Raw genomic sequence first — 70,399 nt, forward strand, 5'->3', positions numbered from 1 at the left:
TCTCTCTCTCTCTCTCTCTCTCTCTCTCTCTCTCTCTCTCTCTCTCTCTCTCTAAACTCTCCAAACTATCCAAACTCTCAACTGACCTCAACTCTCCACCAACAACCCACATTTTGAACGGAGCCTGAGAGGTTTATATTGCCGTCAAACCTCCCGGCAACACCTGAACCACTTCCCGAAGCAGTCACGTGGTACAGCCGGCAGCGAAGCTTCGGACGTCATCATTTTTGGCTCCTCCCCTAAATGAAGCAAGCCTCGACACGCGCTTCGAGGACACGCCCCCTCCATTACTCCACACACGCTTCGAAGCGTCGGCACACCTCGTGACGTCACTAGTTAAGAGGTTCGTTTCTGAACTAGAATTGCCCCGCAGTGGGTCACGAGGAGTACCAAAGCTCTGCGGGGGATTTATTGACTGTTTAATTCGTTATCCGGTGAGTGTTTGTTACAAGCTAATTTAGCTAAATTAGCATCGCTGGCTAATGTGACTAAATTTGACTAAATAGATGTTTTTTTTCTCTCAAATTGTGAGAAATTCTCTTTTTAAGCACTAAAGTCTGTAGTTCTGCTGTTTACTGAGTGTAAGTTTTATAAAATGGAAATACCTTCGTGGAAAAAAAACAATTGAACGTGCAGCAAATCTTAAAGAGAACTTTGAGTCTGTTAAATTGAAGTTTTATGTTGTTTAGTTCCAGATTTAATAATGAATCATTTTGATTAGAGAATAATTGAAGATCACTGGATCGCCTGTCTATCACACTGAGATCACACCACACTTCATTTAATAGGAAAATAACACAGATGAACACTATTTTGTTTTATTTGGTTTGTTGTTTTCTGATTTTGTTGTCATTTTATTTATTTTCTCCTCAAACCTTCCTTAAATTGTTTGTAAAGGGTAAAAGAATAATTTAAGGGAAAACTGAGAAACAATTAACTGACTAACAAACTGAACATATTAAAACTGAACCAAAAGGGAATTTTAATATTTTGATTTGGAGAAGAGGTTATGAAATGTGTGGATATGTGAATATAATTAAATAAATTGTGGCTGTTTGTTATTAGTTCTATTAATTGTAAGACGTTTTTCATTCCCTCTGAAAACAACCCAGAATACAGCAAAACGTGAGATGGCAACGCTTTGTCCTGTCTGGACGTGAAAGTTACACGTTTTCCTGCAGTGAATGAAAATGAAACCTGCTGCACGCTTTGAGGCACGTGATTAACAGGAAAATAAAACGTTTAGCTAAAACACATGGTCGTGTTTTGTAAACAAACTACAACAACTCATAGTACAACATCATCCCGCATGTCAGTTTGTGACAATACCGCCGAAACATGTCATTCGTACTTGGTTTCATCATGTGACATTTTCATGCGTGTAAATTTCACGCTTATAAAATGTGTAACTTTTACGCCTTCACAGCCCAAAGTGCTGCTATCTCATGTTTTACTGCATCCTGGGTTGTTTTCAAAGAGGGAATGAAAAGCATCTTACAATTAATAGAACTAATAACAAACAGCCACAATTTATTTAATTATATTCACATATCCACACATTTCATAACCCCTTCTCCAAATACAAATATCAAAATTCCCTTTTCGTTCCCAGTTTTAATATGTCCAGTTTGTTAGTCAGTTAATTGTTTCTCAGTTTTCCCTTAAATTATTCTTTTACCCTTTACAACCAATTTAAGGAAGGTTTGAATGATGATGTAGTCTTTTTTTATTTTTCAATCTGAATCTTTTGTTGCTATGGCATCAGGCTTCATCACAATGAAGAAGCACAAATCTTTATTTCCATTTATAAGATCAACTCATCAGATGGATGGATTCTCTCAATAGAACAGTGAATGAATGTACTTCCACTAGTTCACCACAGGGTGGCGTCCTTCCTCCTTCATTTAGATCTCGTACAGATGGATATATAGAAAACAGAAAACTGTCAAACGTCTTGATGTCAGTCACTCAGATCAACATGGACCCATAATGCAAAAATGGTATGACGGCTCTTTTGTAGATCTACATGAATCTAAAACTAAATAAATGATCATCTTCATGGAATAAGTGTTAAAATCGAACCTGACAGGAAACTGTCATAATGTTGCTAACTCTTTCCATCCTTTATTGTAAATATTTTAACTATTTGATTTAGTTGCTGATTTACATTCTTTATCAAAAGGAAAAAAAAAACTTGAAGTTGTTTTTTTTATCTGTGATGCAGTTCGAACTGTTTTCACCTCTAAGCTGTTGAAGATTGTTGGACAACTATTTTAAATTCAATGTTATTTATATAAATCATAACGTGTCATTTTGAGGCACCTTAAACATTTTGGTCACCATACAATAAAGTGGAGAATAATAATAATAATAATAATAATAATAATATTGAGGGAGCAGGTAGTGACAGCAGGGAGAAAAAAAACCTTTAACAGGAACAAACCGGAGCAGTAATAATAATTCATAAAATAAGAATAACAACAGTAATAATCAGCACTGAGCTACAGACCTGTCATTTAGTCCAATATTGCCATTTTTGTATTTTATTGTTTTTATGTGTTTAAAGGAATCGTGTGGGTTTTTTTCAAACTTGCCTGAAATGGAATGGAAAAAAGTCATTTTTTTTGTAAAATTTATTTATTTAAAATAATACTTAAAACAGTTTCTAGGTGAATCCATGTGACTTTTATTCCCCTAATTTGTTTTGTGCTCAGAGACGTTACTAGCGAGTTTTATTTTGAAGGTCTGGACCAGAAGTTCTGTGCAGCCAGAAGAACCCGTCTCTCTCTGAACTCCTCTCAGTGTTCAGAGTCTTCAGCAGCGACGCTCCGCTTTCACAATGAAGCTGCATTTCAATCTTCCTCTTTTTATTCAGATTCTTGTGGGAAGGACTCTTCCTCTGGATTATTGTCCCCGTCTCTGCCGGTGTGACCGGGACACCGGCAGCGTGTCCTGCTCCGGAGCCGAGGTCGTGCCCGTTTTCCCTCCCAGCACTCAGGAGGTGTAAGTAATCACGTCCTCTGGACCCGGCCGCCGAGCCCTCTGTGAGGACTGAAGAGTGTTCTGGTTCTGTTTCAGGTGGCTCATCGGGACCAAACTGTCCTCCGTCCCTCAGGACGCTTTTTCCAACCTGGCCAACATTTCTCGCATGCAAGTTTCTATTATTTTATTTTTTTGTTCTAACAAGTTTAAATGGCAAGAACAGAGGATGTCCTGAATGCAGAGATATAAACACAGATTACAGGCAAAAATTACAATTTCTGGAGAGCCTCCTTCAAGCTCTTGGAATAAGTTTTCCACATGCTTCAGAAAAAACCCTCTGGGCCCTCTTTTCATTGCATGCGTAGAGGAAGTGCAGCACAAATCGAGGCGTGGTGGCATTTTGGTGCAGCGCAAGGGGCTTTTTTAGGTGGAAATTTTCATAGATGAAGGCAAAGGGGCCGTTGTTGAAGAGGCGGCGGTGCAATGCAACGTTGGTGTTGAGTTTGTGGTCCTCAACATCGTTTCAGCTCCTGATTTCAGTTGATTTTCCTGATTTGATTGATTATCTATTCCTCCGACTTCACTCCGCCACAGTTGTGCCTGTACTTGTTAAAGAAGTTGGCCACACCTACCTGGCAGAGTTTCCACTAGACAGCGACTTCCCTCCTTCAGATGACCATCACTACAATCTGACCATGAATGATGACGAGTCCTGCTGTTACAGGACGTCTCAGCTCCTGTCTGCTCGCTGGGTGATGCAACGAACCACCAAACTTACTCTTCTCTTCCTATTTCTCCATCTTACTGCCGGTACTTCATGTTCCTTCATGCTCCTGCAATCAACCGGCGTGAACCAGCTGCATCATAACATTTTAACGTTGGTATACTCCACGTCAATACTCCACTGAATCCACTGAAATCTAAAAACAAGTGCCTGCTGTCAAACCCGTCAATCATCAATAAGTTATAAAACAAAGTAAATTCCTGAAGATGAAAGCGTTTTCGTGGTTAAAACAAATGACAGACTTTGACCCGTTCTTGCATTAAACTGCTACAAACCCAAAACCAGTGAGTCTCTGCATTGTGTTTCCTTCTTATTCGTTTGTTTGTGTGCTTTTCAGATGCATCTCCGATGATGACACTCTGCGACATCTGGAGAGGCATTCGTTTCACAACCTGTCCAGGGTCTCGCACATGTACGTAAGATCTGAGCAACCGGATTAATTTAAAGGAAACCTCCCATTGATGCCACCATAAGAAGTCCGATAGTTTCGTTCTGCACGATAAACACTCGCAGTGTGTCAAAGGTTTGACCTCCTGAATCAGAACCATGAGGTGTGTGTGTGTGTGTGTGTGTGTGTGTGTGTGTGTGTGTGTGTGTGTGTGTGTGTGTGTGTGTGTGTGTGTGTGTGTGTGTCTCTCTCTCTCTCTCTGTCTCTCTCTCTCTCTCTGTCTCTCTCCAATAGACAGCTCAGTGGTATCAGAATTCTGTCCCACATTGACCAAGAGGCATTTAAAGATCTGCCTAATTTAAAATACCTGTAAGTATAAAATCCATTTGTCTCTTTATAGTTGTATTTTCAGAAGGAAGCATTGTAAAAGTTGTATAAACAGAAGTTCGTGTTTGTGATGTTCTGCTGACTCGGCTTTCTTTCACACAGTGGGATCACCAACACGGGTCTCACCTCTTTCCCCGGACTACAGTACATTCAGTCCAAGCAGGAGGATTTTATTTTGTACGTAGCTTTACAGTATAAATATGTCCTTCTTTTGCTAAAAACCTATCAAGTTTAATGTCATGTAAAATATAAATATTTTATGTTTATATGTGTTTAACAGGGAGATCGTGGAGAACGTCTTCATGCAGGTCATACCTGCTAATTCTTTCAGAGGAATATCTCTGAATGCTCTGACTGTGTGAGTTGGACTATTGAAACCTACATTTAAAAACCAATGTAATGTAGCAGCACAAAGTAGTGGAGGCAGTGGGAGACCAGAACATTCATTTACAAGTAAGGAGGCTGAAACTCCTGCTTCGTTTGAATTGTCACTTCAACATCATTTCAAAACATATTAAGCAAATAGACTTTTTGAAAGATTTCTAACATATCAATTAAATCAGCTTTTGAAATCTGAGTTTTATTTGTTGTGAAATGTGTCCTTGTTGGTGAAACTACGACTTCATATTTGTACATTTGTATCCTGATGGTTTTATATATAAACTCACTTTGATTAAAATGAGCAAAATATTCAGAACAGTTGGGCCTCATTGTAAATAGAACTCTTTTTGTAACCCGATATCACGGAAAAATGTGAAATAGACACGCCGGTCCACTACAGCAAAACGTGACATATACACGCTTGAAGCTGTCTAGGCGTGAATGTTGCACGTTTTCCTGCAGTAGACGAAAATCAAACTTACTGCATGATTAGAGCCATGTGATTTACAGGAAAATGAAACTTTTAGCTACAACACGTGGTTGAGATTTGGAAAAAAATGTTGTCACCTCCTCGATTTGAACTTCATCACAAGTCACGACTTGTACGTGCATGTAAGTTTAAGCCTTTCAAAACGTGTAACTTTCACACCTAGACAGCCCGACTATCCGTGGTGTTACGGTACGGGTGCTCGGAGCGACCAAAAAGGACCAAAAGAGACCCGACTTCACCAAATGGGTCATTTAATAGAACTATAACAAATAGAAACTACATAATATTACATATTATCTGAAACTCTATTCTAATTCTATTTTCCCATTGAGGAGGTGGAGTGATATTTCTAGTGATGAGCAGGGTGTGATGTCATGATGATTTGTTCCAGATGTTCAGTTGACCAATCAGATCTTAGGGGGATTATTGTATAATAAAAAAATAAAAATGTAGAATTTAAAGTTTACACTTGATTCTTTTTTCCTCCTTTTTTTTGTAGCCTGCTGAACAGCAACGGTGTGAAGGAGATCCAGCGGTACGCTTTCAACGGGAGCCGCCTGGAGGAAGTGTACGACATTAATTATGTACAACTTGTGTGTTTTAATGGTGTCTGTGTTTGTGTGTTTGAACTTTACTCACCTGGCAGCTTGAATCCTGTTTTCTTACACAGAAGTCCTGAGGTTTTGTGAAACGTTGGCCTGTATCTGTTACTAGAGGAGCGTTCAGATCAGTTGTGACCGTGCTGCTTTGCCCTCCTCTGTCCTCCATTGTTCAGGTACCTTCACAGGAATGTGGATCTAGAACAAATAGACGAACTTGCGTTTTACGGAGTGATTCACGGCCCGACTCACTTGTGAGTGTCTGGAAAGCACAGAATTAGTGTTCTTGAGGAAAAATAGTGATTTTCATGCATAAAAGAAGCAAAAGCAGCAGCTTTTGTGTCTTAATGAATTCCCGTCTTTGTCCGACCCTCCAGAGACCTCTCGGAGACCAGAGTCCGCTCTCTGCCTTCAATAGGGATGGAGAGCGTTGAGAGGCTCCGAGCGGCGAACACGTGGGCCCTCCGAGCTCCGCCCCCCTTCGGGGCCTTTCTCCATTTACAAAGTGCTGAATTGACGTTCCCGAGCCACTGCTGCGGCCTCCAGATGCTGAAGAGGTGGAGAGGGTGAGTCCGAAGTGTTGGGAAACATTTTCCCACCGTGGTTTGTGTTCCTCGTGTATCTGTTATTTACATAACGACCCTCCGGCCTACGTTGTCCAGACGGACCGACGCCAAGATGAAGCTCCCTTTTTAAATCTTTGGCATTTATTTAAACATTTCACATAATAATAATACTGTGCTTTGTAGATTACTTGTAGTCACCTTATTTTTCTGTTTTTAAACTCCAGTCAGTCGTGTGAGGTCAGTGAGCTCTCTGATATTAACATGAAGCCCTACATGACATCATAGCAGATATATTATGTATGAACACATGTAGGTAGGTAGGTAGTTACTTTATTAATCCCCAAGGGGAAATTTTTTTTAATTTTAATTTTAATTATTTTTAATGTGACGTCTTTGTTTTGATGCCTTCGACTGCTGTGAATATTATGTTCTTTTTTTTTTCCCACAGCGGGACTCTCGGCCTGTTTTAATTGTTTTTCAGCGTATAAAAAGAAGTAGCTGTTTACTTAACATTATCAATCTCTGCTGCTTTTCAACAAATTCTTTATTTATCTTTGTATTTCATTTATCTTTTAAAAATCCCTCAGTAGACTGAATTATTGTGTCAGATTAAAGGTAGTTCATGTGGTTTTACACAGCTGCTAGATGACTGAACCAGATGTGCAGATGAAAAGACTTGTTACCTCTTTGTGTAATTGAATTGCAATTCCTTTAATTGGAGAGTCTTTTATATTTGATGGCTGAGATTGTCGTTTATAATTCTTCCACATTGACCTGAATCTGTGCTGCAGACACCTTGAGGCCGTCCTCTGTAACCTGACCTGGGCTGCTTCAGGGAGGCTGCAGGACTCCTCTGCAGCTTCGTCTGACAGCTATCTGGGACACCAAGTCTCCCGACATCTGACCGACAGCTTCGGCGTCCCGGCTGCTAGAGACACGAATCCCAAAGGCAGCGTCCCGACGTGTCCAACGCCGCAGAGCGAGCCTCTGTTCTACGTGAAGTTCTCCGCAGAGCGTCTCGGTGACGGCTTTGACTTCACACTCTGTGATGAACTCCGCAGGGAGGACGGGCTCTCCTGCAGCCCTCTGCCGGATGCCCTGAACCCCTGCGAGGACGTGATGAGTCAGGGCTTTCTGCGGGTGCTGGTGTGGGTGGTGAGCCTGGTGGCCATCTCGGCCAACCTGCTGGTGCTCTTCATCCTGCTCACCAGCCAGCAGAAGCTGTCCGTGACCCGTTTCCTCCTGGGTCACCTGGCGTTGGCAGACTGCTGCATGGGGACGTACCTGCTGCTCATCGCGTCGGTCGACTCCTACACGCGCTCTCATTATTACCGTTACGCCGTCGCCTGGCAGACAGGAAGTGGCTGCAACCTGGCGGGGATGCTATCGGTGTTAGCCAGCGAGCTATCGGTGTACACGTTGACTTTGATCAGCCTGCAGCGCTGGCACGCCATCTTCCACGCCATGAGGCCCGACAGGAAGATGAGGCTGCGCCACGCCGCCGTGCTGATGCTGCTCGGCTGGCTGCTGTGCGGCACGCTGGCGCTGCTGCCGGTGGTCGGCGTCAGCAGCTACCAGAGAGTCAGCATCTGTTTACCCATGGACACGGAGACGCCCGCCGCCTGGGCCTACGTCGTCTCCATCCTCGTCCTGAACGTCCTGGCCTTCCTGGTGGTGTGTTGGTGTTACCTCCACATCTACTGCATGGTGCACGACCCCCGGCACGACTCCAGCCGGTGTGACACCAGCATGGCCAAACGCATGGCGCTCCTCATCTTCACCAACTTCCTGTGTCTGGCTCCCATTTGTTTCTGTGGCTTGTCTGCAGCTCTCCACCAGCCGCTGATGACCATCACAGACTCCAAGGTGACTCTTGCACTTTAATGAGTATTTTCCTCATAGATAGATAGTTACTTACTTTATTAATCCCACAAGGGGAAATTTTTTTCTCTACAGCAGCATTATAGGTACAGGAAAGCAATAAAACAACAGTAAAAAATATTAAATATAAAAATGCACAGTACTGTATATACAATAAAATAGAATATAATTAAATATAATAATTAAATTAAATGAAAACTAACTAAACAATAGTGCAAAGATTTAAACAAACAAGAAAACAGACAACCAACGGTTGATGTATGTTCTGCTCCTCAGGTGCTGCTGGTGCTCTTCTACCCTCTGAACTCCTGTACACACCCGTTCTTTTACGCCATCCTGACCCGGGCGTTTCACAGGGACGTGCTGATGCTGCTGAGCCGGATGGGTTTGTGTCAGAGACAAGCACACCTCTACCGCAGCCAGCTTGTCAGCGTTTCTCCACACGTGTACAGAGGCACGTCATCCCAAAACGTACAGCTCTCACCAGGCTACAGAACTGTCTGTTCAAATGTGAATAAAACATTCTCACAGCACCGGGCAGGAAAACATTAGATTCCTAAATAGCATTCATAATCTGTTGAGCCACATCGACAGACTCTCTGGATGATGTTCCACCCAATCATCACCCATCAGTGATGTCATCACCCATCAGTGATGTCATCATTGGTTTGTGAACGTTATGAATCCTCCAGTTCAGATTCTGTCCGTCACCATCTTTGCTAGTTCGGAGCGGTTTGGAGCAGGAAGTGACCATATTTGGACGAGCTGGGGGAGGAGCCAGAGGTGGATCTGACCGATCTGATTGGAAACCTGACGATACTACGTCCCGCCCACCGATAGCTGTAACCTGACTGCACCACAGGCCTGTCAATCAAACAGACACGCCCCCAAAAACAGGTCTTCTTGAATCTTCTTTTCTAATGAATGAGGGATTATTTTCAGATGGACCTCCAGAAAACTAAGAAGAAGGAGTGACTTTAGCTAACAACACCGAGATAACTGATGGACACATTTTATTCACTTTGGATTTGATGAGAGAAGTTGAATGGGAGTCTATGGAGCCGGAGGCTTTTTGGAGCCGACCTCTAGTGGCACTCGCTGGTGTTGCAGCTGAAGGCACTTCTGCATCGGAACCATTTTTCAGACCTGAAGCTACGAATGCTTTTATAAACAGCCTGTGGTTCCATCAAACAAGACTCATCTATAGACTCTTAACCTGGAGTTGAGTGTGTGTCTCAGCCACCCCATTGTGGGCGGGGCCAAACTGTTGACATTTGTATGAATCACTGCATTGTGACCACAAACAAAGACTTGTTCTTGTAGAGAGTTTATTTTTACAGACTCCTCAGCCATTGTGGTGAAAGGGGGAGGAATGTTGGGGGCCCAGCAGCTCTTTTCTTTTGGCCAGGGCCCCAGGCAGGTTGTCTGGCCATGCAGACTTCAAGACACAATGATGACTTAGAGTCTCTGCTCTTTGTGTGACCATGCTGAGAGAAAAGATGTCCTGATATCCAGAGGAAGAGCTTCTGTTCATTCACTAGGACACGATGTTGAAGGAGTTTTTGGACATCCAGCACATAATGCTGCTCTGAATTCCCGATTACATTGAGCTAAAAGAACCTCACTGAAAACAAACATGAAGAAAAACATGTAAAGATTCACACTGAAAAGCACATTGTTATGTATAAATATCAATAAAATAAGAATAAGATTGTAAGAAATTGTTATTTTTTCAAAAATTAATTTCAGTGCCAACATAAACAACAAAGGACAAAGACTAAGCATTGGCTATGACAGTTCATGTGTTGTATATTAGATGTAATAACAGGGACATGATTATTTAAAGCCTTTAATGACACATTATCTTCAATCTGTAAATTTGACTGTACAAGTTAAACTGTAATCCTCTGAAACCCACGGCAAGGGCTCTGCTGTCAGGATCCCAGTCTGTTTTCCACAATTTTCCTCATATCATTCCCCCTTTTTCTTTTGGTCTTCCATGTGCTTTTGTTTCAGTCTGTGTCTGGAGGGTGTGAATTCCTCCTCTGCCCACCTCCAGACTCCTCCCACCACCACTCCTCCGATCAGCTGGCACAGCTGTGTCCAATTCCATTAATCACCGCCTGACAGTATCTCAACCTCGGTCCTTCACTCCACCTTCATCAGTCCGTTTCAGTGTTTGTAGCTTCCAGCTCTGAAAAATGGTTCCTATGCGATGCAGAAGTGTCTTCAGCTGCAATACCAGCGAGTGCCACTAGAGGTCGGCTCCAAAAAGCCTCCAGCTCCATAGAATCCAATTCAATTTTTTGTCATTTGATAAATTAACTCTTGCTGATTGGTTTTCTGGAGATCCATCTGAAAATAGTCTGTTGTAAATTATAAAATAAGATTAAAAAAGACCTATTTTTAGGGGCGTGTCTGTTTGATTGACAGGCCTGTGGTGCAATCAGGTGGGCGGGACGTAGTATCGTCAGGTTTCCAATCAGATCCACCGCTGGCTCCTCCCCCAGCTCATCCAAATATGGTCACTTCCTGCTCCAAACCGCTCCGAACTAGCAAAGATGGTGACGGACAGAATCTGAACTGGAGGCTTCACAAACCAACAATGACATCACTGATGGTTGATGACATAATTGATGGTTGATGACATCACTGATGGATGAGTCTTGTGTCCAACACATTTTAACAGTAAAATCAACAGACTACTTTAAGATGTTGGTGGTGATCCAAAGTAACTAAATGGACCAAACCAACGAGGAGGTCCTTTTTCTGGCAAAACAGGAGCAAGTTCTGTCATTTTAACATCATTTGTGGTCAAGATGAAAAATAAGACAGTGTAATGAGTGATGAAGTTTAAATATCTATTAATCTGTACGTCCTACTGAGGTCTCTCTCTCTCTCACATGACATCCAACATCCAGGAAATAATCCACCTTCTTTCATTAACAAAGAGTTGTCCATTGTACCCCCTCACTTCCTTGTCAACTCGGTCACATGATTATATTGGCTGACACCAGGGCCCAATCCCAACGTTAATGAGTAAACAGAGAGCTGATCAATGTCTAAGGCATGTCAATTCCCAGATTGAGCATGGAGTGAAGCCACCACCTACCTTAAGGGATGAACTCCCAGATCTCCCACTCCTACTTCGAGAACTAAGTCACTTTGAACTCCTAAATAATATCTTGTACAGGAAGCGGCAAGTAGGATCTCAAATATTTCACCAACTTGTGTTGCCAGTTGAGCTCAGGGACACCGTTCTGACCAGTCTGCATGACCATATGAGTCACACGGATGTTGAAGGTACAACATCTAATCTAAACCTAGCCCTGACAAGTGTGTGTTTTCATCATTAACAGGTTGAACAGCTGCTGAGACATCAGATCACATGACTCACCAGCGCCACCAGGCCCTGAGGAATGTGTTTGATCGCCACCTACAGGACACGATCAGTACTGCTGTTACTGAGGGAACAGTCCTTGTGTGTGAATGCATCACGTGTTCATGTGTTTCGTACTTACTGCTAACTGATCTCCTTCTACCAGCGTAAACGCAGCCGTAGCCTCCTTCTCCGAACTTCGCCAGCTCCACGTACCGCTCCTCCAGGTCTGCACACACAAACACACATCCATGTTGTACTGGAGCTGTGAGGACCGTCTTCCATCACTGCTGTAACACTGCTCTATGTTTCATCTCAGCTTGGAGCTGTGCTTTACTATCTTCACTTTATTACAGACTCATGTTTCTAACTCAAGGTCCTCTTACTGCTAGATTTAACAGCTTTCAGACACATCTCAAAGTCTCCATCAGTAGATGGAGTTTGCTCAGATGAATGGAAATAACATCCATCAGGTGGTTTCAGGACAACCAACCAGGATGGGTTGACTGGTGAACACCATGACTCACTGCTGAAAGCTCTGGAAGAAGCTCAGTGGACCTTTGAGTTCCTTGTTCAGCAGCTCTCTTCTTGGGAAGCAGCGACGCCAACATGTTGGTTTGGAAAGTGTCCTGAAAGAAATATGAAGAAAAAAAAGGAAACATCAGCATTAATATGGAGAAGTTGTGGTGAACTGTCCAGATGTCTCCTGTGTGAGTGAGACAGTTCTGAGGTTCTGAAGCGTCTCTGTGACCCGGGTTCTGTTCTGTGATGTCACAACTGGACTGCAGCCTCAAAGATCTCCAATCAGAAGAAGCCTCTTTGATTAGATTCAAAAAATAACAATGTTTGTAAAAAGATGATGAAGATGTGTTCGGTTCATTAAATGAGATTTCCGGTGAAGAAATGTAACAGAAACCTTCAAGAATGGAGCGCGTGGGAAGAAGGCAGCTTTCAACCCTCTGCACTGCTGATATCTTGGGGCACATTTGATCTTGTTTTTTTATGTAGCAGTTTTTAATGTTAACAAATAGGTAGTGAAGGTAGAATTTACTCATTAATATATATTTTACTTGCAGACAAATATAATGGGGGAAAATTTAAATGATTTGCATGGATAATAACTACTAACCTCCAAAATCCTTTATTTTACAGTGAGAAGGTGGGCTACATATATTTTCACATAATGACGTTTTATTAGCTATATTTGAGGTTACATTTGATTGTATCATTGAGTGAACATGCATGTTTATATTTTAGTACATATTTGTACATTTCCTTTGGAAAGTGTTCCAATGCATGATGACAATAATTCACAGCAGCCCATTTATAAAATTTTTCAATTGTTAAATGATCAAAATTGTATAAAGTGCACAAATAGCTCTACTTGTAATTGTGATGTTTAATAAGTCCATGTTGCCAAACAGGTGTCAACATCCATCCTCGTCATTGACATCCAGTTCTATCACACATTGACATCTTCAGTTGTCCCTGTGAAGCCGCGATATCTGTTGTATGTTTTGAATAAATTGGCGCCAAATCTCTGACCAATCAAATGCTGCTGTTTTGTTGATCACTTCCAGCCAATCAGAGCCGCCGCCGGTTCTCGTTCGTTGAGTTCAAGCTCATCCACATTAAAGATGCTGTAAAGTAGAAATGAAAATAAGTTTTAAGTTCATCACCCCACAGAAGTATGGGTTGTTGACTACCCATCCAAATTTGAATGAAAAGAACCACAGACAAGTTTGTTAAATTAGGGTTTGAAATCGTGAGAAAATCATCAGTCTTCTCTGCTCTGAGACTGGGGGGCGTGTCCTCAAGGAGCTGAAGCTCCGCCCACTCGCTGGAAGGTGTTCAGTGTCCTGTAGGACAGTCCTGTGGCTGCAGTTCTTTTCCCCATTAAGCGGTCCTTCTGACATTCAACCTCTCGGGTGACTTTATTCATGATGTCCCACTGGTCCTCTGTCTCTCTGGTGGACGGAGCAGCCTGCTTTATGAAAACAGAATAGAATCAGAATTCATTTGTCCAATGAGTGAAACATACAGATGCATTTAAATGAAGCTTGTCCCCCTGAGCTGTAACACAGGAGTAAAACTGGACACCAGAGACAGCAGACAGTGAGTCTCCAACTACTTCAAACGACCTGAATTACAATAGTGGAGATAATAAGAGCGGAGGAGTTGATTTACTTCTGTAACGACTGCAACATGAACAACGCTGCATTACATCACATCAATTCATTACATCACATCAATTCATTACATCACATCAATTCATTACATCACATCAATTCATTACATCAATTCATTACATCACATCAATTCGTTACATCAATTCATTACATCACATCAATTCATTACATCACATCAATTCATTACATCACATCAATTCATTACATCACATCAATTCATTACATCAATTCATTACATCACATCAATTCATTACATCACATCAATTCATTACATCACATCAATTCATCACATCAATTCATTACATCACATCAATTCATTACATCACATCAATTCATTACATCACATCAATTCAAACTTTGAACCTGCTCAGGTCGAGCCGACAGTTTTTCTCTTTCACTGATGTCCCTCCACCTCCACCTCCTCCACCTCCTCCTCCTCCTCTCTGCAGCCTCCTGCACATGTAGTCAGGCTCGTTTATCCGGACCGGTACCGATACATGTAACCGAGAGGGTCGGTGATTGTAACGTTACACCGGAGTACAACAACAACAACCCTCATTAATGTGAGGACTAGATCTCCTCTGGTCCATGTTCACCATCACCCCGACATGTAAAATACAGAGTTACATATATTATAGTTCCTTATCGGAGCTTTATTGAGTCACACAAAACAATCGGCGGTTATCGGAGCACTTTCCTCTGAACTCTGCTACGAGCTCAATAGAAGCTAATTAGCACATTAGCTCCCATTTCATGAAAATAAAGTTATTCTACAACCAGTAAAATCACGTTAGGGGTTTGCACGGTGGGCTAAAGATAGCAGAGTTACTGTGGAAAAGTTATCTAGTATAATTATAACAAGCACACAGAACTTACACTGAGTGGTGAACTGCTGGCGGCGGTGGACGGTGCCGGTGCGTCCGGAGGATGAACGGCCGGGAGGGTGAAGCTCGGTTCGGCTGCTCGCTGCAGGAGAAGCGGTGCGTCTGTGAACTCCGTCCGTCTCCGGTCCAAGTTGGTGAAACAATCCGTCGTGAAATGGTCCCTGCAGAGGCAGCTGTTGGTGTTAATCCTAACGTCTCCATCAGCGTGGCTCTTCATGAAATCAATCCACCTCTTTTTCCTCTCTTCATCAGTAGGACATTTAAACAGCGATGCAGCGCTGCTTTGGAGGTTCTTGCTTCCAGGAAAGATTCACTTGCAGGTGGAGGGAGACGTGCTGTAGCAGCTAGCTGATGTACAATAACAATCTGACTACGGCAGGAGTAGAACTGAAGTCCAGTGGGATGACCTCTTATTCAAATAAGCTGCAGGCTTTTATAGCGTTTCACCGTGTGAGGCGACCTGAAGTAGATAGGTTGGTGTGACGTAGATAGGTTGGGTTTTAGCTCCGCCTAAAAAAACCTGAGCTGAGGACAGGTGAGAAACTGTTCAACGGTCTAACTCCACATTTCAGTGCTACAAAGTTTTCTAGCTTTGTACATGCTTTCAGTAACTCATTTCACACATATATAATGTACTGAGAAGCAAATCATGGAATTTGCTTTAAAGCATCTTTAACGCAGGTTAGGAGGACCTGACGTTGTTTCAATTCGCCATCTGATATTTAATTAATGAAACTCTCAAAGTGGAGATAACGTCGCTCCTTCTTGGTCATCCTGACCAATTTAATGAAGTGACATCCGATCCGGACCTTGATGATAACTGAAACAAAATGTCTGACCAGAGAAGAAGTCCTGTTTTTTGGCAGTGAGTTTTAACTTTATTTAAATTTGTATTGATTCATTCTTGGTAAAGACATGTGGGCAGAGTATCTGAATTAAAAAAAGAAAATGTTTGAGAGGAAAAGTCCCACTTAAGTAAAAGTACATCAGCATTAGCAGCAACATGTAGTTCTATAAATATTAGAATAAAAGTCCTGTTTAGTCCCTCTTTTTGATATAATATTATATCAGTATTATATAATATTAAATATGACATCTCTCTGTTGGAGCTGCTGCAGGTGGAGCTGCTTGTAACTACTTTACATCCAGTTTTCTATCTGAGGGGTCATCAGATGATTACTGGGAGAGGAAAGAAGACAAAAACACAAATCTGTTTGATTTTTACCACGATATTGTTTATTTTAAACATTTATTGAAATGAAACCATGTTCGTTGGAGCTGTTAGAGATCTGACGACACACTTCTGTTTGTAAAACATCAGGAGACAAATTGTCAGGATCCCTGTCTGACCCTGTGTTAACCTCTGTCAGATAAATTTAGTTGAGTATTTTAAAGTTTATAGCAGATTTTATAATGATTATTGTCATTAAACTGGAGGCTGTCTGTCACCTCCTCTACGTCCATCATCTCAGGTCCCAGACAACGGATGAAACGATGTTATTGTGTTTTCTCTTGTATACATTTATCCTGGATTTTATAAAGCTTGGTGTGCCAGTGAGAATTTTGACATTCGGAGGATGTTGTCCTAAATCTTTGTTGCAGGTGTTTCCGAACCCTCGACAGGTCTGAGGACGGATCTCCACGACGGCTTCCTTGTGTAAAACGTACTCTTTTCTTGAGCAGATGGTTAATATATGTTGTTGCATGTTGCTTATTGTTAGTTCTTAAATTATTTTGTCGGTTGGTGTGGTGTTAAATTGTTTTGTATTAAATTTTCTTCACTTTAGTAAAATGTGAATTTCACCTTTTTTTGGATATGGATGATGATGATATGGATCACAGCAGAGATCCAACATGGATGACATCATGGATCATTGTACGGATGACATCATGGATCATCGTACGGATGACATCATGGATCATAATACTGATGACATCATGGCATCCCTGCGTGGTGTTCAGATGAGTATTGGAGGCGTTGACAGTATGTTTAAACTATGACTCAGCATGTTCACACAATATTGTGCTGTACTGAAATATAGTACTATTGTCCAACTGTCACATTTAATCCTTCTGTCTTGTGCCGTCTTATATGTGACATGTGACATGTGACATTGTAACAATTCACCCGAACTAATAAAAAGGGGAAAATAACTTATTTTAAAGGAACGGGTGAACCTTATTTGTCGGATGGACCTCCGCCTGCTGACCTCCTCATTAACTAAAAACTCAGGAACTAAACATAACCAAACCTTCACCTTCCTATGATGGCAATCAAAAATATATATTAACAAAAGTGACACAGGTTGGTTATCATTGTGCAATATATTAATGAAAAGTTTCAAATTAGGACACGTCCCACCTGGACGACGTGGCATCACTTCCCTGATTTAATAAAGAAAATAATCATAAAGGTCCATTTAACGTGTAGATAAAACCGGCCACTGACAATAAATAATTTACAGTCTGACATGATAGCAAAAAAATTTACAAATTACATGTCCCCCCATCACTGACTGTATAAATGGCAAACTAAGGTTACCATGACAACATGTTCATACTAAACAAACAAACCAATCTTTGTTTACTCATTATTACCTTCACCTCCCAGATACGATTCAATTAATGAGGGAGGATCTTCAACATTAACCCTCATCAACAAAAATAAAACCAACACTCACATGTTAAAACTTAATCTTCCAAATGTAGAAGATTTTATAAACTCAACTTATTTTGAAGGATAAATCAACACAAACCTTCTTTTACCAAACGAACTGATTTATCTTATAAACCTGATACAAAATATTACAACTTTTCTCATAAGAACATGTTCTCATGACTTTTTCTTCCAAATAAAAAATACACTATTTTTTACTTTAATACTCAACGATAACGTTTTCAGAAGCATCCTTAAAAAGTCAGTATTTAGGATTTATAGTTCATTAATTTAATGAAGAAGCTGCGTCTGCTTTCATTCCCTCTGAGTCTTTAGTCGATGTAGGAGGTGTGTGTTAAAAGTTGTTCTGTGAAAACTGGTACAAGCATGATTTTAGTATACTTTTTATATATTTTCCAATAGTACAATTTGTTGTCAGTATATTTGCAATATATTCTTGAAAAAGTCAGTGTATTTGAAATACTAAAAAGTTTCTTAGTTAATGTTTAGCGCTTTGAACTTGATTTATTCAAGTATTTTTGATTATTGATGATTGTTTCAGCTGCTTTTGTAGCTATAAAATCATCCACATGATCATCTGTTTCCTCGGAGAAATGAAAGAAAACCAGTAAAGATGCTCTCATCTCTGGTCTTCATGCTTTAACTGGTGTGACGATGAGGAAACTCTTCAACTAACCCGACAACTTAGGACTCAAACTCAAATAAAGCAGAGGGTTAAAAGCTGCCTTCTTCCCACGTGCTCTGTTCTTTAAGGTTTCTGTTACATTTCTTCACTGGAAATCTCATTTAATGAACCGAACACATCTTCATCATCTTTTTACAAACATTGTTATTTTTTTAATCTAATCAAAGAGGCTTCTTCTGATTGGAGATCTTTGAGGCTGCAGTCCAGTTGTGACATCACAGAACAGTCCAGTTGTGACATCACAGAACAGAACCCGGGTCACAGAGACGCTTCAGAACCTCAGAACTGTCTCACTCACACAGGAGACATCTGGACAGTTCACCAGAACTTCTCCATATTAATGCTGATGTTTCCTTTTTTTTTTTTCATATTTCTTTCAGGACACTTTCCAAACCAACATGGGCGCCATGTTGGCGTTGCTGCTTCCCTATCGGGTCCCTGTGAAGCCTTCAGGTATGTGAGAAATCTCACCATCAGCTGCTGCAACACTAAACGCTCAACGCAGCATTTTATGTCGTTTTTCTGAAAATAAGCTTTAAAACAAAGTGTGTTTTTACTAAAATTATTTCAAGCAAAGCAGATATTTGTGTTTCCAACTCTTCCTACAGTTCAGCTCAATTATCTGCAGGAAGATTTCTGTCTGAAGTTACAAACATTTGTTGGTGATCTTCTTGAAAGCAGCTGATTGTTTTTGAAATATTGTTTTCATGATTTCATTATTGACAGAAATGAGTTTATCTTCAGTCTGATTTCACAGATGTGAAGCAAAAGTCCTCATCAGACTAAATGGTTTGAGTGTGTTGAATATACGACATCAGTGAAATATTACTACTGTTATCTTTTCACATCAACTTTAATGTCACAATCTGCTTTTAAATCAATTCAATTTAAGCAGTTTATAAACTCTTTAGCACTTTATATGTTCAAATGTAGAAACAACAGCTGAGTAAATGAAGGGAAACATATAATATTAGACATGTTTATATATATTATATACAATATTGAGCTGTAAAGTGGAGTCAAGGTAAAACGTAGAGACATTAAATAAATACTGGAGTGAAATACTTCAAGTTGTACTTCAGTACAACTGATGAGTAAATGAACCTGGTTAGTTTCTCTAATATTCAATCAATGTGCAGATACTAAAGTAAACAACTGTTTAACTTCAACATGTTGAATATTACAAAACATTTTATTGGATAAAATCCAGATTTTTGTAGATCTATTGAAAATAAGATTTCCTCCAGGTAGTGAACAGCTGATGTTCAACACCTTTCTTTCTTGGTAGAGAACAAACCCAGCAACGTCTCCATGAAGGAGAAGGAAGAGCGCCGACAAACGAGAGCGGCCACGAGAAGGCAGCAGGGTTTCAGAGGAGCTGCTGAGGTGGTGGCTCGGAGAGCCGAGGGGACCAAGAGGAAGGCAGAACCACAGGAGGAGGTGCCCAGAAAAAGGAGGAGGCTTCTCAGCATCAATAAACCCCCCCCGGCAGAGGGGACGGTGGAGAATGGAAGGAGAAGAGGCGTCAAGAAGAAGGACAGAGATCCTCCCAACAAGAAGCCGAGGGCTCCATATTACCTCACTGACAGCAGCGACTGCATCAGGGTCCCCGTCAGGCCTCACAGGAGGAAGGAGGGGCGTGTTGAGCAGCCAGACACCACAGCTCCTGAGATGGAGGTGGGGGGAGGAGCCTGCAGACCCCCCACCTCCATACAGGAGAGCGTCCCCCTCCCAGGAGGAACCAGGAGAGGTAAGATGACCATGTTACACAAGAAGAGATCTGCTGAACAAGGAACTCAAAGGTCCACTGAGCTTCTTCCAGAGCTTTCAGCAGTGAGTCAACCCATCCTGGTTGGTTGTCCTGAAACCACCTGATGGATGTTATTTCCATTCATCTGAGCAAACTCCATCTACTGATGGAGACTTTGAGATGTGTCTGAAAGCTGTTAAATCTAGCAGTAAGAGGACCTTGAGTTAGAAACATGAGTCTGTAATAAAGTGAAGATAGTAAAGCACAGCTCCAAGCTGAGATGAAACATAGAGCAGTGTTACAGCAGTGATGGAAGACGGTCCTCACAGCTCCAGTACAACATGGATGTGTGTTTGTGTGTGCAGACCTGGAGGAGCGGTACGTGGAGCTGGCGAAGTTCGGAGAAGGAGGCTACGGCTGCGTTTACGCTGGTAGAAGGAGACGCGATCAGTTAGCAGTAAGTACGAAACACATGAACACGTGACGCATTCACACACAAGGACCGTTCCCTCAGTAACAGCAGTACTGATCGTGTCCTGTAGGTGGCGATCAAACACATTCCTCAGGGCCTGGTGGAGCGCCAACTGGTGGTGAGTCATGTGATCTGATGTCTCAGCAGCTGTTCAACCTGTTAATGATGAAAACACACACACACACACACACACACACACACACACACACACACACACACACACACACACACACACACACACACACACACACACACACACACAACCTCACCGTCGTCCTCGTGTGTTTTTAGATCTTACAGAGGAAGAAGTTCATGATCCCCAAGGAGGTGCGCTTCATGATGCAAGTCTCCAGCTCAGCGGCCAAACCTTCCGTCATCTCCTTGTTGGACTGGTACGATCTGGATGAGGAGGTTCTGCTGGTCATGGAGAGACCCGTCCCCTCTGTGGACCTGCGTGAATACGTGGACAGCAACGGTCCCCAGGAGGAGGACATGGTGAAGGTACTGCAGCTCCTGCAGCATGCGTGCAACACGTCTTTTAGTAGTCGTCCTTGAAGTCATGTGACCTGATCAGAAGCTCCAGAACACTAAACGCTCCCTTTGGTCCGACCGTGTTGTCGGCTGCTGTTTCTGAGGTCAACAAATAGTTCTGATCTCAACTCATCTGGACCAGAAATCCTAAAACTGCTCAGAAAGCTGAACATCTGCAGCTTCATGAAGATGGAAATCTGAACATGTGTTGACATCGACAGCAGTCAGATCGTTGCTCTCTTTTAAAGTCTTTACAACAGGCTTCGTATTCAAACGTGGTACCGGCCTGGTGCGTTTAGGTTCACAATACGTGATAGGAAAATCCAGCTTTCTATTAGGGTCCGTCACTAAGTTCAGGAAGATCAAACCCTGATGAGGAACTGGTCCAATCGTCCTCAGTTCCTGAGGTCCACTGGTGTTTGAGCAGCGTTCTGCTGCGTCTGTGATGGTTTTCACTCCTGAAACTTGATCAGAGAGCGAACATCAAAGTTTGTGAAACATTTCTGGGGAACAGAGAGACGTCTCAGGGAGACCAATCAGGTGAGGAGGAGCGGCGAGGAGCTACGATGGTGTTGTCGTGTTGGAGAACCCTGTTACCGTGGCGACCCAGTTTGGGTCCTTAGAAGTGAACGTTTGTCCTCGGACGCCTCAGAAGGTCCAGCAGAGCTCCGTGGTTTCACTCCGACCCTCAAAGAAAACCAGCTGGTTCTCCTGATGCTCTTCTTCCAGCGTTGGACGGAGACGTCCTGAACGTCTCTAAGGACACGTCTCCAGGATCGTGTCTTCGTGGTCTCGGACCTCCTGAAGCGTCGCCAGATTCTCCGTTGATGGTTTCCAGAGTTTGATAGTAAATGTGACGTGTTCCTTCTGGTCATGTTCACGGAGAAATCAGAACCAGAACGCTGCTCACAAACACGAGGAACTCAGGAACCGATGATGATGAAGAGATGAAGTTTGGACCAGTTCCTCATCAGGGTTTGATCTTCCTGCTCCGTGTAGAGCAGTCGGCTCTCAACTTGTTCATCTGCTCTCGTATTTGCTCACAACCGTCCCACTTTTTGACTTCTTATTGTAAAAAGTCACAGAGTCTAAAGAACATGAAGGAGTTCAGTCTGAGCATCCGTTCAGAGACGGTATCATACGAGCTGGACCGGGTTCTGGTTCTGATTAGACTGAACCATCGCGGCCCGTCGATGGAACAAACGGCCGATGAACAGCTGCCGTACAGATGTCAGCTCTGAGGTTTCTAACATGACGTTCACGGTCCAGCTGAAACTCTCTGTGTTCCTCAAAGTGTTCAACAACTTCTGGATCCTCGTGAACGGGAACATCTGGATGTGTTCTGTGTTTCAGAGCATCATGAAGCAGCTGGTGGAAGCTTCCATTCACATGCAGTCTGCGGGGGTGTTCCACCGCGACCTGAAGCTGGATAACGTTCTGATCCATCCCGGCGTCAGCGGCCCTCGAGTGCGGATCATCGATTTTGGATGCGGTTGCGCGACGCAGAAGGAACCGCACCGCTTCTATTACTCCGGTATGACGTCTGCTTCGTCTCCTCCTCTTCAAACAGCTGTTGCTCTCTGCGGCCGTGACTGTGGTTTAAATGTGTCCCTCTGCGTTCCCGTCGGCTGTAGGAACCACCGCCTACGCCCCTCCGGAGGTCTTCTCATGCGGAGCGTACCACGACGGCCCGACCACCGTCTGGCACCTGGGCGCCATCATGTACGAGATGCTGGACGGACAGGAAGACTTCTCCACCGTCAGCTTCCTCCGCAGCCCCATCAAAATCAACAACAAGCTGTCCCGACGTAAGAAAGTTCTGGTTGCGATCCGTCTCTGTGTTTGGGCAGATCTGTGATCTCCTATCTGCTCTCAGGCTGCCGGGCTCTGTTGAAGGCGTGTTGGGTGACGGACCCTGAGAAGCGCGTCACGCTGCAACAGATGAGGCAGCACGCATGGTTGAAGTAATCCTGCCTCCACCCTACGGCCTCCACCCTCCGTCCTCCAGCCTCCACCCTTCCGCCCTCCAGCCTCCACCCTTCCACCCTCCAGCCTCCACCCTCCAGCCTCCATCCTCCAGCCTCCATCCTCCCCTCCACCCTCACCCTCCGCCCTCCAGCCTCCACCCTCTGTCCTCCCCCTCAGCCCTCCGGCCTCCACCCTCCGCCTTCCAGCCTGCACCCTACGCCCTCCACCATTCATTAAAAATGATTGAAAATAAATCAAATTTAAACCCCCTTTTGCACTAAAAAATAAAATAAAAAAATAAAAATAGAAACTAAAAAAAATGTAAAAATCTCTTTCTCGTCTGAATCTGAGTAAATTATTTGGTAACGGATCATAAACCATCCTGCAGTTCTGCAGACCTCCCATGATGCACTGGGCTTCTTACCTCTCACTCTTTAACTCTCTATAACTTATATCTCATCATTACATCTCATTAACTTCCTGCTTCTTCTCTCCCATAGTTTCTGCTTATTATCTGTTGTCTCCATTCAGTTCTTTGCTAGCGTAGTTTCTCTTCTTTCTTTTTCAGATGTCCCGTCATGGAGCTGCATGTCTCTGCTCTGTGATTGTCCACCAACAGTTCATGTCTTGTATCTTTATGCTGTCCTTTTCTCTCTCTGCTCTCCTCTCACCCCGACAACCACGAGGCCGGAGCAGCACGAATCAAAGCTTTGAACTGTATTACTTTGTGTTTTATTCTCATGATTAATAAATCTAGACATTTCTAACATTTATGAAGCGTCATCACTTCTTTAAATCATGACTTTTTAAGGCTGCCTCTCACAACTGTTACTGTGGAGTATTACAGGAAGTAATAATGTCTTTTTTATTTGGAAGAAAAAGTCATGAGAACATGTTTTTATGAGAAAAAGTCATAATATTTTAAATCAGGTTTTTAGAGACAAATCAGTTTGTTTGGTAAAATAAGTTTTATGTTGATTTATCCTTCAAAATAAGATGAGATGATAAAATCTTCTACATTTGGCAGAATGAGTTTTAAAATGTAAGTGTTGGTTTTATTTTTGTTGATGAGGGTTAATGTTGAAAATCCTCCTTCATGCCAAACCCAAGAGGGGCGGGACTTAACCTCTACCTACTTGTTCACACCTGAACGGATCAGGTCCTGTTCAGTCTCTGTTTGTTTGCTGTAGCATGTTGTTCTCTGTATTGTTTCCACCTGATTATTCACTGGATCCATTATAAGTAAGTTATGGATCATATTGGTCAAAGTTATCGTTTCTTAGTGAATGTTTAACGCTTTGAACCTGATTTATTAGAGTCACTTAGTTTATTGATGATTGTTTCACCTGCTTTTGTAGCTATAAAATCATCCACATGATCATCTGTGAAGGTAAAACAAAGTGAAGATGCTCTCATCTCTGGTCTTCATGCTGTAACTGGTGTGACGATGAGGAAACTAAGTTACGTCCAACCACCAACATCTTAAAGTAGTCTGTTGATTTCACTGTTAAAATGTGTTGGGACACAATCATCAACCATCAGTGATGTCATCAACCATCAGTGATGTCATCATTTGTTTGTGAACGTTATGAATCCTCCAGTTCAGATTCTGTCCGTCACCATCTTTGTTAGTTCGGAGCGGTTTGGAGCAGGAAGTGACCATATTTGGACGAGCTGGGGGAGGAGCCAGCGGTGGATCTGACCGATCTGATTGGAAACCTGACGATACTACGTCCCGCCCACCGATAGCTGTAACCTGACTGCACCACAGGCCTGTCAATCAAACAGACACGCCCCCAAAAACAGGTCTTCTTGAATCTTCTTTTCTAATGAATGAGGGATTATTTTCAGATGGACCTCCAGAAAACTAAGAAGAAGGAGTGACTTTAGCTAACAACACCGAGATAACTGATGGACACATTTTATTCACTTTGGATTTGATGAGAGAAGTTGAATGGGAGTCTATGGAGCCGGAGGCTTTTTGGAGCCGACCTCTGGTGGCACTCGGTGGTATTGCAGCTGAAGACACTTCTGCATCGGAACCATTTTTCAGATCTGGAAGCTACGAACACTTTTAATACAGTCTATTGTTGGACAATAAAAACATAAATTTGACCACCAAACAGTAAACTGTAAAAGGCCAACACATTTATTCCATATTTATTTCAACACTGTAAAACTACAGCTTGATTCTGTATATTGTACATTTCTGGTGTATTTAGTTACAGCATGTCTCTGAGGCCGGAGTTGTCTCGCACCATGCTGCTGTAGACGGATTTATACACTTTCAAAACATCGAGAGCAGAGGGGCGGAGCTTGGCGTCTTTCCTCTTACACTCCTCGTGGATCTGAAAGAGATGGAAATGGACCAGATCCCCTCCAGGAACCCTCCCCATCAGGAACCACATCACGTCTGGGACCTTCCAGATGTCCGTCTTCTCATCGTAGCCCGGCATCCGGCCGTCAGAAAACGGCTCCTCGCTGCTGCCGGAGGGCCACAGCTGCTCCGGGGCCACGAAGTCTCCCGTCAGCTCCCGGTGACCGCACTTCACCGTCGGGTCGACCCGGGGCAGCGCGTCCAGGTCGTTCACCACCAGGTGGAAGTCGCTGGTCAGCAGGAACTGGGAGAGCGTTTTCTCCAGGCTGTTGGAATCACACATGACTCTCGTCCCCGCCGGGCTGTCGTGGAGGAAGCGCAGGATGGAGACGTAATCCGTCGCCAGCCTCAGGCGAGTCTGCCACGTGTTGTGTCGCTGGTGATGCTCCTGAGCAAGAACGCTGTCCAAGTTCAGCAGGGAGCCCAGAGGGTGGTGCTCCGTGACAATGGCGTGGTCTTCCAGGCAGAAGCCCACCAGCTGCACCACCTGGGGGCTCTGCAGCACCCGCAGCATGGACAGACCATGCAGGAAGTCCTCCAGGTAGTCCGGAGAGGCCGGTAGGGACAGCGCCACCTTCTGAGCTCTCCACTCCGCCAGGTAGACCTGAGCGGAGGACACACAACCAACACCTTTTAATTCCTCAACACATTTTCTTTTCTTAACTCTGCAAACTCGTCAGAAGTTGCTGATATCAGCTCAATAAATGCTGCCTGTACTTTAGTAGGAGTCTTATCAGACGTATCAGTCCCTCCAGGGAATCAAGATAATGAACACAAGTTCAAGCAAAGTCCACAATATTTGCAGGAGGTTGCAATTTTTGAAACTTCCTTCTATTTTTCTGCAAAAAACGTCGTCATCAGAAACCGCTAGTTCGGCGCGGTTTGGATTTGGAAGTGACCATATTTGGACGAGCTGGGGGAGGAGCCAGCGGTGGATCTGACCGATCTGATGGGAAACCTGACGATACTACGTCCCGCCCACCGATAGCTGTAACCTGACTGCACCGCAGGCCTGTCAATCAAACAGACACGCCCCCAAAAACGGGTCTTTTTGAATCTTCTTTTCTAATGAATGAGGGATTATTTTCAGATGGACCTCCAGAAAACTAAGAAGAAGGAGTGACTTTAGCTAACAACACCGAGATAACTGATGGACACATTTTATTCACTTTGGATTTGATGAGAGAAGTTGAATGGGAGTCTATGGAGCCGGAGGCTTTTTGGAGCCGACCTCTAGTGGCACTCGCTGGTATTGCAGCTTGACATAAATCCACTTTTACATTGAGTCTATGAGGAGGAGCCTGTCTGCTACTGTGATCACATGACAGTGATGTCCACCACTCTGTCTGGATGAAACAGTGACTGGACAGGTGTATGACAGGTGTATGACAGGTGTATGACAGGAGTCCCCGTGTTCAGGTGTTCGGCCTCACAGATGAGTTCACTTCACGAACTCCTAAATCTTTAAAAAAAAAAACATGAGATGTGAACCCGATGTGAGTCACAGGTTTTCTATCATTTGTAGAGAAGTCCGTGTACCTTCTTGACGGCTCCCTGTCCGACCAGCTTCAGCCTGCGGACCTCTGCGTGTATCTGTGCGCACTGCAGCCACGGCGTGCAGTTCTTCATGGTGGCCATCTTAAAGCGTTGCGGCCCGCAGCCCGCCGGAGGCGACGCCAGCTGCTCCTCAGTCTGATACAGAGAGTCCAGGTACAAGTAGACCAACGCGTTGCTGAGGAGCAGAGCGGCGAGGCACACCGCCACCACGGGGACGCCGGGGGGGAGAGTGCTGCTCCGCCGCTGGTGACCCATGGTGCTCTGCATCTGAGAGGAAGACCGACAAACATGTCAGCAGCTTCCTCTGGTTAAAGGTTCTACCGCTGTAACGTGCTCCGGACCATAAAGGCCGTCCTGAGGTTCCCTCCACGTTAACCAGCTAGTGTTAAGTGCCATGAAAAACCTGTGTTGTGATTTGGCGCTTTATAAATAAAATTGAATTGAATTGAAAACTTATTTTTTGTTAAAATGTATATTTATTGGAGGCCAGAATGACCCTGAATCCTCCTTTAGCTCATGTCTTCATGCAGTGACTACAGAGGAAGCAGCTGTTCGCTCCGAGGACATAACGGTGAGACATGAAATAGTAAGAAGTAGTTTTGAGTTTGCTTCTATCTTTTACAATTAAAAGTTGCTTTTAGAATAGTTACGGCTCAAAATAACACTGCTGGTTTGAATGTTAACGATACATAATGATACAGGACATGTGATAGGAAGTGAAATTAAAATGTGAGAGACATCATTATAAGAATAATCATGACCCCATCATTGAATTTCAACAGTTGCTTCAGTTCACCTCTTCACTATATTTTTAAAACGTAGAATACCTACGCAGGGCTAAAAGTGCGCGTACAGGTGCGTTTTGTCCGTGGGAGGTTTAAGAGGCCCCTGGTAATTAACCCCTACAGGACCTGCGCTCCTGGCCGCCATACTCCACGTTCAGGTTGTTATTGGCGCTGTGTGCGCACGTAATAGCAGTCGAGGTGAAACTTGGCGTGGATATCTTCATGTTTTGCGTGTCTTTGGCCCTCCAGGGGCCCCGTGCGCTCCCACCGAGGCTGAAGACGCGCGGACAAGAGAATACGGAGGGGTGCGCGTGGTGGACCACCGGAGCAGAGGTGACGTTTACCGACCAGTTCCCAGCAGCTGCACCGTCACGCTGCTGTGTTATCTACAGACAGACCACCGCAGCAGGCTGACCGACAGCCAGAAACAACAACAACAAAAACACAGGAAATCAGCTCGTTACGTCAACACGAGCCTCGCGACCTCCGCCAACGTACCTGCCGTGACCCGGTTCACATGGTGTGCCGGTTCCGCTATTTCAGAGTCCCGTCTGCTGCCAGTCAGAGTACAACACTGTTGTTATTTACTGTTTATATGTTTCATGTCCACCAGCAGCCAGGAGCCGGATTAAGAGAAGACTTCCGGTCCGGTTTCACAATAAAAGCGCGATATTTGTCTTGAACATTTACTACCGATGGGTTTTTTTCTCCCCTCGTTGTTGAAATACATTCATATATTTCACAGTCACAGTTCCCCACGTTGTTGAAGCGTTATACAGCCTATAAATGCAGCCCGGGCTGGTTGTTTTCTCAGCCGAGTCACCCAGCAGAAGTTTATTTCAACCATATCATTATATTTAGAAGGTGCTTCATGTGGAGTTGGTAAATATTTGTGTTTCGAGGGATCACCAGCTGTTCTGTGTTTATAGAAAAACGTCTTTTCCCCTGTGAATTTACTGTACATGTAAAGAAAGGGGTGCGGATCACATTTTGTACACGGGAAACTTTTCAAAACGGAAAAGATCAGATCTTTTAAGGTGAGGTCGGAAATGTGTGTGTAGAATCTACATATTTCTTCAGGTTGTGATGTCTCCATGTAATATTGTTTAACATATGTTCAAATTACTTGGCATCTTTTGTGTTTGGATTGAAAGACGCCTTTGAGGAGCGCCATATTCACGCACAAATGGCTATACACATTTGTAAATGTTATTTTTCATTTGTAGATAATGCAAGACACGTTTGTGATCATTTTGCGTCTAATTTGTCTCAGCTGTACGTTTGAAGGGAACGGGGCTTTTATTGTGAAAAGCGGATGTTGCTGTTCCTTGCCAGGAAACAGTTTCCGCCTCGATCCAAGCGGCTGAAGACGTCCAGCAGCAGCAGCAGCGAACAGGTACGTCTTCATCTCCCGAGCACCTCTTTGTATTTCCCGCTGCGGTGTGTCGCAGTTTTTTCCGGTGAGCTTCAGTTCAGACGTGTTTCAGAGAAAAAAGGTCGCGGCTCGGACTCGAAGCCGTGTTTCCGGTGTGAACGCGGAGGTCGCTAACGTTAGCTGCGATCAGCCCGAGCAGGAGGCTGGTGGAGTTAGAGCAGGAGGCTGGTGGAGTTGGAGCAGGAGGCTGGTGGAGTTGGAGCAGGAGGCTGGTGGAGTTGGAGTAGACCCCCAGCTGCTCGTTGTGTGTCGACACCGAGGCTGAGCCGTGTCGTCGCGGGGTGAAGGTGCTACGGAGGGCGCTTCCTGTTTGCTGCAGCCATCTGTGTGCTCGTGACGGTGTGTTTCCTGCAGTTGTATTATTATTATGATGTTTTAGGAGCCTCGGTAAGAAGAATCGTGTATTTATGTCCATCAGGAGCTGCCGATGTGCCTCTGAGCACTGTTTCTGTGACCCGTGTGTGTGTGTGTGTGTGTGTGTGTGTGTGTGTGTGTGTGTGTGTGTGTGTGTGTGTGTGTGTTGGAGGAGTACGTGCTGTGGTCCATGAGGGGGAGGAAGAAGCTGGTTTCCATAGTTTCCTCATCGGGCTGTGATGTCAGCAGCAGCGCGCGCCCTCCTTCCCCTCATCCCCACCTTCCTCCACTGACAGGATGAGTCACCCGCGCGAGCACAACCATGTCAGGAGTTTCTCCCGCCATTAACGAGCATCCGGTGGGCTTCATCTGTAATGTGACACCAAGATGAATGGAGGAGGAGGAGGAGGTGTGTGTGTGTGTGTGTGTGTGTGTGTGTGTGTGTGTGTGTGTGTGTGTGTGTGTGTGTGTGTTTACATGTTAGTTATACCAGGACATGCGGCCACCACATCACTGATTTATGTTTATATTATATTTTTATGTGAATAAGTGACTGAAAAGCTACAATAATGTAGTGTGTAATATCAAAAGCAATTTGGGACGCTGTGTAATAAAATGTAAATGAAAACAGAATGCAATGATTTGCAAATCCCATAAACTAATTTAATTAGAAATAGACCAAAGACAACATATCAAATGTGAAAACGGAGAATTGTTTTATGAAAAATATATACATATATATGTATATGTATACATGTACATGTGTATGTATATGTGTACATGTGTATGTATGTATGTATATATATATATATACTGCTCATTTTGAATTTGACGGCAGCAACACAAATTGGGACAGTTTGTGTTGTGTTCATGGTTCATGTTCACCACTGTGCTGCATCACCTCTTCTTTTAACAACACTCTGGAAACGTTTGCGAACTGAGGAGACTAGTTTCTTGAGTTTTGAAAGTGAAATGTGGTCCCATTCTTGCCTGATAGAGGATTTCAGCTGCTCAACAGTTCAGGGTCTCCTTTGCATGGTAGTTTTAACCTGTATTTGTGGACGCAGCGATGAACTGTGTTCACAGACGATGGTTTTCACAAGTGTTCCTGAGCCCATGCAGTGATTTCCACTCCAGAATAGTGTGTTTTTAATGCAGTGCTGCCTGAGGGCCCGAAGATCACCACCATCCAATAATAGTTTCCAGCCTTGTCCCTTGTGTTCAGAGATTTCTCCAGATTCTCTGAATCTTTTAATGATATTATGAACCGTAGAATATTAAATCCACTAATTCTTTGTTGTTTTACGTTGAGGAACATTATTCTTAGATTGTTGGAATATATTCCTAAACAGTCTGGCATTGTTTTACTGAAATAAACAAGGCCTTCCCTGAAAAAGACGCACACAGCGTCCCAACTTTTATGGAAACGCACTTGTAAGATTGTTTAAACTGTGACAGAGGAATTTACCATGACAACTAAACTCTGCAGGTATTAATACCAGAGTCATTTCCACTTGTGACAGTTTTTATGACTAAGACGCATAAATACAAACTGTCTAAAAATGTATATCCACAACATATTCCCGGAGACATTTGTTGTGTGTTCCTGGTGTCCCTGCAGCAAAGCATCCATCACCATCAAGTGTGAAAACAGTTTAGTTCTGTAATGTGTGTTAAATGTTTGTTTTAGGGAGATCAGAGGGAGGGTTGCAGATCGGTGTGTAGCAGTGAGTGACTGTGTGTGACGCCAGCTGACCCGATCATAAACACTAGCAGCAGATCTCCATGGTAACAGCAGTCTGAGCCCGACATCTCAAAGACGTGTCGGCATCTTTGAATTAAAACTCCTGCTTTTCTTTCTCCAGACAGACTTATGAACCGTTCTACCCGCTGAGAGGTGCCGGAGCTGAATCACCGTCCACGATGCTGAAGGCGTGAGGTCGCTCTGGGAGTTCAATCCTCAACCCTTCCTTCACACTCTTCAACCAGGAGAAACCAGGTGGGCCCGTGAGCTCGTCCTCCTCCTGGTTGTCTCCGGTAGGACAGTGCTGACAGCCTGTTTCACTCTTCCAGCCCTGACACGGATTACGCTGCGATAACCAACGGCATGATGGGAGTCCGTGTGATCTGTGTGGTGGTGCTCGCAGTCATCTGTCACAGCCACAGCCTGGCAGCACCACCCCCCCACTACGGGTCCGCCAGGTAAGAACTACACCTGTGTTTGTCCTGATATAATAAAGTGATGTCCTCTTTCTTTATAGATCATCATTATTCCTCTTGTGTAAGACAACAGTTTAAAGGTGGAGTTTCTTGTTAAAATACTGCTTCATGTGTTCCTGCAGAGTTTCTGCTTTCTGAGGTGTAACGAGAAGTTCCTCTCTTATCGAACATTTACAGTCATGTGGTTCTTCACGGTTTCCTTCGCGGGTGCTTCGTCATGTTGTGTATTCACGTTATCAGCAAACAATCAGTAGACAAACAAGATGACTGGCAGGAATCAGTGAAAAAAAGAAGAAGTGCCTGTGCTCAGTTCACATGTTGGTGTCAGTCAGTACATATTACACTAAACAATAATACACATAAAATAATAATACACTGAATAAAAAAATAAAAAACAAATGCAATGATTTGAAATTCCAACCAAAATTTGGACGCAAAGATTTTCATTTTTACTGCAAATCAGTTCCAAATATTGGTTTATTTGTCTATTATTGATTACCAATAATTGATAACAGTATCAGACCAGACGCTGTTGTGTTGTGTTGTGTTATTCTGTTGTGTTGGAGGATGACTCCTGTAACTCTGGTTCCTCTCAGGTCTCAGGAGAACGACTGTGTTTCCAGGTCCAGGCAGCAGCAGCTCTTCACGAACCCTCACAACTTCTCGGTGGACCTGCGGATGCCCGGCGTCGTGCCGACCGGGGTGAGTCCGGCTCTCTGAACCTGTGCTGGACATTTAGTCACTGCTTCCTTTTACTCTCTGTTTTTAATCCAAAAATAAAGGGATTAAATATTCAAACAGAAATAGCAAATGAAATGCTGAATGAAAATAAGATTTAACTGTGTGAAGGGTTCGATCCTTCGGTTCCACCGGTGAGTTTTTACACGTCTGGTTTCAGGTTCAGGAGCTCAGCTCACCCTGCAGCTACCGACCGCGTTCACCGAAGAGTTTTTAACTGAGTACAGAATATATTTTAAAACGTTTTAATGACCTCCAGCAGATTGACGAGGAGCTGAACGTTTTTTCTGCGCTGAACACTGAATGTCTAGCAATTTTAAATTTTTTTAAATATTAACGCTGCACTCGTCGCTGTCACCAGCCATCCAATCAGTTAACCACCGACAGTGGCCTCTGATTGGTCCGCCCTTCAGAGCGGCTGTACAAACGCTAACACGAGCCGAGTTCCGAGACTGTATTCACAGAGAAGAAGAAGCTGTGAGGAAAAAGTCGGTGCAGATGGGCTCGGAAAGATTAGCATCCATTTAGAAACCCAGACGATGATCAGCACCTCTTCATCAATAACTCTTCCTCACGGGGCTCAGGGAGCATCGCATGATTCATTGACTGAAACGAGGATTATTTTTAGTCCTGAGACATTATTGAAGATGTTCTGGTGCAACATCTCTGTTGTGTTTGTTCAAACTTTTCATTTCAATCCAATAACGAGTTCAGCAGGACGTTGTGCTGCTGAACGTTTCTGTGTTCTTCAGTTATTAATCTGCTCACCGTGTTCTTTCATGTTTCAGTCCGACACGTACCTCTGCACGGCGTTTCCTGTTCCAACCAGTCGAGATGCGTATATAGGTGAGTGTGTCTTCTTTAACGCAGCGCTGCTGGAAGAGGACAGTGATGTTTGTCTTCACATAGTCATCTCTAATATCTGTTCAGTTCTTTTAAACAGAACATGTCGGAACCACAGACTGGATATAAAAGTGTTCGTAGCTTCCAGATCTGAAAAATGGTTCCGATGCAGAAGTGTCTTCAGCTGCAATACCACCGAGTGCCACTAGAGGTCGGCTCCAAAAAGCCTCCGGCTCCATAGACTCCCATTCAACTTCTCTCATCAAACCCAAAGTGAATAAAATGTGTCCATCAGTTATCTCGGTGTTGTTAGCTAAAGTCACTCCTTCTTCTTAGTTTTCTGGAGTTCCATCTGAAAATAATCCCTCATTCATTAGAAAAGAAGATTCAAGAAGACCTGTTTTGGGGGCGTGTCTGTTTGATTGACAGGCCTGTGGTGCAGTCAGGTTACAACTATCGGTGGGCGGGACGTAGTATCATCAGGTTTCCAATCAGATCAGTCAGATCCACCGCTGGCTCTTCCCCCAGCCCAACTATTCTAACCACCCTCCTCTTCCTCCTTAGTGGACTTCATCCCTCACGCCAGCATGGACACCGTCCACCACATGCTGCTGTTCGGCTGCCAGACGCCCGTCTCCACCAGCAGCTTCTGGTAATACTTTACACGCCATCCATGAACTCACTTGACGTCACTTCCTGTTTCAGACACCAGCAGGAAATGAAACATAAAAGCTCCCAGTGTTTGTCCAGTACAGCTGTAAAACTCTGAGTCAACACGCTGTGCGTCCTTTGTCTTCCAACCACACCGTCCCGTCTGACATGTTATCATGTGATTGATGTGAGCGTCATGTTTCCTCTCCTCTGGATGCATTAAGTCTGTGAGTCTGTGTTTGGCCACCCGGAGTCATTCATCACATTTATTTTCCATCAGGCACTAAAACACATATTTTTTTTATATTGCTGAGTCATGCAGTGTCCCACAAACATGGTTCAGATATTAAGAGATCAACACTACCATAAACAGATGTCTCTACTGATAATATTTTATGGTGCGATGCATGTAGTATTGTCACAAGTACTTTCACATTAATCTCTCCAGGAAATTGCAATCGCAATAATTGTTGCAAACTCTGCAATATTTGTGGGAGCTTGCAATTATTTTGTAATTCCTGCAATTATACAGCAAAAAATTCACTTAAAACTCTGTAAATGAAACTGCAATTGTTGAGAAAATCCGTTGCAAAATCAAACATTTTTGACCTCAACAAGTACAGGTCTTCCTGGATTCAGTCCTCACTGACTATATTGATCCACCCTGACTGCCTTGTTATGGGCGTGCCTGTCTCTGATTGGTCCATCCTGACTGTTGTCCATCATCACTAAGTGCTATCGATCGTGCTGCTCCTCTCTCTCTCTCTCCAGGGACTGTGGCAGCGTACAGGGAACGTGTAAAGATGAAGCCTCCATCATGTACGCCTGGGCTCGCAATGCCCCGCCCACTAAGCTCCCCAAAGGTGAGTCTCTGAGGGCGGCGGTTCGATGGAGGAGAGTTTCATGGTTTTATTGGCTCGTGCATGATTGAAACTGGGATGTTTGTCCAGAAACAGTAAATTTAGCTTTTTTTTTTATCTCCATGTCTGTGTGATTTATGTCCAGATGTGTCCTCATGTCTCTGTTCTATCTCCAGATGTTGGTTTTCAGGTTGGCAAAAACTCTGGCACGTTGTACTTTGTGCTGCAGATCCATTACGGAGACGTCAGTGCTTTCAGAGGTGAGTCCTGGTGGAAGTTAAAGTCCTGACATTGATGTTACAGACACATTATTCATGTAAAAATCAACAAATTCAGGAAAAGATCCGAGAGTGTAATTCACTAAACACTAAATAAAGAAAAGTAAAATGTTGGCATGTTTATATGATAAGTAAGTCATTTAGATGAAGCATTTTGTAACATCTGCTTTTCCCACTTCTCCTTTATGTATAATGTTCCATTCCCTTTTAACTTCTCCACTCCTGTGTATAACTCAGAAATTAGTCTGAATCATATGCAGAGATAAACATTTGAATAAGTTCTCTCTTTTCACTGTTTGTTCCAAATCATGTCTCCCAGGATACATTTCAATGACGAGAGTCCCACAGATTCATTTTTGCGTCATCACAAACATAAAGAGAAACCAGAGACATTCATCTGATGTGGTGCCCAGAACAGTGTTAAATATAATATAATATAATACAATACAATACAATATGATATGATATAAAGTGTATAAACCTGCACTCATTTCACTGCCAGTCATCAGTCTGGATCAGAGGATGAATCCTGGTGACTGTGGTGACCTCTGATTGGTCGAAGTTTTCACTTTTCCTGTAAAATACAGGATCAGAACTTGGAGCAGATAGAGAGCCCAAAATCTGTTGGACGATACCGGTTCATTATAGAGCAGGAGGTCCAGTGAGGCTGCCGGTTCTGCTCACTGGTTCCAGCACCATCAGGAAGTCCACAGTTTAACTGAGAAACCTCCACATAGGATTTACTGTTGTCAACATCCGGCCGATGTGTCATGGCTGACTAATGCCGAGTTTAATTCTGCCAGTCTTTAGTTTGTGTTTTGTGTTTTACTCTGAACACCTGAAATCCATCCCAGCGATAAAACCTTCATCCTCCTCTTCCTCCTGCTGCCCAGAGTGTTTCATCAGCACCATCGTCATCCTCTCTCCATCGCTGATGTGACTGTTTGTTCTTCATGGAGCTCATTCAGATCAAAACCTGGTGGATTTTATTTTCTGTCTTTCAGACCATCACAGAGACTGTTCAGGAATGACCTTAAGGATGACGTCCAAACCGTGAGTTTGTGAGAACTGTGTGTGTGTGCGTGTGCGTGTGCGTGTGCGTGTGACTCTGCTTCTTTGTGCCTCCTCACAGGCAGCCCTTCATCGCGGGGATATACCTGCTGATGTCTGTGGACACCGTGATCCTTCCAGGAAAAAGAGGTGTGTTTAGTTTTAATATTTAGATATTAAATCTGTTCCGTGTGGAAGGTGTGATTGATCCGTCCTGTCAGAGGTTTTAGATTTCATTCTTTTACATCATTATTTAGGTTTCTTGTACTTCCTGTTGTCTTCTGTTTTTTTGTGGAACACATGAAGTTAACTAAGTTATGACCCAAAACATTTAGTTAATTCACTCGCTGTGGAAACTTTACTGGACATCCTGAACGCGCTGCAGAATTCCTCCCTCCATAAAGAAAGGAAGTACATTCACCCTGAAAGTTTAAAGTCGCAGTATAAACAGATGTGGAACATCTGTGCTCCGACTGTAACGGCTTCATGTATTTTATCAGGAAGGCGAACGGAGGACACTGAACATCAGTTTCACTCCAGACAAAAAGTCTTCACGATCTAATGCACTCGTTTCCTCTTGTTATATACAAGGGCAGATCAATAAGTTCAGATCTCCTGATCGTCCTCAGTCTCTAAGGACACGTCTCCAGGATCGTGTCTTCGTGGTCTCGGACCCCCTGAAGCGTCGCCAGAGTCTCCGTTGATGGAAGGAAGGCAGAATGTGTCCAGCTCTTCCTGTCCTGACCTCCTTTCTTTATTTCTCCTCTTCAGTGACCAATGCAGACGTATCCTGTGACTACTCTTCATATCCCATCTACCCGTTCGCCTTCAGAACCCACACGCACCACCTGGGTGAGTCCGAACCTTCTGTCACTATCAGAACCTTCTGTCGGTATCAGAACCTTCAGTGAGTATCAGAACCTTCTGTCGGTATCAGAACCTCTTCTCAGACCAGTGTTTCCTCCACAGGTAAAGTGGTCAGTGGCTACAGGATCCGTGATGGGAGGTGGAGCCTGATTGGTCGACAGTCTCCTCAGCTCCCACAGGTACGTTATCACCTGCTGAGGATGGTTCAGAACCTCAGTGAGCTCTACTGGACCTTCATTCTGTCCATTGTGTCCATCAGTGTGACCCAGTGAAGGTGTAGAAACATCTCACGGTGAGCAGAGTGGGTCTCAGTCTCTCTGAATGTTGTCGCTCTCGGCTCAGCGGTGGATGTTTCCTCTCCAGGCTTTCTATCCCACCAGCAAGGAGCTGACGGTGAAGTACGGAGACACCATCGCTGCCAGATGTTTGTTCACCGGAGAGGGCAGAACCACCAAAACCTACATCGGGTGAGTCCTGCAACTCGTGTCATCATGATGTAACATGCCTGTGTGTCAATCAAAGGTTTGTTCTGCTCATGTATTGAACACCTCCTGTTTTATTTCCACCTGCTGGCTGGTTGTTCCTGCAGTGTTGTAACTTTGGGACGTGTTTGATCAAAAAATTTTGATTTTGCGGCAGATTTCGATGTAATTTGTGGAGTTTTAAGTTTGTTTTTTTTGTGTAAAATTGCCATCGCAGCATGCAGCATGTTGCATTATTGTCTCCTGCTCATCGGAGGTGTCTGAATGAAGAAGCAGTGTTTTCTGTCTCAACAGGCCAAAATAAAGACTTATAAATACACATTTTAAACAAAACTGGAGCGAAACTTTGATCAACACCCTTTGAATTTTTTCTGACTTTATAAATTCAATCCAGCCTCAGTAGATGAAGGAGATGTTTTCTTGTAACTGCCTGAACACTCAGTTCCCGTCCGAGAAACCTGATTTATCTGCAGTGAAAACGGAGCCGACAGCTCAGTGACAGCAGGTGATGATGCAGCTGTCAGCGTGATGTCCTGGGCACCTGAGTACCTGAGTGATGACTCCTCCCCCGGTGTTTTCCTCTTCTGTCCACAGCGGTACCTCTGGGGACGAGATGTGTAACTTCTACATAATGTACTACATGGACAGCAAACACGCCGTCCCCTTCATGAGCTGCATGGAGACGGGCTCCACCGAGCTGTTCCAGCGGATTCCAGCGGAGGCCAACGTTCCCATCACGGTCACGCCGGGTCACATGACCGCCATGATGCACATGGGACACTCAGCAGGTACAAAGACATCACATGCTACATATCTCTAACGCAGACTTTCAATTTAGATTCTTTTAACGGACATTTGTTTTTCCCTCCAAGATGATCAAGATGACAGACTGCAGCTGCCCCGACAGAAACCGGAGAAGGTTCTGGATCAGGGTGAGTTCATTGACTACTGGACTTTAAAATAACCGTGTCCATAAGAACGCACATATATAATAGTACATGACACAAAAACATGAACGAATAAAAGTGCAGCGATGTGACGCTTCAAATGCACTTTCATATCTACATGTAATAATTACTGATGATTCAGGGGTCATTTTAATGGCTGTATTTATAAGATTTGGGTGATTCGGTCGTGTACACTCGTGAAAACGTGGGAACCAGACAAACAAGACTGAAGCAGAAGCAGAGCATCTATCAGCTGATAAAAAATAAAAGATATGCAGCAGACATTTTGTCGTCATTTTAATAATCTGAATAATTTTAAAAACCAGATGAAAAAGTCGCACAGTTTCAGATCTGTCAGATCAGAACCAGGTTCCAGATCCAGTATAGACCAACAACAACAATTCACTTTCTAAACTCCAGAAACTGGTCTCCTCAGTTCCCGAGCGTTTACAGAGTGTTGTTAAAAGAAGAGTTGACGCAGCTCAGTGGTGAACATGATCCTGGAACAACTTTATAGAGACGTGTTGCTGACATCAAATTCAGAATGAGCAGATATTTTTAATAAAACAATAAAATGTCTCCGTTTCAACATTTGAGATGTTGTCGTTGGTCTATTTTCACTTAAATATTAATATAATAATAATGATTGCGTTCTGTTTTTATTTACATTTTACACAGCGTGTTTGGAAACGGGGTTGTATGTCTTTTTATGAAGTGCTTGTTTCAGTACTGCATTTCTGAAGTACCCAAACGTACGTATTTTTCTTGGTCAGGTGGCGTCTCGGAGGCATTCCTGTTAGCTTCTGCTTCGTGTTGTTGTGAACACTGAAACAGACGGGGGTTATGATGGTGTGTTGATTCAGCTACAGGAGAGAGGATGAAACGGTCTCAGACGTAACAGATCTGTGAATGTAAAGTGGACGGCAGGTGTTCCAGCGTACGTCTGTCAGTATGTTAGCTGTCGTCCGTCCTGCGGCCGTTAGCTGCTGTTAACTGTTGCTCACACTGTTTATCTTGTTTGACTTTTTCGTGTTGTCCGACTAAACGGAACAAACAAAGCAGCTCTTCTTCTTCTTGCTGCCAGGAGGTCTCGCCACCGCTCCAGGCAGGTGGAGGAGGATCTAACAAATCCAAAGAAAAAACAACCTATAGAGTAAAATAAAAAGGTTGCTTTAGGCGCTTTGTGATCGGAGGAATGTTTTGAAGCACCAGTGTTTGTTTTTCTTCTCATTACAGGGGAACAGTCCACAAAACTTACACTTCAGTACATATCACCGTTTTGTTGTCACGGTTTCCGGTCCGGTCAGGTTTGGTAAGTTTTTTTTTTTTTTTTTTTTTTTTTTTAAACCCATGGACTGCGTTTACAATGTTCCCCCCACCGTCTCCGTGGTGACGGGGAATGGTTTCCCGTCTGTCACTGCTTGTATCAGTTCATTAGAAAGTGCTTGCTTGTGTGTCTCTTTCGCTGGTTTTCTTTTATTTTTCATTTAGTTTTGACTGATGCCTGGTAGTAATGCGTCACTCCCACCAGCAGGTGGTGGTAATGCACCTGAAAGCTGCTAGTTTGTACGTAAAGAGAAGGACTTTCAATTATTTTCTCGATGAGTCTTTGAAGAGAAGCTGAAATGGTTGACAGGATGTTCCTGATTTTATTAACATTACTTAGATGAAAAACGACAGTTGCAGAGACTTGATTTATATGTGAGTGAAATAAATGAATTGTTTCATCTGGTTTCGTAGATACAGCTGGTGTCATCCACATAACAATGGAAGCTTCTGCAGTGGTTCCTTATGATATTACCTAAGTGAAGCAAGTATAGTGTGAACAGTACTGGATCTAGTACAGAACCCTGTGGAGCGCCACGACTCACTTCTGTTTGCATGGAAGACTTAATTGTCATGAATGAGTTGAAATCTATCTGATGAAGAAGGTTGTTGGTAACTTCCACCAGCTGTGATGATGAAAATCTTCAAACTAACATTTCCTGTGCAGATGGTCGCAGATTATTTGACAGCTTTTTCAAGCATTTTAGGAATAAAGATAAGTTGATGGTTAAGATGAAGTATTTTTTGAGAGATGTTTTCTGTACTTGGCGATACATCTGTGACAGTTGTAGGAAAGATGTGATGATTTTCTTCTCCTGATAGTTACAGTTTTATTAGTTTATGATTCATTACTACTGAGAACTGAAACAATAAGTGGCTCTGCAGAGCTGTGACTCAGAAACCTGGGGTTCTTCTTGTTTTCCTCTATTAATGATGAGTCATTCGCACTTCTGGCCTTACGGAGATTTTTTTTTTTTTTATTCGTTATACCGATCAGCATCTCCTCAGCGTTCCTGCTGGCGCTGCATATGCAAACAGAAAAAAGCCCTTGAAGGTTTTTAGTTCGCGAGAAGCTGGTAGCAGGTAGTTTCTCTCACGGAGCTCCTCAGAAGTGTTGGATTGAGTGGTGTGATGGTCCAAACTCCTTCATGTGCTTTGTTTAGGTTCAGTATGTGTGTGAAACATCACGGGGCTTTTAATTTGAAACAAGGGCTTTTAACTTGAAAAAGATACAGGAAGTTAATTTTGATATTGTAACACAATATACAGTATGTGAACCAGTTCAGTATGTGAACCAGTCAAAGCTCAATACTCCAAGATAATCATTCACAGACATGACTAACAGTCATGACTAACGGTGTATGTTGCAGGTACTGTAATATTGTGATTATACAACAAGTTACCAAATAAATAAAATATGTAATCTAAATGTTTTCATTTTGTGGAGCAATTCACTCTCAAAACTTTTTGTTAGTGTGATCTGCGTTTCCATGGCAACACATGGGGTATGACTAACAACTGGAAAACAATCAGTCGCATCAGCAGACTCTTATGCAATGTTTTCTACTCCAGGAAGTAGTCCGACCCTTAGCAACCGCCCTAGCAACTGAGAGGATTTCTAGTCTCCAACTGAATAAATACAGAACATAGAAACACTAAACTGATCAGCTAGTTCAGTCTGGTTGGAACAAAGATATCTGATGAACAAAGATAACTGATGAACAAAGATACCTGATGAACAAAGATACCTGATGAACAAAGATATCTGATGAACAAAGATATCCATGTTCTCATGTGTTTTTAACATTTTAGCTCCGTGTCATGTGTTCAAACCAAACCGGTCCAGCTAGCCTCCTCTAGGATTGTAAGTGCGTGACTATCCATGGTGTTATGGTACGGGTGCTCGGAGCGACCAAAAAGGACCAAAAGAGACCCGACTTCACCAAATGGGTCATTTAATAGAACTAGAACAAGTAGAAACTACATTATATTACTTATTATAGGAAACTCTATTCTAATTCTATTTTCCCATTGAGGAGGTGGAGGGATATTTCTAGTGATGAGCATGATGATTTGTTCCTTATGTTCAGTTGACCAATCAGATCTCTGGGGCGGAGCTACTGGTTGAATAATTACAGATGACGCTACTATAATGTTAAAATAAATATCTGCATTATACCGTTATTACCGCACTGTATTACAGCATTCATTGGGATATCTGTTATTGAAAATGTGAGCGAGTGTGTACGATGTGCTCTCCAAGGTTCTTCATTATAATAAATTTTAAAACTCCTCATTGATTTACACGTGAACAGTGTGTTGCTGCTTCAGTGAGTTACACACATGGACTCTTTTGTAGTCGAGGTGTGATAACACATCCGTCCTGAAGGGGTCGGAAATGTCCCACAGTGGGTGGAGGACACTTGGACGTTACAGGTCTCAGACAGTAAATAATTGTTGTGTTTGATTTTTCTGACATCGCCGTCGCTGAGAACTTCTTCTCTAACCAGCCTGTGTCATTGGCCATCTGTCGACTCTTAATGGCCTACAGTGTCCTTCCTCTTCTTCTCTGTCTGTCTGTGCAGGTGACCTCTATTCTCTCATGTCACAGCTGCTAGGCCAGAGTAAGGACGTAGTTCACGTTCATAAGTTCGACCCCAGCGAGCTGCAGAGAACCCAGGCCGAGCTGGTGGCTCAGATTGATAACTTAATGCGAATGGCCGACCTGGGCCTCCCCGGTGCTGCGCTAGCCTTCCACAGCAGGGAGGACCCGGTGTTGGTGAGGGACAGAGTTCACAGGTTCCATCAGCTGGAGGCCACAGCCAAGCCAGCGGGAGGCGCGGTGCTGGCTGGAGGACAAGGTGGGTCCTGGATGCTGTGTGGTGGTTGTCATGGCTGCTGGGAACATCCCCCCCTTTTTCCTTAGCTTCAACACATGCACACTGCATGTATGTTGGGGCGTCCCTCCAGTCTCTGCACGCACGCTGAGCTTTTTTCAACATTTTGTGTGAAGTTATTAAAACAAATGGATGTTGGATGTATGAATGATACATCTGTGTTTTACTGTGACTTCATCTCTTCAGTGTCTCCGTGTTTCTTCCCCTCGGCTGCTGCTTCCTGTTTCCTGCTCTCTTCTGTCCCCTCTGACATATCAAGGTATTTTTATACCTGTATTTATTATGCGAGCAAAAAATAAAAACAGCAACGGTTTTCGATTTGCAGCCAAGAAGTATTTAATTGTGTGACCAAAACCGATAAAACTATAACGGCAAGTGATTATATTCTCAGTTCATATATTTATGATTGCAGTGCCAGGAATTGCCTCTCAAAACTGTTTTTGTTTTTTTTTGCTTGCATAATAAAGAGACAGAAACACCTTGATGCTGCCGTGTCTCGTGGATGTGTTGCTCCTCCAGCCTCCACTGCAGCTGCCTGCATATCTTTTTGATGGCGGCCAGTTAGTTTTGAATGAGTTTATTGATCCTGCTGGTGTGTCTGAAGCCCCGCCCCCTTCACCTCAGTGACCTCAGACAGGTGGAAGATCTCAACTGTCTGGTTGCCAACATTAAAAGAGCTGAGCCTCCCTGGAGAATAAAGATGCACACTGTTAGCAGACATCCGCCTCCTCACCCACCTTCTCCCACCTCCTCACCCGCCTCTTCACCCACCTCCTCACCCGCCTCTTCTCCCACCTCCTCATCACCTGCCTCCAGGTGTGTGAAGAGCAGAAAGTGTCTGAGAGGCTGTGCCGACCGGTCGGTGGGTCGTGGTGGTTTGTAATCTCAGCGTCAGTGTTTCCTGCTCTGAGCGTCTCCTCGACTGTTCAGTTTGTTAAACGTAAATGGGAGCTGGAGTTTCCACTGGAGGAACTATCCAGGGATGTTTTAAAGCGGTAGAGCTCTGACTTCAGGTGGTTCGTGTCAGGATGTGAGCATGGCGTGAACATGGAGTGACTGGATGTTGGCGGGCAGCTCGGGAAGCTTGAATGAAACAGCAGAGGCCAGTTGACAGACGGTTGCAGTGTCACGTTTTCAAAGTAAAGCACCAGTTCGTGTGTGTGTGTGTGTGTGTGTGTGTGTGTGTGTGTGTGTGTGTGTGTGTGTGTGTGTGTGTGTGTGAGAGAGATCCGGTTTCCAGTCGACGAGGCATCCTGACAGACATACAGACCATCCTGATGGAAGTTGCGATCAGAAATGTTTAATTTTGCAGCAGATTTTCTAAAAAAGTTTGAGTTTTAGGTGAGTTTTTGGGGGGAATTAGAAAAAATGGCACGTCGACAAAGAAAAATGTGATTTTTTTTATTTTTTATTTTTTTTTACCTGATGAAGTAATAAATGTGTAATCACTTCCTGTGATAATAATAATCCTGCTGCACATCACAGGAATATTTTAGTTCTCATCTTTTTTAATGTATTTATTGAACTTGGAGAACTGTGGAGATAAAAGGTCCTAAAAGCTGCGTATGTTTCCAGAACAGACCGTCTGTGACTGGAATATAGAAACAAGGACTACATCAGCCTTTCAAAATAAGAGCTTTAGATGCTGTTTAATTCATGTTCATTCAACACATAGACCTGCTGGATGAAACAAACAAAGAGACGTCTCTGACAACTGGACGTGTGGAGAAAACTCATTTAATATCCAGTAATATGGAATCACTTCCTTTGATCACAAACATAAAATAATTCTTGTTTGAAAAGATTTACTTCATGCCGTTAATACTTTCAGCACAGCTCCTGATATCCACTTTTTCTGTGGAAAAAGCTCGGGAATTTAAAAACAAATTGTTTGAAATTTGCGTTGATTATTATTATTATCCACCAGAATAAGATCAGGACAATGAAACGATAAATGTTCCTCCGGAGTATCTGAGCAGGATGCAGCTGGAACAAAACTGCTTTTATCTTACTGTGTGGAAATGTCTCTGAAACAACAGCTGCACAACCTGCTTCAAAGTCCAGGTGGAGTCTCCAGATGTTCGTAGGTTTGCTCAGATCCATTGGAGACGACGTCACGTCCTCTCAGATCTGTCGGCATGTCAGATCTGTGTGGAGGATCAGTGATGTCATCTTCCCTCTTCATGTCCTAAAGGTTAAAAAGTCCTGCATCTTCAGTCCAGATGTTGTGAAAGGCTGCAGGTTGAAATACGAGCTGGAAGCATGTTTTTAAAGTAGAGAACAGATGAACAGATAGAAGTCAGCATGAGACCAACGTTCCTCCAAGCGTTGATGCGGGAAATCAAAGTGAGCGTTGCTCTGAGAAAACTGCATGTTAGTCTTCAGATTTCTGATGGACATGAGAAATAAATGTGTGCGTGTCTGTCTGTCCGTCTGTCCGTCGTAGACTCCCACATGGAGCAGGTGTCGTCGTGGCCGGAGAGCTCCCTCCAGCTGGGGCAGGTTTCAGGACTCGCCCTCGACTCCGACTCCAACCTGGTGATTTTCCACAGAGGAGACCACCGCTGGGGGGCGAAGTAAGTCGCTTTCACTCCTCATATAAGATGTGTTTTCTGTAACGGAGCTGTTTGGAAATGAAGAATGGATTAAATGTACCGCTGAGCAGCTCCACCAGCTGTCCTGCTGACAGACAGCGCTGATGTGGTTCAAACTACGGCCCACGGTCACAAAGCCGGACATTAGCAGCTCTCCGTATGAATTGTAAATCGTAAAAACTGCATTTAATCAGTCCCTCCTGGAGTTGAGCTTTTTTGTAATTGTTGTTGGTTCCATTTTTTTTTTTTTTTTTTTTTTTGCAGCTGATTTTCTCAAACATGTCGATATATTTTGTGAGGTTTTTTTGGGGTAAAATTGCAGGAATTAGAAAAAATTCTAAAGTGCTTCACCACCTGATAAAGTAATAAATGTGCAATCAATTTGCTTGAATTTGTGTTCATTATTGCCTTTTATCCCTGGAGGGACTGATTCATGTTGCAAATTACAAACATACAGAAGAATTTACTGACTGATCAGTGATCGGTTATTAGTGATCAGTTATTAATAATCAGTTATTAGTGATCAGTGATCGGTGGAGGACAGTCTGGTTGACATGAGGAAAAGTTCTCCTTAAATAGATGAACTGAATGTGGACCTGGCTCATGTCTTGTTCTTGCACGTCAGCTCGTTTGACAGCGAGGCCCGGTACCAGCAGAGGTCCCTCGGACCCATCCAGCAGTCCACCGTTCTGGTCGTGGACCCGGCCGAAGGAAACATCCTGAAGGCTTCAGGCAGGAACATGTGAGTGATGCCGGAGAGAGTTGCAGGTTTGTCTGTTCGTGAAGCCTCCAGACTCAAGACGCCGTCTCTCTGCTGTCACAGGTTCTACTTGCCTCACGGCATCACGACCGACGAGGACAACAACTACTGGGTGACGGACGTGGCTCTTCATCAGGTAAGCTGCAACCTCAGAGTCAACCGCAGGTTCAAATCCCCATGATGCATCAGGGCCGATGAGGACTCCCCCCTCTGCGCACCCCCAGGTGCTGAAGGTGAGCAGCGACGGCAGAGACCGAACGCTGCTGGCGCTGGGAGAGGCCTTCAAACCAGGAAGTGACAGCGGACACTTCTGCCAGCCCACCGACGTGGCGGTCGACCGCCAGACCGGGAACGTCTTCGTGTCCGACGGATACTGCAACGCCAGGATACTCAAGTTCTCCGCCGCAGGACGATACCTGACGGAGTGGGGGGCAGGTAATTCACACCTGTTAGCAGTGCTGCGATCCAGAAGGTTCACACACCGCTGGACACGCATTGACCCGTCTCTTCTGTCCGAAGGCTCGTCGGACCGGAAGCGGCGTGTACCGTTCCGGATCCCACACAGCCTGGTGTTCCTGCCCGACAGGAAGGAGGTGTGTGTGGCCGACAGGGAGAACGGACGCATCCAGTGCTTCATCGCCGAAAGCGGAGAATTTGTCAAGGAAATAAAGAAGGAGGAGTTCGGAGGGGAGGTGTTTGCCATCACCTACAGCCCAGCAGGAGGTCAGTTCGCCGAGTCAGCACATCGTGGAGTTTGAAAAGGGGCTCTGCAGACGAGGTGGAGGAGACGTCCATGCAGAAGTTCAGTCCCTGCAGGAAACTGAATGAACACAAATTCAAATAAACTCCACAATATTTGCAGGATCTTGCAATTTTTATTAAATTCCTGCAATTTTCCTTAAAAAACATCATCAGAATCTGAGCTGAAAGTATTAAAACATAAAGAAAATCTTTTCAAACTAAACTCTCTCTATTAACAACAATAACTCCTCATTTCCAACCAGAAAGTCTCTGCTCCTGTTTTCATCTCCAAATAAAACTCTGTTCACGGAGGAAACCAGAACAAGAGGAGAAACAGGAAGTGACGGGGTTTGTGGGAAATGTTCTTCACATTAAAATGATGTGATTAAATGTTTGTGATCAAAGGAAGTGATTCCATATTACTGGATGTTAAATGAGTTTTCTCCACACGTCCAGTTGTCAGAGACATCGTGCATTTTTTTTTTTCTAATTTCTACAATTTTAAACAAAAAACTCATTTAAAACTGCACAAAGTACATCGACATTTATGAGAAAATCTGTGAGACTGTCACAAAAAACCTGAAATCCTCGATCATTGACTGTCGGACCTTCACCAGAACATCAGGGCACCGTACTCATCTCTGTTAGGACCCGTCTGTCAAGTTCTGTTCGGTCTGTGAAAAGCCAATGATGTCATCATGAAATGTGGAGCTTCACCAATAGGAGGAGCTAAACGCTACAATAACTGTAACCCTCACCCTTTATGTGTGTGTGTGTGTGTGTGTGTGTGTGTGTGTGTGTGTGTGTGTGTGTGTGTGTGTGTGTGTGTGTGTGTGTGAAGATGGTTTGATCTTTGCAGTAAACGGGGAGTCTCCGTATCGCTCGACTCCACTCAGCGGTTTTGTCATAAATTATTCCACCAAGGACATTTTGGATACCTTCAGTCCAAACAAAAAGGTAAACACACTTCATCTCACACACACACACACACACCTGGAGGCCCGCCAGAACCCTGACCTTTAACCCCAGAACCACTACATCACTACTAGCCTCACCTAAACCCAGTCCCAAACATGCCTTTTATTTTACCACTGTCGTCACTTTCCTCTCCCAGATGAAACCAAACATCTGATCAACAGGGGAAACATCAGAGTCCAGAATCTTCTTCGTAAAAAGGGAGATAAAAATATATCTGTGCTTTTAATATATTCAAGAAACTTTTGTTCCCCCCCCCCGATCCAAAGCCGGTCACCAGGCCAGTGATTGGTGGAGAGCTCAGGCTCGGGTCCATGAGCGTGTTGTCTTCCTTCTGAACCACGCTGACATGTTCTGGACCAACAACAACAAGGTCGGCCGCTGGTGATCACGTGTACGCCCGTCTGTGTTTCGCAGGAGTTTAAAATGCCTCACGACATCGTAGAAACGAGGGACGGCAGCGTGTTCGTCGGGGACGCCGGCAGTAATTTGGTCTTCAAGTTTACTGCTGAGAGTAAGTTCATCTTCATTAAGACGACAAATCAAATCAGGAAAAGTTCTGTTTTAACGTGTGAATCCAGAAATCTTTTTATGTCTGTTTTTTCTTTATGTTGCGGATGATGATGATGATGATTATTATTATTATTATTACTATTATTATTATCCTGTGTACATTTATATATTTTCATAATTTTGCAGAGTTGCACCGTTCTGTGAAGAAAGCTGGAATCGAGGTTCAAGAACTTGAAGGTGAGTTTTGCTTCAGTTTCCGACGGCTCCGTGTTCTTGTTTACTGAAGCTGCACTCGGTTCTCCAAAACACCTCAAACCTGCTTCCTGCAAAAACTCCTAAAATACGATGGAACCAGCTGCTCCGTCTGAGCCGTGTGTGATGTCATCGGACGCCTGATGTGTGATGTCACCGGACGCCTGATGTGTGTATGATGTCATCGGACGCCTGATGTGTGATGTCACCGGACGCCTGATGTGTGTATGATGTCATCGGACGCCTGATGTGTGATGTCATCGGACGCCTGATGTGTGATGTCACCGGACGCCTGATGTGTGTATGATGTCATCGGACGCCTGATGTGTGATGTCATCGGACGCCTGATGTGTGATGTTATCAGACCCCTGATGTGTGTATGATGTCATCGGACGCCTGATGTGTGATGTCATCGGACGCCTGATGTGTGATGTTATCAGACCCCTGATGTGTGTGTGATGTCATTGGACGCCTGATGTGTGATGTCATCAGACCACTGATGTGTGTGTGATGTCATTGGACGCCTGATGTGTGATGTCATTGGACGCCTGATGTGTGATGTCATCAGACCACTGATGTGTGTGTGATGTCATTGGACGCCTGATGTGTGATGTCATCGAACGCCTAATGTGTGTTTTTTGCAGCGGTATGAGTTTTTCATGGATGGTATCATGATTTACGGTATATCATTATTATTATAATTATTATTATTATTATCGGTTACATTATTCAATTGAATTTAGTCTCCCTTTTGAAAATACATAAAACATGAACGTAAAGCAGGATTTTACTACTGAGGTGGATCTTCTGAAATATTTACATGCAACTGCAAGTAATGATTCTTTTTATTATAGAATAATAAGCTGATTATTTACTCCAATATTTGACTATTTGGTTGTAAAAATTCAGAAAATAGTGTCATCAGAAGTGCTTTTTGCGATTAAAGTTTAAGCCCGTTGTTTTGTTCGGTATTAAAGTTATAAACGGGACACCGACTTTCATTCTTCGAGCTGTTCGATGTGTTTCCTCCTTTGGAGACAATCCATGTTCATGTTTTTTTGCAAACTTGATTTCCGTCCTCGAGGACAACCTCACGTTTATTTTTAAGATGTCCAAAGTTATCCAACGTTGTTTTTAATCACTTTTTCAGGGGTGGAGATATTATCAGTTTTGTTTTCTCATCAATTTGAACCAGGAGTTTTAATAACTCGGTGTACTGTGATACCGCTGCAACCTGAGTGGTGACGTCACAGACGGAGGACAGAAACAAGAACACGATGAAGTTTGCTTCCCATTCACTTTATTCTGCTTGAAAAGCAGTGAAATATCCCTTCTTTCGTTTTCACAAATAGAATAAAGGTTTCCTAAAATAGAAAATGCATTTCAGACGGAGTTCAGGCTTCATTGAAAGTGTCCTCGACGTTTTAACAACATTAAAAGGTGTGAAAAACAGACGAGTCGCTCAAAGCTGGAAGGAAGGTTTTTAACTTTTCCTTTAAGTACAAAATCGGAAGCGAACGTCGGCATCGTACAAAATAATTACAAAATACAAGTCATTTTAACGCTGGTTCAGCAGTTTTAAACTCTACGGTTTGTTTCAACGTCAGGACCGAGTGTAATAATGTTATTATACAAGTTACCAACTAAATAAAACATGTAATCTAAATGTTTTCATATTGTGGAGCAATTCACTCTCGAAATATAAAACTTTTTGTTCGCGTGAGCTCCGTTTCCATGGCAACACATGGGGTATGACTAAGAACCGGAAAACAATCAGTCCCATCAGCAGACTCTTATATATATATAAGTATATATGTATGTAATGTTTTCTACTCCAGGAAGTAGTCTGACCCTTAGCAACCACCCTAGCAACAGAGAGGAGTTCTAGTCTCCAACTAAATAAATACAGAACATAGAAACACTAAACTGATCAGCTAGTTCAGTCTGGTTGGAACAAAGATATCTGATGAACAAAGATATCTGGTGAACAAAGATGTCTGATGAACAAAGATATCTGATGAACAAAGATATCTGATGAACAAAGATGTCTGATGAACAAAGATATCTGATGAACAAAGATATCTGGTGAACAAAGATATCTGATGAACAAAGATGTCTGATGAACAAAGATGTCTGATGAACAAAGATATCTGATGAACAAAGATATCTGATGAACAAAGATATCCATGTTCTCATGTGTTTTTAACATTTTAGCTCCGTGTCATGTGTTCAAACCAAACCGGTCCAGCTAGCCTCCTCTAGGATTGTAAGTGCGTGACTATCTGTGGTGTTACGGTACGGGTGCTCAGAGCGACCAAAAAGGACCAAAAGAGACCCGACTTCACCAAATGGGTCATTTAATAGAACTATAACAAGTAGAAACTACATTATAGTACATATTATATGAAACTCTAGTCTAATTCTATTTTCCCATTGAGGAGGTGGAGTGATATTTCTAGTGATGAACAGGATGTGATTTCATGATGATTTGTTCCAGGTGTTCAGTTGACCAATCAGATCTCTGGGGGCGGAGCTAATGGTTGTATGATGTGTGGTTGATGCTGTGTGGTGCTGCAGACATCACAGAGCGGGAACCCTGTCAATTATAACTTTTCGTCTCTCTGTGCAGAGATGGAGACATTCGTCCAAAGCAAGATGAAGCCGGTTCACAACATGTCAAAGACGGCAGCGATCCAAGAGAAGCAAACGGTGGCTGAGAACGCTCAAACACAGCCGGTGGTGGAAGAGGAGAAGAAGAAGAGTGCAGCGAAGCCAGGCCGACCGGAGACGGTGCTGCCGGCCGTCATCACCACCCTGCTGCTCGTCCCGCTGCTGCTCGTCGTCTCCGTCGGCGGCTTCGTCTGCTGGAGGAGGAACAGTACGTAGGACGGACGTCTCGCTGCTCTTCTTCTCTTTGAGCTCTTGATATTCGCTCTGCGTCCAGACTAATGCTGTTCACTGTTTTCAGATCGCGGGGAGGTGAAGAGTGAACCCAGCTCAGTGGGCGGCATCCTGGGGAAAATCAGAGGTGAGTCACCGACGACTTTCAAAATAAGATCTTTACAAAATGTGTGTACTGTATATGGTTTGAGGTAGTTAACACGTGTTTCCATTCATTCGACAGCTGTAGTTATCAGTTACTGTTCCACTCAGGGTTCGGTTTTAAATTAGATATACGTCTATAAAATCTTACATTTATTAACTTTAATTTTTGAAATGATATGAATGTAAGTTTAATTAGGAGAGTGCAACTGAACCTGATGTATCAGTGGAACCTCACAAACTGTCTTTGGCTGAGCAATGAGCTCTTTAACTTGAAGCTGTAATCAGCTTCCTTTCAGCGCCACCGTTAATCAGTGACGGCTCGTCAACACTCAGTCAGACTGTCTCAGGGCAGCTGTGTCCCAACTACGTCAGGAAATGTTCACTTGTTTTTTCAAACTAAAATATTCTATATATATTGAGAGAGCGGCTCCAGAGGACAAACAGTACGGAGAGACTGACTGCGGATCAGCTGATACTGATTAATATGTTAAACTGAAACTAAGAAGTCCTGTAGTATCTAAACAAATATAATATATATGTGGAGGATTTAGTGCCCTCTAGTGGTGAGCTTGCAGATTGCAGCCAATATTTGAAATTTCGGTGGCCCTGAGGGTCAAACACAAAAACATTTTCACAAACCGTGTTTTCTTTTTGCTTTTTCTGAAATGTTTTTTGCGTTTGACCTTCAGGGCCACCGTATAAATAGTGGGGGAAAAAAGCCTTGTATTTTTACAATGTGCTAATTATTGCTGGCCTGTGGGCCCAGCTGTGGAACATTTTTTTCCAACAACTGTAAAGAAAGACTGGTGCAGCGCCCCCATCAGGTCGGACTGTGTTACCGCACTGAGCTGAACCTGTTGTAGTGACACCATGTGTCAGCTGTCACTCATCTTCTGGGAGTTTGTTGTGACCAGAAAGTATTTCTAACATGAATTATTTTCATGCTGATCCTCAGTATGAATATCGTAGATGTACTCATCCTCCTGTCAGTGACTCCTCCTCCTCCTCCTCCTCCTCCTCCTCCTCCTTCTCCTCCGGCAGGTAAAACCATGGGCGGGCTGAACCTGGGGAACTTCTTTGCGTCCCATAAGAGTTACAGCCGTCAGGGCTTCGACCAGCTGAGCACCGAAGGCAGCGACCAGGAGCGTAACGGCGAGGACAGCAGCGACTCTGAGAACGAGGAGTACTCCGCCCTGCCGCCTCCTCAGGCGTCCACCTAGAGGCGATCTGCAGGCCCGTCCACCTTCTGCTTACACTGCTGAGATGTGGTTATTCATCATGTGTGTAACTGTTGTGTCAGCTGCCAATCTTACTGTTTATATATTTAAATATCTTATTGTACATACAAGATCATTTGCCATCATGTAGATAATTTATTACATCTTTTATTTAATTTAGCCTCGTTGGCACCATTCGCCCACATTTCTATTGGTTCCCCCCAAACCCAGGTTTGTTTTACTGAAACGATGGTTCAGTCCACAGAGCGGATGTTTAAAGTGTCTGCTGTCACAGTCGGCCTTAAAAAAAAAAGAAACAACGAACCTGTTCACAGGTTGAGATCATTCCACTTATATCTCCTGTGTTTCAGGAGCTGGTCTGAAAATTAGTCGAAGGAAATTCTGGAAATGTTTTGTGTTGGAAACAGGAAATGTCCAACGTCAGCTCATTGTTGGATTCTTGGCCGATCCGGTTAGAGAAGCTCCGGGCTCAGTTTTCATGGCGGCGCTGCCAATCAATAGCACCAAATCACAACACGGGTTATTTCATGGCACTGAACACATTTAAAGTCCTGACAGCAGTGTTCATCTGACGGACGTTACTGGACCTCGTGAATCGTGTGCTTCAACTTCGTCACAAGTTTATAGTGAAAGCTTTTACGTGATATCTTGTGACCGTTTTCACTGAGTGCTTCAGAGAAACAGATGTTTCTTATTGTATCTTTAGACTGCAGGAACGCTGTGGAAGCCGACCGTGGTGGCTGTAGACTGGAGGCTCACATTGTGCTGTTGGAACCGTCCCATTGATCTGTTATCTGGATTCAAATATGGCGCCCGATCTCTTGAATGAAAATTGCTTGTTTGGCCATGTGCAAAAAAAAAAGAAGTGTTTATATTGGTGTTGTGCACCACTGAGCATACATCTACAGACAGGATGTAAAAGAGTTCGTAGCTTCAGGTCTGTAAAACGGTTCTGATCCAGAAGTGTCTTCAGCTGCAATACCAGCGAGTGCCACTAGAGGTCGGCTCCAAAAAGCCTCCGGCTCCATAGACTCCCATTCAACTTCTCTCATCAAATCCAAAGTGAATAAAATGTGTCCATCAGTTATCTCGGTGTTGTTAGCTAAAGTCACTCCTTCTTCTTAGTTTTCTGGAGGTCCATCTGAAAATAATCCCTCATTCATTAGAAAAGAAGATTCAAGAAGACCTGGTTTTGGGGGCGTGTCTGTTTGATTGACAGGCCTGTGGTGCAGTCAGGTTACAGCTAACGGTGGGCGGGACGTAGTATCGTCAGGTTTCCAATCAGATCGGTCAGATCCACCGCTGGCTCCTCCCCCAGCTCGTCCAAATATGGTCACTTCCTGCTCCAAACCGCTCCGAACTAGCAAGATGGTGACGGACAGAATCTGAACTGGAGGATTCATAACGTTCACAAACCAACGATGACATCACTGATGGTTGATGACATCACTGCTGGTTGATGACATCACTGATGGTTGCCGCGTGCATACACCGCTGTGGTTTGGGTTATTTTCTGTCGACAGCAGCCCGTTTCAGAAGAAGAACTGTGTCCCGTGTCAGTTTCAGCTCGGTGCCTTGCTCAAGTGCACTTCAGCCTCGGGGGTTGATTCCTTGTTTTTCCCTGCTGCTGGCCCTCGGGGCGCCCGGCTGCTGGTCACAGTGCTCGCTCCACTAAAACCGGGCCCTGAGCAGAACCAGAACATTTCTGCTGTCACTGTTTAGTGGTCGACTGATTACCTTGCAGTGATTTTCTGCTGAGTCATCATGTCAGAATCCAGTGATGAGCTGTGGACATTTCTCAGCACAGATCCAGTTCAGCTGCAAACAGAACTTCCTGTTTTAAATCTCTTCCATGTAGTGACACGTCGCTTCATTTCAACACGCGTGTTCGTGTTTCAGTTCTTTCACATTTCACCTGTGATTTTGTGCCTTTTTCTATTTTTGCCTTTTTTTCATCACCTGCCGTTATTAACATGAAGAGCTGCTAGTCGAGATTCTTACAGTCAACAGAGGATCAGACATGTGTGTGTGTGTGTGTGTGTGTGTGTGTGTGTGTGTGTGTGTGTGTGTGTGTGTGTGTGTGTGTGTGTGTGTGTGTGTGTGTGTGTGTGTGTGTGTGTGTGTGTGTGTGTGTGTGTGTGTGTGTGTGTTTGTGTGTATTTGTGTGTGTGTGTGTGTGTGTGTGTGTGTGAGTGAGTGTGTGTTTGTGTGTATTTGTGTGTGTGTGTGTGTGTGTGTGTGTGAGTCTGTGTTTGTGTGTATTTGTGTGTGTGTGTGTGTGTGTGTAATGACACCACACACGTTGGAGCCTCATCAGGTAGTTTTCATTGTTTCACCTTCAGATCACTTCGTTGCTTTTCATTATTATTTTCATGCTGTTTTTTTTAAACTCTTCCTGACTTGTAAAATCAACAGCAGTGAACATTAACATTTGTTTTTATTATTGATGAATCTGTCAGTTATTCTCTGTTATTTGATCAGAAACGATATAAAGGTTTCATCTTGATCCAAACCACAAGTGAGCATCACAGACGAACAGCTGATGGATGACAGAAAGGAGTTCATGTTTTAATTTAAAAACCTGATCATCATTTCTTTAACCAGTCATGACATGATGGATCTGGATCAGGATCAGATCAGATTAGATCAGATCAGATCAGATTAGATCAGATCAGGGTGATGGATCTGGATCTGGATCAGGATCAGATCAGGATCAGGTTTTCCTCTGAACCACCAATCAGACCTCTGCATCGGGTCCAAGTCGTCTCTAACTCACTTCCAAGAAAGCTTATTGATTTGATTGATTTTTATCTTCAAACTATAATAATTAGCTGTGACAACAGGCATGTGCAGGAGGACAACAGTTAATGTGCATGAATAAAAACACACACACACACACACACACACACACACACACACACACACACACACACACACACACACACACACACACACACACACATTTTAAAGCCAGTAGGATGAAGAATGTTTTGAATTCTCTGCTCAGGTTTCATTTCGTTCGCTCCGTCCTTCTGTTCGTCTTCATATCTGCAGCTTGTTTGGATGAACGACTTCCTTCCCAGCATGCCATAGATTTCTGATGTTACAGTCACATGTGGACTCTCTGATATTGGTGGTGACACACTGGTTTTTGCTGCAAGAGTACTATTTTCAGTAACTGTTATTTGTGTAATAAAGTGTCTGCAAAGCATCTGAGTGTTGTGGAGCTTGTTTGAGAGTCGTCGATACGTAGATGTTACTTTACTTTACAGTCAATATGCTTCTCTGATACTAAAAAACCTTTAGAAAATCTTTTTATTTTGCACCATGTTCACTTCAACCCCAAAAAACTGAAAACTGGAGATGACTGAGTCAATGTTTCAGGAGTTAATATACTTCCCAGTGTTCCTGCATTAGTAGGTATGAACCACAGACTGTTTATAAAAGAGTTCGTAGCTTCCAGGTCTGTAAAATGGTTCTGATCCAGAAGTGTCTTCAGCTGCAATACCAGCGAGTGCCACTAGAGGTCGGCTCCAAAAAGCCTCCGGCTCCATAGACTCCCATTCAACTTCTCTCATCAAATCCAAAGTGAATAAAATGTGTCCATCAGTTATCTCGGTGTTGTTAGCTGAAGTCACTCCTTCTTCTTAGTTTTCTGGAGGTCCATCTGAAAATAATCCCTCATTCATTAGAAAAGAAGATTCAAGAAGACCTGGTTTTGGGGGCATGTCTGTTTGATTGACAGGCCTGTGGTGCAGTCAGGTTACAGCTATCGGTGGGCGGGACGTGGTATCGTCAGGTTTCCAATCAGATCGGTCAGATCCACCGCTGGCTCCTCCCCCAGCTCGTCTAAATATGGTCACTTCCTGCTCCGAACTAACAAAGATGGTGACGGACAGAATCTGAACTGGAGGCTTCATAACGTTCACAAACCAACGATGACATCACTGATGGATGATGACATCACTGATGGTTGACGCTTGGCTGTCATACAAGAAAAGTGATCTTTGGACACGCGTGTAAAGAGTGATTTGAGGAATACATGATGGCTCATGTCCGCCCCACCAACCAGTGATGGTGATTTTATCATAAACAACCCATTACCCAGTTTAACCTCCACCGCTGCAGGTTCAACTCCACCGGGAGCTGTCCGGGGCTGAAGCGTCTTCTGCTGCCTCAGTGTCTCGGTCCACTGAGCAGCAGGTCCTTTCTGGGAGCTGTCCGGTGCTGAATTCACTGACGTTCAGCCACCGTCTCCAGCCATTACAGCCAGAGCCGCTTAAAGAGGTCCGACAGTCTTTATAAACTCGACTCGACTGAAAACCAGCGACAGGAAGTGTGTGAGGCCGCGTGGACCACATCTGTAGCAGCTGGTGAATTATGATCACGTGACATCGCTGACATTGTTAAAGTTCTCCCCAGCGATCACTGATTTCATCTGGTATTAAGTGATCATCATAAGTTATTATTGATGATATTTTATCTGATTATATTGTGTATTATTGGTCTGGTGCGGGGCGGTGGTTAGCATGGTCGCCTCACAGCAAAAAGGTTCTGGGTTTGAATCCGGGCCTTTCTGTGGTGAGTTTGCATGTTCTCCCTGTGCCTGTGTGGGTTCTCTCCAGGTACTCCAGCTTCCTCCCACCATCCGAAGACATGCACCTCAGGTTAATTGGTGGTTCTACAAATTGACCTTAGGTGTGAATGAAAACGTGAATGGTCTTTGTTTCCGTCTGTCTCTACGTGATGGACTGGCGATCTGTCCAGGGTGAACCCTGCCTCACCCTAAGTGAGCTGGGATAGCCCCCCCCCCCTCCCCGTGACCCTGTTCAGGATAAAGCGGGTATAGATAATGGATGGATGGTCTGGTAGGCCTAAAGCTGTGGAGGAAATGGTTCATCTTAACTGGAGTACAATTATACAGCAGCAGAAAAAGGAAATACTCAAAGAAAGTCGGCTGTATGTATCTAAAAATCTAGCCACATTAGTTTTTTTTGAGTAACTGTACTAATTATACAATAATAATCATTATTATTTCTATTAACTGAGCAACTGGAATTATTTTAGTATTTTGTATTTGTAAAAAGGAGGCGGTGCACTGATCCTGCTCAGAGGCAGTGACCCGCCAAACAGTGTGAGCACTAATACAACTATCTTTGTGAGGACCCGGTCGGAGAGAGAGAGCACCTCTTCAAACAGCTGTTTGAGGTTCAGGCTGTGTTTCACGGTACAGGTTAGACTCCGGGTCGGGTCGGGTCGGGTCCGGTCCGGTCTGGTCTGGTCCGGTCCGGTCGGGGTGCACCAGGTAGATGTGATGGTTCAGGTCAAGATAAGATGCTGCCAGGGAATGTATTATGTTTATGAATGTCCTCACAAAGATAGCCAAACAAACGTGAGTGTACGAAGAAAGAGGATGATGATGATGATGATGATGGAAACACGCAGCTGCCTTATCTCACCTGTCCTGTTTGGCCGGTGGATCGGCGCCCGCCTCCCGCTGGCTGTACATGGCTCATGAGATTAAAGGCAATAAGCTGCTTTACGTTGAGAATAGAATCTGTAAGAAGTGGAGCAATCTGAAGTGGACGGAGACGAAGCAGCAGTCGTCTGTCTGTCTCTTCATGTGACACCAACAGGTGTGACGGGACCCGGCAGGACTCCACAGGTAAGTCTGACGGTTTTCTACCTTTCTGAAAGACATATTTCAAAGACATGGAAACTTTACAGCTGAATTATTTTGAATCTAATTGACTTTATTTTCAGTACTTTCAATGAAAATCTTCTGTTTTCTGTTCTAAGTTTGATATTTAAAGTCAGATGAGTGTTTCCTGGATGTGTCGTGTTTTCTGTCGTGTTTTCTGGAGGTGTTTTCTGGATGTGTTGTGTTTTCTGGAGGTGTTTTCTGGATGTGTTGTGTTTTCTGGAGGTGTTTTCTGGATGTGTTGTGTTTTCTGGAGGTGTTTTCTGGATGTGTTCTGTTTTCTGGAGGTGTTTTCTGGATGTGTTCTGTTTTCTGGAGGTGCTTTCTGGATGTGTTGTGTTTTCTGGACGTGTTTTCTGGATGTGTTCTGTTTTCTGGATGTGTTTTCTGGATGTGTTCTGTTTTCTGGACGTGTTTTCTGGATGTGTTGTGTTTTCTGGATGTGTTGTGTTTTCTGGACGTGTTTTCTGGATGTGTTCTGTTTTCTGGACGTGTTTTCTGGATGTGTTGTGTTTTCTGGACGTGTTTTCTGGATGTGTTGTGTTTTCTGGACATGTTTTCTGGATGTGTTGTGTTTTCTGGATGTGTTGTGTTTTCTGGATGTGTTTTCTGGATGTGTTGTGTTTTCTGGACGTGTTTTCTGGATGTGTTGTGTTTTCTGGATGTGTTGTGTTTTCTGGGCGTGTTGTGTTTTCTGGAGGTGTTTTCTGGACGTGTTGTGTTTTCTGGATGTGTTTTCTGGATGTGTTGTGTTTTCTGGATGTGTTGTGTTTTCTGGGCGTGTTGTGTTTTCTGGAGGTGTTTTCTGGGCGTGTTGTGTTTTCTGGACGTGTTTTCTGGATGTGTTGTGTTTTCTGGATGTGTTTTCTGGATGTGTTGTGTTTTCTGGAGGTGTTTTCTGGACGTGTTGTGTTTTCTGGACGTGTTTTCTGGATGTGTTGTGTTTTCTGGGCGTGTTGTGTTTTCTGGAGGTGTTTTCTGGACGTGTTGTGTTTTCTGGATGTGTTTTCTGGATGTGTTGTGTTTTCTGGATGTGTTGTGTTTTCTGGGCGTGTTGTGTTTTCTGGAGGTGTTTTCTGGATGTGTTGTGTTTTCTGGATGTGTTGTGTTTTCTGGGCGTGTTGTGTTTTCTGGAGGTGTTTTCTGGACGTGTTGTGTTTTCTGGACGTGTTTTCTGGACATGTCGTGTTTTCTGGACGTGTTTTCTGGACGTGTCGTGTGGCTGCAGCAGTTCAGACGCTGTGTTGCAGTTCGGATGCCAACAGCTCAGCATGTCTGAAATAGAATCACATATTTACACTTTGCACCTTTCTTCTTCTTGGTCGGCGCTTTGGGAACAATTCATATTATTAATACAAGTTCATGTAAACTTCATGGAGATGAATTGGGAGATTTAAACATGAAAAGTTTTCTGTTTCTTGAAGAAGTGATTCACCGACATCACTCTTTACTCAGCGTGCTGTGATGCAGATGTGTTCATGTCTACGTTTCAAATATAAAAGCTCTTTAAAAACACACAACCTCTGTTTCCTTTTTCTCATCCTGCAGTAAGGTGTGAGACTCTGCTGGATTTAAGAATGAGCAAGAGGGGGAGGAGGAGGAACAGCAAGAGGAGGAAGAGTTCCAGCAGCAGCAAACGTGAGTTGGAGCTTTGTGAGGAGGCGAAGCTGCAGCGAGGTTAATCTCGCCGCTTAGCTGAGTCACATTTTTCAGTCACACCTGCATGCAGACTGCCAGAAGTCTGACCTCTTTGGACCAGCAGAGGACGGCTGAGCGGTTTGGCAGCTTTTATTTTCAGACAAGAAATGACGAAGTTCAAATCCAACACAATCAAGATCAAAACCTGATCCAACCTGAGATGTTAACAGCTCCAACAAACACAGATTTTTCCCTCCAAACTTCTCTACTGGTATTATTTCAATAAATGTTCCGATGATCCGGTATCTCGGGAAAAAGTAAAAAAAAGGACTTCGTTTTTTCTACTTTCCTCTCGTTAAGTTTGTCGTTGTTTGTCCTTTCAGAGTGCGTCTCGCCGTACATGTTCCAAAAGAACAAAAGCAACAGCGTCAGCTACAGAGATGACTTCGTTGAAAAGGGGGAGACGGACGCAATGCTGAAGGAGAATGTTCAGTCGGGATCTGAAGATGAGGAGAAGTACAACAGCGCTCCGCCCAAGGAGAAGAGATTCAAAGAGGACTATCACGTGGATTGGTTTTCACACACCAAGAATATTTATACCAAAACCACCAAGGACGAAGAGAAAGGAGTGAAGATCGTAACGTCGGTGTCCGTCAACGACTTGGAGGATTCCCCCCCGAACATCCTGTTCCAGCAGTCACGTGAACCTTTATGTGAAGATCCAACCCGGTCGTCGGGGCCCGTCACCAACGTCCTGAGAATCAACTGCTCCGGATCACACGTCAAACTGGAGATCCAAAAGAAACATCACAACGATTCATCTGGCACGAAGACCACGTTTGTCTTTCTGAACGAAGGTGGCGGCGGTGCCGAGATGTTCCTGCAGAGCCGAGAGAGGACGCGGACACCGAGCAACGAGGGGTCCGAGCCGCCAGCCAACACGAGTCCAAACCCTGACTTCACCTTCACCTTCGGCAGCATCAGTCCTCAGACCGAAGTCCGCACGGACTCACAGTCCGTCAGCTCCACCAACACCTGGGACATCACCAACTCCTGCCGCTGCTCCTGTCAGACGTCCGGACCGCCGGCGCTGCTGCAGCGTTTTCCTCCGGGGAAGAGGAAGAGTTTCCACAGGAGCTTCAGCATCGAAGAGTTCTGGGACATTCCTCCTCCCCGACAGTTCGCAGACTTTAAATCCGACACTTTAGCGGACCTGACGCAGGACCTGGCCTCCTGCAGGATCGGAGCCGACGGACAGCGAAGGGAACTTCCCCCGACCTCCACTCAAGAACCCGAAGGCCCGTTTCCTGAACCGGAGGAAACGGCAGATGTGCCTCCTTCCTTTGATCAATTATCAGAGTCTGACAACTACGAGCCCATGTTCATGAGACCCTCCCTGTCCACCAACAGGTCCAGCTTCACCGAAGACTTCATCAACTGTCAGCAGAGAAGATCCTGGATCAGAAGCAACAGCATCTCCACCGTGGAGCACCGAGGATGTTCTCTGTCACGGAGGAGACGCCAGACGTTTCCCGGCATGTTGCGGCGTCAGGAGGATCTGCTGCCCTACAGCGAGTCGCTCTCCTCGCTCATCATGTGCACACTTTCCTTCCAGACCGAGCGGCTGGGAAGCATCCACCAGGCCGACGACAGCTTCTCCTTATTCGAAACAGGAAGTTATACTTCTGCACAAACCAAAGGCAGTTTTAATAAAGCTGCCTCAGAGGTCCCAGACGGGCGTGTTGGACAGCAGCCGCTCCGCGTGAGCAGCGACCGCAGACGCAGAAGCAACCGACAACACAGCCGGTGCGAAGACATGGACACGCTGGACGTCGAGGACCAAAACGAAGTCACAGACAGCGGATTCGACCAAGAGATGGGAGAGGTGGAGCGTCACAGCCCGGAGCTCCCCGGCCTCGCCATCCAGGTCACCCCTCCGTCTTGCAGCGGCTCGGAGGAACAGATGCAGCCGAGTCATCCGGGAACGTCGTCGCAGAGCAGCAGAGGCCGAAGAGCGAGTGACTCCACTCAGCTGGAACTCAGCAGATCCTCGGCCAAGACAGTCCAAGGACCCGAGCAAAGCTTCCCGCAGAGCGACTCTCGCCTGTCAATGTGTAGTTGTCCGGAGAAACACCTGAGAGGTGCAGCGGATCCCGACATCCCCCCGGCGGAGGTCACCGAGGGGGGTCACGCCGGAACCACCCGCTCTTCTCTGCTGACCGAGGACACGAGTCCTTTGAACGTGGACGCAGGAAGTACCGGACCAGACGACTCGGTCAGATCCGAAGTCTCTGCGTCGAGTCCGGCTAAAAGTTCTCCGGACTCGGGAGTCCACGGCCAGGAGCCGCTCAGAAAATCAGACCAGGCCGACAAACACATCGGGTCCAGATGTAAGTCAGAGTCGTGTTTGTGAAAAGCTTTCAGATCGATGTCGTGAACTTCATTTCATGTAAAACTCACCTTTTCCAGCTTCCTTTGAGTCCATGGAGCACCTGAAGCCAGTGCAGCACAAAGACCTGGAAGGCAGCAGCTCCGAACACTGGGCCAAGAGGAGAAAGCTCTTCAAGGAGAGCCGGCAGTGGAGCTCCGCAGGAGGAAGCTCCATCACCAGTGACAACCCAGAGGAATCAGGTAACGTCCAGCAGGTGGGCCGAGTCTTCAGCGATGATGAAGACCTGATGAAGAACGTATTCACTCTCTGAGATTCAGGAAACTTCTCAGACCAACTCTGAGTAAAGAAAGGACAGAAACCCTGATCTCACTGAGGAGGTGTGGTCCACCCCGTTGCTACGTGACACTTCCTTTTAAAAGATGTGATTGGTTGATCCAAAAAAAATGCGCTCCTGCGTCCTTATTCACAAAGACTCCTCGGACTAAAGTTCTTCCGAATGAAGAAAATCCCCCGAAAAATCTTAGAGTTGGAACGTTTTCTACGAATTTTCTTAGATTTTTGTCACGAGAAGGAACTTTTTGTCTTTTAGGAATTTTTGCGTCAGCTGTGTTTTATTTACTCCGTGATGAGCGAACAGGAACACAAATGTAGACGTGATGATGCAGCTCACACTCAGTTTCTCTGTGTTTCTCTCCAGTAGTAGAGGACACACACTCCATGGACGTGACGGTTCAAGACAGTCAGGACCGAGGCTTTTACACGGAGACCTTCCACTCCTCGGCGTGGATCTACCAGGGAGACGACGCCGGCATGGCGGGCCTTCGTCCGAACCTCAACACCAGAGCCAGAACTGTCTCGAGTAAGCTGGTTGTGAACGTCATTCAGGGATGAACCTTCTTCTGATCCTGATCTTGATTGAGGTTGTTGAAGAAGGTGGTTCAGATGCCACGCATTCAATTAAACGTATTTTTGTCTCCCAGTTCGAGAACGGACGGTGAAGATCAGCAAAGGGACCGGAGAGTATCCGTGGGGCTTCCGGATCCAGTTCTCTAAACCCATCGTGGTTACAGAGGTTGACACAAGTGAGTTCACACTGACTCAACCAGGTGTTCTGATCTCTGAATGACAAGTTTTCATTGAAATCCACACATTTACTATAGAACAGAGCTAAACAAGGACACGTGTGTCTCCCAGCATGCACTGAGAAAGAGCTGTGATGATAAACTGTATATAAAAGTGGCTGCAAAATGTTCCGATGCAGAAGAGCCTTAAGCTGCAATACCAGCGAGTGCCACTAGAGGTCGGCTCCAAAAAGCCTCCGGCTCCATAGACTCCCATTCAACTTCTCTCATCAAATCCAAAGTGAATAAAATGTGTCCATCAGTTATCTCGGTGTTGTTAGCTAAAGTCACTCCTTCCTTGTGGTCTGTCGGTCTTGTTGCAGTCGGTTCTGCAGATCTTTGTGCTGACATCACCTCTGTGTGGTTTCAGATGGAGCTGCTGAGGAAGCAGGACTGATGGTGGGAGACTTTGTTCACGCTGTTAATGGAATCGATGTCACCAGCATCCCTCATTCTGAGGCGGCTGATTTAGCTCGGCAAGGTACCTGATCCACTCACCTGTGGCCCTTATCCTCTCACCTGTGGCCCTTATCCACTCACCCCTGTGGCCCTTATCCACTCACCTGTGGCCCTTATCCACTCACCTGTGGCCCTTATCCGCTCACCTGTGGCCCTTATCCTCTCACCCCTGTGGCCCTTATCCTCTCACCTGTGGCCCTTATCCTCTCACCTGTGGCCCTTATCCACTCACCCCTGTGGCCCTTATCCTCTCACCTGTGGCCCTTATCCTCTCACCTGTGGCCCTTATCCTCTCACCTGTGGCCCTTATCCTCTCACCTGTGGCCCTTATCCTCTCACCTGTGGCCCTTATCCTCTCACCTGTGGCCCTTATCCTCTCACCTGTGGCCCTTATCCACTCACCCCTGTGGCCCTTATCCTCTCACCTGTGGCCCTTATCCTCTCACCTGTGGCCCTTATCCTCTCACCTGTGGCCCTTATCCACTCACCCCTGTGGCCCTTATCCTCTCACCTGTGGCCCTTATCCTCTCACCTGTGGCCCTTATCCTCTCACCTGTAGCCCTTATCCACTCACCCCTGTGGCCCTTATCCTCTCACCTGTGGCCCTTATCCTCTCACCTGTGGCCCTTATCCACTCACCCCTGTGGCCCTTATCCTCTCACCTGTGGCCCTTATCCTCTCACCTGTGGCCCTTATCCTCTCACCTGTGGCCCTTATCCTCTCACCTGTGGCCCTTATCCTCTCACCTGTGGCCCTTATCCTCTCACCTGTGGCCCTTATCCTCTCACCTGTGGCCCTTATCATCTCACCTGTGGCCCTTATCCTCTCACCTGTGGCCCTTATCCTCTCACCTGTGGCCCTTATCCACTGAGTTTATGTACATTAGAAGCATAAATTCCATGTTAACTATAATCCTGATGTTGCAGGTCCAGATGTTCTGACGTTGACCATCGGGTCCGACATCGCTCGCGGTCCGAACACGCCGCGGCCTGCGTGCCGAGGTTACCTTCATAAGCGCACTCAGTCGGGTCTGATCAAAGGCTGGAGGAAGAGGTGGTTCGTTCTCACCCACGACTGCTGCCTTTACTACTACAGACACAAGCGGGTGAGCGGGGGGGGGGGGGGGCACCGGTTCTGGTTTCTGTGAACCAGCGTCCACACAGAAATGAAACTGGACTCTCTTCCTGCGTGTTGGTGACAGGATGAAGGCCGGAGGCGGGCTCTGTCAGCCCTGAAGCTGGAGGGTGCCGAGGTGGGATCGGACGTCTCGCTGGGGAAACCGTTCGTGTTCAAGTGTCGCCCTCAGACCGGTAACCGACTCTTCTTCTTCTCTGCCACCTCCAACCAGGAAATGAAAAGGTACGGTACAGATAAGAACTTTCCATCATTTCTCTCTCAGCCATGTGCATGTTTAATCAGCTGTGATCCTGTTCACAAATGTTCCTATTGTTGATATCTGTGTGACTGTAGGTGGCTGGAAGCGATGCAGAAAGCTGTTCACCCCATCACGCAGGTAACCTCTAAATCTGTCAGAAACCCAATGGACCCTGGTGTAGCGACATGTGTTCTTGTGACTGTAATATTTGGCCCCAGAGGCGGACTAACCTAACCTAACCTGACTGGAGTGAACGTATCTGACGTGACCTGTTGTTTCAGAACCACGTTTGGGTCGACGTCACCCGACACAACTCTAATCTGCCCCCGCTGGCCATGAAGAGCCCCGACTGTCTCGGACTGCTCCACAAACTGGACAAGAGCAAGGACACGTGGCTGCAGCACTACTGCATCCTGAAGGACTCCTGCCTCTACTTGTACAGCGGCATCCGCGCAACTCACGCACACGGTACGGATCCACGTCACCTTTCAGATGCTGAGGTGAAACACGGCGGTGACATCGTTGTCACGTTGTTTTCACCCTGTAGTTTAACCTGAGAACATGAAGCCTCCAGCTGAGGCCATAAACTACCAAAGCTGAGCGATTGTACCCGTTTCTACCCAGCAGATATGAAGCAACATTAGATTCACGTGTTTCTGACCTCCGTGAACATTATTCACTTTCCTTCAAACTCTGTTTTTGGTCTCCACCGACTGCTGGGAAACTATTCGTCTCTTCAGCAGCTACATGCTGCCCTGTCTGTCCCAATGGTCTCCGATGCTGTCTGAAGGCCGGTTTCTTCACTGAGGAAAGGGTCACTGTGAATCAGTAATATGATGAAACCCTCTGAGGACGCAGCAGCGTCCACACTAATCCAACCCGGCGTCACAGCAAAACGTGAAATAGACACGTCGGTCTACTACAGCAAAACGTGAGATAGCTACGCTTTGCGCTGTCGAGGCGTGACAGTTACACATTTTCCTGTCGCGGACGAAAATGAAACTTACTGCATTTACATGAAAAAATGAAACGTTTAGCAAAAACACTTGGTTGGAGTTACTAAATAAACACATGGTTGTGGTTAGGAAGCAAACAACCTGAGAAAAACCTCCTGGATTCAAACCTCATCATCCTGCAAGCCACGCCTCCAAATACCGCCAAAAACTATCCTTTGTTCCCTCTGTTGCGGGATGTTGGTCACATGATCCCGTGTCACAAGACATTTATGTGAAAGTAAGTTTTATGCTTTCAAAACGTGCAACTTTTCACACCAACAAAAACCCAAAGCGTGGCTCTCTCACGTGTTGCCGTGACACCGGGTCGCACTGTTTCATGAATATCAACAAAAAGTGAATCATGACGTTCTCGGTTTTTTCTATGTGCTCTCAGATTCTCCTCACTGCACCTCAAATGTGTGTGTGGTGTTTAGAAATCCTCATTTAAGATGCTTTGTTGTATATGTTATATATATTATAATATATTCTTGCTTATTGTGGCTAAAAACCTTTTTTATTAATGCTAAAAATACGTGAAGCAGGAACCCACTTTTTTTCCTGCCTATTTACTTAAACGTGGCTGTCTCACGTTTTGCTTTTGTAACCAGCGTGTCTATTTTCGCTTTGTTGTGATACTGAGGTTCGTGCAGAGTTTTAAATGTAATGAAGATAATGAGAGTCACGGTCTTCCATTCACGTTGCTGCAGAAAGGAGGTGTGACATGTTTTATCAGTTATTGACTCTTGGTCTGTGTTCAGGTGGGATCTACCTGCAGGGCTACCTGGTGCGGGAGCAGCCCTACGCCTCCAAGAAGTCCACCATTGAGCTGAAACCTCTGTCTGATGAGTTCAAGACTTTCTACTTCTGCGCTGAGAATCCCACTGAAAATCAACGGTGAGGAGCTGCAAGGCTTTTTATTTGCACTTTGATTATATTGTACGTTACGGGACTTTATCCAGATCACGAGAACATCCTGCACATGAAACCATCATCTTTCTTTAGTTTCTTAGTTTCCTTCTCGTGCTCAACGTGTCTGTCTGAGCTGGACGATGACGTGTTTTTAAAATCCAGCCTCACTGCAGTTACTGTGAAGCAAAACAAACCTCTTATTTTTCCTGTTTGGTTATTAATGATAACTGAATCATATTTAATGGTCTGGAAAAAAGACAACACACGCAAACATGTGTATTGTATGGTTTTAGGCTGGATATTAAAGTTGAATAACCACAACATGTCTGCACAGATACTGAGGATCAGAAACATATCAAGCAATGACTTTAAACATCCGGTTAGATTCTTCGAGTCAAGTTATTCTTCAGATAGTTCATTCCTGATTTAAAAAAACATTTAACCCATTTTAGATTAATGTGTACAGAGAAAGATCTTGTGTGACTGTGTTTAGACAACACTTCATATTTGAGGTCTTGTTTTTATGAACATCATTTTGAAACAATAACCAGCCTGAAGCTGCTGCAGTGAAACAGATGAAGTGATGCTGCTTCGTCTGATCTCCTCACAGATGGATCCTCGCCATCAAAGCTTCTGTAAACAAGTGGCTGCCATTGCACCGGGCCCTGCAGGACTACATGAACCGACCCCCAGAGGAGACCAGGATGTGAGGCACAGCGCCCCCTGAAGGTGCTGACAGCAGTCTGAATGCCTGTGGATGAGCCTCATGTTTGCACTTTGTTGTGCACAAAAATTGCTCAAAGAAAAGTTCCTCAGAGAGTCTGGACAGTTTTGAAGATGTTGATGTTGATAATGACGCAAAAGCAAAAACAAAAAAATATACTGAAAAACATTTCTTCATTTTCTTCATATTTTGCACTTCATGTCCTGTTTCAGTTTCCCTGCACTGTTTTCTTTTCTGCTTTCAGTTGGATTTTTCAACAATGTGATTTCACTTCAGATTCTCCTTTTTAAACTCGTGCACTCGTAAAAAAATGCAAACATCTGTTGAAATTGTTTCCTTTTTGACATATTTTGATCCTCTGTGAAACAGATTAAACAAATAAAGGAGATCAAATCAAACAGAAGATGAACATTTTGTGGTCATTTTAATAATCTGATTAATTTTTAAAAAACAAATGAGTGACAGAAAAAACTCGTTCATCCCTCCATTTCTCAGCTTCAGATTCATCAGGTCAGAACCAGCTTCCAGATCCAGTTTCAGTCAGCAGAATATATTTAACACATTTTCTACTCTATATTGTTATTTTTTGTTAAGTATTGGGGAAGAATGAATATAAGGGCCATTGGAGAGGAGCAGTGAAGTCTACTGGACCTTTATCTCCATGGTAACAATAATAAACGTGGTCAGTGTTGTGACAGGTTGGTTAGAAAAAGAAAGGTTCTGGGTTAAAGTAAGTACGTTAAGTCAGTTGTGTATTGAACATTAAATATCCTAAGACTTATGAATGTAACTAACATTCAGTCAACACCGACTTTTGTGTTTTTTACGTGAGCATTGGTCTCCTGGGTGGAAAAGTCCAGCGTTTCCTCTTCGCTTTTCGTCAGCTGACTTCCTTTTTTGCTCCCATCATAATTAATGTGCTCATTTTGAATTTGATGCCAGCAAAACATTTGATAAAAGTTAGGACAGGGGCAACAAAGGACTGGAATAGTTGTGTGATGCTAAAAGAAACCTGGTGGAACATCTTGCAACTAATTAGGTTACCATGGCAACATATCCGTAATATTATTGGGTATAAAAAGATGACTTCAGAGAGGCAGAGTCTCTCAGCAGTGAAGATGGGGAGAGGTTCACCACTCTGTGAAAGACTGTGTGAGAAAATAGTGCAACAATCTAAGAATAATGTTCCTCAACATAAAACTACAAAGAATTAGTGGATTTCATCGTCTACGGTTCATAAGATCATTAAAAGATTCAGAGAATCTGGAGAAATCTCTGAACACAAGGGACAAGGATGAAAACTATTATTGGATGGTGGTGATCTTCGGCCCTCAGGCAGCACTGCATTAAAAACACTATTCTGGAGTGGAAATCACTGCATGGGCTCAGGAACACTTCTGAATGATTCTCACTGGTCACACATCGGACACATTAAATATTAAAATCTGTTTAAAAGTTTGGCCGTTTCTTTCATTTCACTTGTTTTTAACATGAGCATGAAATCAAAAGTTGGAAATATGAGTCGTTATTTGTTTTTTTCTTATGTTGGACTGATAAATGAAAAACAAATAGAAAGTAGATCTTCTGATTTTGAATAGTCACTGTTGAAGAAGAAAAGATCAAACGATATAAAACTGCACTTCCTTCTGATCTCTGAGATCTGTTTGAAATAAGCTTTAATTCTCTAACAGTCATTGTTTAACATCAAGTGTACATTTTCTTTTTGGCTTAAGGAATCAATAGAAGTGCATAAGAGTGACTTTACATACAGTATACAGTGAAACAGTTTGTGCACCACTCGAGTTTCAAATCTAAATTTTAAAATGTCTGAAAATAAATTTGTTCTTCAGAAGAATTTTTAACCTTAGTGATTATTTTAGTCGGCACTGATTTGATCCAAATTTATAACTAAGATTTAAGTAATGTGACTTTATTCCTAATATATAACTATATGTGTAATGCTAATTATTTTGCCTTTGGCTCCTCCCACAATCACTTGTTTCCATACAGCGTCAGGTGTGTGGCAGGGGGAGGTGGTTACACCTGTTTGGCACTAAGAAGTGTTTGTAACATTTGTCTGAGTGATGCTGATTGTTGGTGACATCATCGACACCAGCAGCTTTTACCGCCTTTTCTACGGACTCAGCAGGCCGACGCCCACTTACTGCTCTGAATTTATGATCTAAAAACAAGGACAAAACAGGATAAATGTGGTCACAGGAGTCAGAGAAGAGAACATTTCCACCCAGGACGTCTACGTTCCACCTGCAGAACGACACTTTTAATGGTTTAAACTTGTTATGACAC

At 44.2% G+C, this 70,399-nt stretch overlaps 5 protein-coding genes across 8 annotated transcripts in view; 3 read left to right on the plus strand and 2 right to left on the minus strand.

The window, feature by feature from the left end:
* LOC138635593 (thyrotropin receptor-like) overlaps positions 1 to 10,645 on the plus strand; it is a 12,717-nt gene extending 2,072 nt beyond the window's left edge. The window contains 13 exon segments of the mRNA XM_069723140.1: positions 337 to 434; positions 2,876 to 3,003; positions 3,079 to 3,150; positions 4,104 to 4,178; positions 4,449 to 4,523; positions 4,644 to 4,718; positions 4,822 to 4,899; positions 5,912 to 5,980; positions 6,188 to 6,265; positions 6,389 to 6,577; positions 7,369 to 8,443; positions 8,735 to 8,915; positions 8,918 to 10,645. Of these exon segments, the coding sequence (XP_069579241.1) occupies positions 4,844 to 4,899; positions 5,912 to 5,980; positions 6,188 to 6,265; positions 6,389 to 6,577; positions 7,369 to 8,443; positions 8,735 to 8,915; positions 8,918 to 8,976 (1,707 nt within the window). The 5' untranslated portion in view covers positions 337 to 434; positions 2,876 to 3,003; positions 3,079 to 3,150; ... (2 more) ...; positions 4,644 to 4,718; positions 4,822 to 4,843 and the 3' untranslated portion in view covers positions 8,977 to 10,645.
* A 10,272-nt stretch (positions 10,646 to 20,917) lies between these two features.
* Positions 20,918 to 22,993, plus strand: LOC138635600 (serine/threonine-protein kinase pim-3-like). The gene is made up of 4 exons (XM_069723153.1): positions 20,918 to 20,995; positions 22,379 to 22,559; positions 22,660 to 22,833; positions 22,902 to 22,993. Exons 1-4 carry the CDS (start codon positions 20,918 to 20,920, stop codon positions 22,991 to 22,993), a joined length of 525 nt encoding a protein of 174 aa, XP_069579254.1.
* Positions 22,994 to 25,121: 2,128 nt separating this feature from the next.
* pomk (protein O-mannose kinase) lies at positions 25,122 to 28,345 on the minus strand. Its single transcript, XM_069723152.1, has 3 exons — positions 28,211 to 28,345; positions 26,910 to 27,194; positions 25,122 to 25,974 (listed from the first exon to the last, which is right to left on the minus strand). The coding sequence occupies exons 2-3, from the start codon at positions 27,192 to 27,194 to the stop codon at positions 25,216 to 25,218; spliced, it is 1,044 nt and encodes a 347-aa protein (XP_069579253.1). The 5' UTR covers positions 28,211 to 28,345; the 3' UTR covers positions 25,122 to 25,215.
* A 690-nt stretch (positions 28,346 to 29,035) lies between these two features.
* On the plus strand, positions 29,036 to 55,989 carry pam (peptidylglycine alpha-amidating monooxygenase). Of its 4 annotated transcripts, none has more exons than XM_069723147.1 (27): positions 29,036 to 29,108; positions 31,367 to 31,500; positions 31,575 to 31,703; positions 32,318 to 32,423; positions 33,248 to 33,305; positions 33,867 to 33,954; positions 34,725 to 34,816; positions 34,990 to 35,073; positions 36,096 to 36,144; positions 36,224 to 36,291; positions 36,913 to 36,993; positions 37,111 to 37,187; positions 37,372 to 37,475; positions 38,085 to 38,278; positions 38,363 to 38,422; positions 42,349 to 42,624; positions 45,107 to 45,236; positions 45,880 to 45,996; positions 46,078 to 46,150; positions 46,239 to 46,449; positions 46,534 to 46,737; positions 47,597 to 47,712; positions 48,148 to 48,244; positions 48,430 to 48,480; positions 51,125 to 51,373; positions 51,464 to 51,523; positions 52,582 to 55,989. In XM_069723147.1, the coding sequence occupies exons 3-27, from the start codon at positions 31,609 to 31,611 to the stop codon at positions 52,758 to 52,760; spliced, it is 2,919 nt and encodes a 972-aa protein (XP_069579248.1). In that variant the 5' UTR covers positions 29,036 to 29,108; positions 31,367 to 31,500; positions 31,575 to 31,608; the 3' UTR covers positions 52,761 to 55,989. The 4 variants fall into 4 exon arrangements, with proteins under 4 accessions (XP_069579248.1, XP_069579251.1, XP_069579250.1 ...); XM_069723149.1 differs by lacking the exon at positions 29,036 to 29,108 and adding an exon at positions 29,320 to 29,486; XM_069723148.1 differs by lacking the exon at positions 29,036 to 29,108 and adding an exon at positions 31,192 to 31,289.
* Positions 55,990 to 69,751: 13,762 nt separating this feature from the next.
* Positions 69,752 to 70,399, minus strand: part of macir (macrophage immunometabolism regulator) — a 7,081-nt gene continuing 6,433 nt past the window's right edge. Inside the window, exon 2 of the mRNA XM_069723134.1 lies at positions 69,752 to 70,399. This exon is cut by the window's right edge and continues 3,231 nt beyond it. The gene's annotated coding sequence lies outside the window, so the exon portion shown is untranslated.

Source organism: Brachyistius frenatus, unplaced genomic scaffold (assembly GCF_029030835.1).
Source record: "Brachyistius frenatus isolate BFR_SWC_R1_liver_20210118 unplaced genomic scaffold, ASM2903083v1 Contig_317, whole genome shotgun sequence".
Lineage (NCBI taxonomy): Eukaryota > Metazoa > Chordata > Actinopteri > Embiotocidae > Brachyistius > Brachyistius frenatus.

What these genes read in the sequence shown, in the direction of transcription:
- LOC138635600 (XM_069723153.1), top strand. Translation starts at nt 20,918, where the DNA reads ATGGAGAGACCCGTCCCCTCTGTGGACCTGCGTGAATACGTGGACAGC. An exon ending in GCACCGCTTCTATTACTCCG is followed by an intron (nt 22,560 to 22,659) that starts GTATGACGTCTG and finishes CGTCGGCTGTAG; the next exon opens with GAACCACCGCCTACGCCCCT. An exon ending in CAACAACAAGCTGTCCCGAC is followed by an intron (nt 22,834 to 22,901) that starts GTAAGAAAGTTC and finishes ATCTGCTCTCAG; the next exon opens with GCTGCCGGGCTCTGTTGAAG.
- pomk (XM_069723152.1), bottom strand. Translation starts at nt 27,194, where the DNA reads ATGCAGAGCACCATGGGTCACCAGCGGCGGAGCAGCACTCTCCCCCCC. An exon ending in GACAGGGAGCCGTCAAGAAG is followed by an intron (nt 25,975 to 26,909) that starts GTACACGGACTT and finishes TCCTCCGCTCAG; the next exon opens with GTCTACCTGGCGGAGTGGAG.
- pam (XM_069723147.1), top strand. Translation starts at nt 31,609, where the DNA reads ATGATGGGAGTCCGTGTGATCTGTGTGGTGGTGCTCGCAGTCATCTGT. An exon ending in CAGTCGAGATGCGTATATAG is followed by an intron (nt 33,306 to 33,866) that starts GTGAGTGTGTCT and finishes CTTCCTCCTTAG; the next exon opens with TGGACTTCATCCCTCACGCC. An exon ending in CGTCTGCTGGAGGAGGAACA is followed by an intron (nt 51,374 to 51,463) that starts GTACGTAGGACG and finishes CACTGTTTTCAG; the next exon opens with ATCGCGGGGAGGTGAAGAGT.